Genomic DNA, 72,089 nt, shown 5'->3' with positions numbered 1-72,089 from the left:
CACAGTGAACCTATAGGACAGGGTAGAATGTCCCCTGTCGATAGCAGAGACTGTGACTCTTTATGGGGTGGAAAGCCTCATCTTTCCCCCACCAGGTAGATGGTGGATTCCAGTTATTGATGTTCACCTTGACTCATAACCCACGATGCCTCAGGCGTCCTGTGTGAAGTGCACTGATGCCAAAATGACAAATAAACCCAAACCAAGCTAGACCCATGGTCATGGACTGGATTCTGATTCATAGTGACCCTATATAGGGTCCAGGAGAGCAAATCTTTATAGGAGCCTCATTGGTTTGAGCCACTAATCTTACTGTTAGTAGTCTGTTTTTGATCAATCAAAGCACTTATCCTTTTAAAAAAATGATTCACTATCCTTATTGGACAAGATTTACTTTTGTTTGTTTGTTTGTTTTGTTTTGTTTTGTTTTCTAATCATTTTTTAGGGGCTCATACAACTCTTGTCACAATCCATACATACATCAATTGTGTAAAGCGCATTTGTACATTCATTGCCCTCATCATTCTCAAAACATTTCCTCTCCACTTAAGCCCCCGGCATTAGGTTCTCCTTTTCCCCCTCCCTCCCCACTCCCCGCTCCCTCATGAGCCCTTGACGATTTATAAATTATTATTTGCCCTATCTTGCCCTGTCTGATGTCTCCCTTCACCTACGTTTCTGTTGTCTGTCCCCCAGGGAGGAGGTCACATACAGTTCCTTGTAATCGGTTCGCTGTTTCCTACCAACTCTTCCTCTACCTCCCAGTATCACCACTCACACCACTGGTCCTGTTGGGCTCATCCGCCCTGGATTCCCTGTATTTCCAGTTCCCATCTGTACCAGTGTACATCCTCTGGTCTAGCCAGACTTGCAAGGTCGAATTCGAATCATGATAGTGGGAGCTAGGAGGAAACATTTAGGAACTAGAGGAAAGTTGTATTTTTCATCGTTGCTACATCACACCCTGACTGGCTTGTCTCCTCCCCAAAACCCCTCTGCAAGGGGGTCTCCAGTGGCCTACTCATGGGCTTTGGGTCTCCACTCCGCACACCCCCCATCATTCACTATGGTAAGATTTTTTGTTCTGATGATGCCTTATACCTGATCCCTTTGACACCTCGTGATTGCATTGGCTGGTGTGCTTCTTCCATGTGGGCTTTGTTGCTTCTGAGCTTGATGGCTGCTTGATTACCTTCAAGCCTTTAAGACCCCAGATGCTATACTTTTTGATAGCCGGGCACCATCAGCTTTCTTCGCCACATTTGCTTATGCACCCATTTGTCTTCAGTGATCCCTTTGACACCTCGTGTTCACAAAGCCTGATATGTTCTTCCATGTGGCCTTTGTTGCTTCTGAGACAGATGGCCGCTTTTTTACCTTCAAGCTTTTAAGACCCCAGACGCTATATCTTTTGATAACCAGGCACCATCAGCTTTCTTCTCCACATTTGCCTATTTACCCACTTTGTCTTCAGCGGTTATGTCGGGAAGGTGAGCATCATAGAATGCCAATTTAATAGAAGAAGTATTCTTGTGTTGAGGGAGTACTTGAGTGGAGGCCCAAAGTCCTTCTGCTACCTTAATACTAAACCTATAACCAAGATTTACTTTTTTGACAGAATGCAATCCTACCACTGTATTAGTATGTAACACACAGCCCATATGATGGCATTATTGAGTTTATTCAAGAAATCTGACTTTTAAAAATGTGGACTTCTCTCTTAGGGAAATCTGCAGGAAATCCAGCATCTGCCACAGCGACAGGATAAATCCCCTGATTCCCAAACTACCTCTGTCTTCATTTCCTGTCCTCATTTCTGTTAGCTTATTTAACCTGCAATTTCATAATTAAAGTACAATGTTTTCAGCTCATTTAAAATAACCTCATCCAACCTCTCTCCCTTAACATGGGTCCGAGAGCCGTCATGGATTTGCAGCATTTTAGCATGGCTCTTTTTATTCTGAGTTTCTGCATTCTGCATTCTACACTGTTTTATAAATTGAATGTTTCACCTTACAGCATAAAAGGCAATGTAGTGAAATTTCTGATGTGGTATTGGACCACGGCTTGGGTTTAGTTCTTAATATCAAAAAAAAGAAGAAGAAGAATATCCTGAAGATGTTCAGAACGCCATTCCAAATATTCCTCTCCAGGTGCTCTAAATCATTCCCAGTCTTGACAGCCCACGTGTTGGAAACCAGAACTACACGTCATAGGGCTTTTGATGAAGGGCTGCTTTGGGAAGTAGAAAGCCAGACCCTTCTTCTGAGGGATCTCTAGTGGGATTGAAATCACTTCTTTTCTGTTAGTCAATGCTTAATCATTTTCACTACTTAGTCTCTCCACAAAGTTCGAACCCTCATTTTGTTTTCAAATAAATCTAAATCTTCTTCGAAGATTGTTCTTTTACTATCACTTTACATTATCAAGGCTGATTAACAGGAAGCCATATACTTCTTTTTGAAACAGGAATTATATATATCAAATTAAAATATACATGTCAGCTTTAGTCGGACTTGGCATAGGTTAATTCTTATAAATTAGGTATTGGTCTCTTGGTTTAACTCACTCAGAGCAACCTTAATTGCCTAGCTTCAAGAGTATCATGGGGAAGAAGCACAGTGGTTTCCATCCATTAATGTCTATCTGTTCATTTGGTCCCCCTCCCTCCTAGTGTTCAGAAAATATCTACCTACCTACTAGACATACAAGTATTAGCCAGGATCCCAGTGACATCAAATTCCAACTAGCTCGAAGGAAAAAAAGAAAGAAATATTAAAAATCTGATGGTGTTTAATCTTCTTTCTTCAACTCTGGGGATCCTTATGTAAACATGTAACACTCTTTCTGTCTCTTCCTCTCCCCATGTACCGAGCGGACAAAGTCCTCAGGGGCCTTTCACTCTTTCTTCGTTCTGCTTTGTCCTGTGCTGTCTTTCCTCATTGCAGTGCGGGCACCGAGGCTCACCTCAGCTTCAGTGAGCACGATGAGATAGTACTTCGTACTTTCTCCATGTTTCTGATTACCATCCTAGGCCTCACTAGTATAGCAGCGTGTGAGTTCTGTACCTCCCCGTTGTATGAATCATTGTGCTTTGAAAGGTTTTGGGGTTGTTTTCCATGTTAGAGCTAGAAGGGAATGTTACACTTAAACTGAAACAGAGAAAGGTATATTCAAAATAAAATTAAATATTTACTTAATAGGAGGAACAACAAAAGTTGTGTTTGAAAAACCACAAATATAAAACATGTTCAAACACATGCTACAAAACACATACTCATATTTTGTTTCATATTTATAATTAGCAATGCTAATAAATTCTACAATATGACTCTTTCTCCTATACCTAAAAATATGTTTTCTCCCTCCATAGGAGATAACCAAAGACCCATCTAGCCAAATACTGGATTGCACTCCAAATTAATGATTATTGAAGGAAGTATTTTACCATAGGGTTCTGACATAGCATCTTGTATTCTGGAACCAAGAGGCTTAAAGATGAATAAATTCAATCAATACTTAATTTCTTAAAATTCTCAATAAATTGTGAAAGGTAGCAAAAGTTAAAGAATGTGTTTTTGAATGTGTCTATTTGAAAATAGGAAAGGGTGAAATAATACACAAAGTGTACACAAGGTTCATCCTTTAACCAATCAAGATTTGAGCTGGAGACGTGCCTCTGGTCAAATGATTAAGTCTCTGGTTTCTGCCTTGGACGAGACGTTAGTTATCATCCAGTTGCTTCTGACTCTCCATAATAACCCCATATGTGCAGAATAGAGCAAGGAACAGATCATTGGTTTTCTGAAATGTCTCTGATTGTGTCTGAATCAACATTTTTCCTTCTAGTAGTTAAGTGTCTAATTATTTCTGTCACCCAAGGATCCCTATGGCAGGAGAGAGTCTGCAAATAACAAGGTTTCATTCATTTACCTCCTTTAAATCAACTCACATTTTGAGAGGCATTGAAGAGCTAGAAAGTAATTTAAAAGATCATGTATGTTCACGTATCAGAAGACTAGCAAAATGCATAGTCTTATGAGACTGATTGCCTGGAGAAGAAAATAAATGCAGAGAGGTAACTCCAACCGTCTTTACTGGCAGGATTGGTGGCTACATTGGCTGCTACTGAACCAACTGGGAAGACCGTGAGGATGGAAGTCAAGTCCAGTTTGCAGTGCAGGGAACAATCTTTAATGGGGCTTAACTTTCTGGGAAATGAGGATGAAGGGTGGATAATTAAAATTGTCTGCAGTACCTTACAGGTGGCACAAACCCATTGATACCATGTTGCCATGTTTGCATTGAATTTGTTTTTATTAGTTCATTTGTTTGCTTATTTTAATTTTTAAAATCAATTGGGGTGGGGTTTGTGAGTCACGAGTTACTTGTCATGGTTCAGGCCTTGTCAGAAACTCAATTCTGTTGGTATGAGTCAGAGTCCACTTGACGGTAGTGAAGTGTTAGAGTTTTTAAAACATGAATCTATATTTTATTTTGGTGTGCATGTGCTCCATCAATATTTACTGGTAGTACAACAGAGAAGCCAAGAGCACAGATACCAAGCAGACTGCCAGGACGGTCTTTCCTCTGCTACGTACTAGTTATAGAAGATTGGGCAAGTTAATCTGCCTGTTTGGTTTTAAGATTTCACATCTATAAAAGAGGATAAAACTGTAGGCTTTTGGTGTTGTTTGAGAACTAAATAATTAAATATACAAATTAAATTAAGAATAGTACCTACTAAGTAGCGCCACCTGTGTGGTTTGTCATGATCTTCATCAAAATCATTATCTTTTAAAATCTAGAATCTCTTACCAAGCCAGAGTGCACTTTTATTTTTTGAAGCTAATCACTTTATCTCATGCAATAATACAATCCCTCCTAAGAAGCTTGTTTGGTGGATTGTTATCCACCTCTTTATATTTGTGGTCCTCAAAAGCATTTTTGTCCACTATTGATCGGCAATGAATGATTCTATTATTTTTCCATTTACATAACATTTTAAGTTTGGTATAGCTGTATTCCATTGTATTCAAGGTGGCAAAACTGCTCCTGAGCTGTTCTGGGGCACTAATCATACTGATTCTGACCAAAATGATTGGCAGAGTCTAAGATAAAGGCAGAATTTTTCGGTATTATGAAGTAGTTAGACAGTCATGCCTGCTGATATAGTGCTAATATTTTGATGTTACCTGATTTTTGAGATTTTGAGATGTTATTTTTCTCACTAATTCTGAGTGTCAAAAAAGTCAAAACCGTTTCTATATTTGTGATGATTCAGTGAATATTTTCCCATGTTGAATCACAAAAATCTCTTTGCAAGTCAAAATGATCACTGACCGTGCACTTTCATGCCAGAGTGTCAGTGACCTGAACTCCAGATACATTCTCCGCCTCTCACACCTGAGCATATTTAATCCTGACTGCGTCAAGATCCTAGACATCTATCTGTGAAGAGCTAGTTTAAAACCAGTGGATTGGACAAGTATTATATTGTCCTTTCAGTTCATAAATTTCAGGTGTCACCATCTTAATCAATCTACAAGAGCTTTGTCATTTCTTTAAGTTATTAATAGCTACTGAGGTAAGTGTGTGATCTTTTTGAACAAATTAGATTGATAAAGGATAGAATATTTGATTATGTTTTTTCAAAATTCCTGCAACAGACTGTTTGGGATAAAATATTTGGGTATACAATTGATTGGCAAGTCACATTTCTTAATGCAAATCTCTGAAAAAAGTTAAGACAATGCACAAAGCCCAACATACTGTATTATAACCATATACAGTTTCATATCACAATTATTTATAACATATCCATTGTATAAAGTAAATTGTATTATAGCTTATCAGGCACTTGGCTATTTTGCTCATCTGGAAGTGTGTTCATTTCAAGCACAAATCATGAAATTCACTTCTCTATTCAATTACCTAACATAGAGTCGTACTAATTTAGAAAGTAGTTGGTAAATGTAGAAAAAACAAATTAATCAACATGTGTAAAGCACATGCTCTCCGTTGGTCACACTTTAACAGATGAAGATTCTAGTAATGAAATGAGCACCACCGATTTCACCACACAAGTAAATCCACATCATGATCTCTTTATAGTTGTATTATCTTTCATCAAAACAGTCAAATCACAATTAAGTTCCTCAAGTGGCTATCACTCACCAGTATCAGCAATCAAAAAGTTTAAGCCTGTGATGCTTCTCAAACTGTTTTATGATTCCTCTCCACTTTATAGGTAACCATCCTTTTTGTGCGTGTGTGTGTGTGTGTGTGCGTGTGTGTGTGTGTTAATATATCAGAGGGAAAAATATTTCTATTTACTTGTATTTTCTTATTTTGGGATTTCATTTTCTGAACATTATTATCCTATTTCAATTATTTTAATTATAAATATTTCTATATTTAGAAGCCCTAGTTTATTTGAATAATTTTAATAAATCCCATGAAGATGCAGTCAGAAATCCACAGGGGTGGTCATACTCTGCCCTGTAGGATTGTTACGATAGTGATCACTGTACATGTGTCGCCTTTTGTCCATTTGAAAGACATCATGTATTCCATCTGTGGGCCTGTTCCAGGAGACTTTCCAGTCACCAAGGCCATGATACTGCTTGAACCCTTACTCTAATTTTAATAAAGAAGTTTATCAACAATTATGTCTACCTCCTCTATCAACTTCTAGAAAAGAAAATAAAAAACAAAAACTTAATTCACTTACCTAGTCTAAGATGGGGTTAAAAAAAAACCCTGAGAAAGAGCGCAGCTAGCATCCTCCTGGTACTGCTGTCTGTTCCTGTGCAGTGTCCACGTGAGCATGAAGAACCGGAAGCGATGTAAGACTGGTGTCACCTGACAGTAAGTATGTCCTTCGCAGTGCTTCAGAAACACTCCTGGAAAGTGCTGAGATTTGTGGTCAGACATGTGGAACTCTCGTTCAGAAGGTTTATTCAATGGGAACCAAGACTCCAGTCGATCTGAGATTCCAAGTGAAAATCTGGGAGAAGCAGAGTGCTCATAAGAGGCTCTCTGAGCACGTAGACACTGTCCCACAAGCTGTGCCCAAGTGGACCTACTGTCCCTCCAGGTGCAAAGAGCAGCAGAGCATGTGCGATGCCCTGGACAATGCCAAACAAATAGGACTAACTCCAGATCTCACCTGTCAGTGGAAATGTAGTGGTCCTGATAGCAACAGTTTTGTTATTGTTGTTGTTTATTTTCCTTTGGCCTTCATGTGCTTTGCAGTTGCCTGCCATGGACTCAGTTTCCAGAACATGACAGTTGGTCGATGCTTGGGAGGACATGGTGCATCTTCCTGTATTCATGTCTTCAGATTCCAGAATCCCTTACAAATTGGCTTTTACAAATTCTGCCAACTGTCCTAATCACTCAGCTCACTTATTTACAATATTTGAACTACAAACCACTATACACTTAATAAACTTTCATTTTACTCCTAGAAATTTATATTTCCTAGTTCTCTCCGTGCAGTTGTTGTTAGTTGCCATGTAGTAGGCTCTAAACCGTCGTGACCTGATGCACAACAGAATGAACCTGGTCCTGCCCAATCTTCACAATTGTTCTGATGCCTGGGCCCGTTGTTGCCACCATGCTGTCAATCCATCTCCTTGAGGACCTTCCGCCCCTTTGCTGCCCCTCTGCTTTACCAAACATGATGTCCTTATCCAGGGACTGGTCTCCCCTGACAACATGTCCAGAGAATGTAAAACAAGTCTTACATTCACTGTAATTTCAGGACATTTAAGGATTTCGGTTGATCAGATTACTGTATGGTTTCTTCTCCCCTTTCCATTCTCGTTGGTGTCAATTTCTGTAGTATCATGTGCATGCATATTTCTATAGTTTCTTATGAAGCTCTAGTTCTGTGCGGTTTTGGGCTTTCTCAGTTTTAGAACAACTTCAAGGGTTATTCTCGGCATTTGACATGCTGGATTAGCTCAAGGCTTAAATTAGTTTAAAATAGATTTTTTGTTTTTTAGTTTCTTTTAGCCTGTGGTGGCTGAAGTTAGCACTTGGTTTTCAGTGCTTTATGGTAGGAACTGGCAAATCACTTTGGTCCATTTAAAGAACTGAAACTCCTTGCATTTAGATAGTTATATTAAAAGTTGTTAAAATTAATATTTACTGTTCATTTGTTATTTGCTGATACAGCTAAAGTTTGTTTTATGTGCACATTTGTAAATATACCCATTTTCAAGTGCCTTAATTATTTCAAATCTCCAGGAAAGGTAGTTAGATTACCTTACACTTCTGTGTTTCCATTAGTCATTGTATTCGAGGTACCTTATTTTTTTTAATGTCATTTACTTGGATAGGAGTATTTTACCATACGTTCATGCCAGTACACAATAAGCGAATTTTATGACATTGTAGCTTGATGTTCATGTCAATACATAGAAGAAAATTTTATGATGCTGTAGCTTGATTGAGATTAGATTTTGCAGATCTAAGAAAGAGCTCTTGCAAAAGAAGTCACATCCTTTGCTGATCCATTTATCCCTTTTTTCCAGCAATTTCATAATATCAGCAGCCATTAGTAATATTTTTGTTCTATTTTTAATCCAAAGGGTACATAGAAGCCTTTGGAGATGTTTCATTTGCTCTGTTTGTGCAGCTAGAGTTGCATCAAACCATTGATTTTACCTTATGGGTGTTTGTTGCACAGGCAGACATGGCTGTATTTAGAAAGTTTTATTTTAATTCACTCACAAACTGTAAAACCAATCTGTATCATGCACCAAAATGATTTAAAGTAAATCTACAAGTTTATTGTGGAAAAAAAGGACAAAGGCCCCCATCCTTATCTCCCCAGCAATACTTCTTGCAAGACAGATAAGTTTGTCCTATTAACGTTTCATGGTACTTTCAAAATTGTTCTCCAGCACCACAATTCAAGAAGATCCATTCCTCTTCAGTCTTCTTTACTCAGTGTCCAGGTTTCACGTGTATATGAGGCAATGGAAAAACCATGGCTTTGCTCAGGGCCACCTTAGTTCTCAAAGTAACAGCCCTGCTCTTCAATACTCGACAGAGGCTGTGTGCAGCATATTTGCCTAATGCAATGTCCACTTGGAACTTGTAAGTCTATCAAGAGGCAGTTGTTTACTGAACTGGGAAATACTGCATGGTTTAAAATCAGGAAAGGTGTGAGACAGGGTTGAATCCTCTCACGATACTTATTCAATCTGCATGTTGAGCAAATCATCAGAGAACCTGGCTTATGTAAAGAAGAATATTCTTTCCTTATCCCTTTATAGTTTATTTCATTTACTCAATCTAATTTCTTACCTCTAAATTTGACTGGGACAATGGGCTTGTCTTCTAATTGCTTTCCTTTTAATTTTTTAACCTTTTGTTTGATCATTACCCTTCCCTATAGTTTCAAACTATTATCTTAACCCTTTTGGATTTTTATATCCATTTATCTAAAATTGTTCATTATCTGACTCCTCAAAATTGCTCTTTCTTACCTATCCCTTGGATTTATTATGACATCTATTATTATAACATCTTTATTATAACACCTAGGCTCAGCCTTAGTTGTGTCAGGAAACATTCTGTATGTTTGAGGAGCTTTTTGCTTTGGGATCTCATTCGGATTGATGGTCACTGGTACCACTTCCCCCATCCCTCGGTCAGTTCTACTGTGCTTGGATCTTGCCTGGATGCTGGGAACTACGCTAGCATTATATCAAATACCAGCAAATTCACCCAAAGTTAAAGATTTCACACTGAGACAGAATAAACAGAAAAGTCTAGCAATTAACTTCTGAAAATTAGTCACAGAAAACTCTATGGACCACAATAGGATAATGTTTTATATAGTATGGGAACCTGACTTGTGCATAGTTTGGAAGGCAAGAGTGGACTCAAGGGATCATAATCATGGTGAGAGAGCAGGCAGTGGTTTGTTCTGTTGTACATGACCTGCCATGAGTCCAGTTCTCCCAGAGGCAACTAACAATAGTACTTCTTAGTTCTGTGCAGGGATTAGACATGCAGAAATCAGGCTGCGTGGGATTGTTCTACCTCCTGAATGAATTTTAAATATCTCACTAGACATTCAGATGGGTAAGAATCTTTAAAAAAAAATTTCCATCTGAAACCTAACTCTATTTTATCTTAAGGGCAGTGTTTAGCAAAGTTTTAAGATGCATTGAATTTTTAGAAATTCATACACTATGGAAATGAATAGTGTATTCTATTGTCCTTTTTCACTTAAAACATTGCCAAGAGTGCTTCACCATGAGAGAAAACTGCATCACTGCAGACAGCACAGCCCAGAGTGTGTGAGTCATCAATAACCAACCTTTCTAGCAGTTACCATCATAGCAAGGATTCATATGGATGCAGACATCCGAGCGTTCATTCAGCTAAAACGTAACACTGTCGTGATGTCTCATGGCAATTGTTGTGCGGAGTACTTACCTACTGATGTATATACTGCTATACATTTTCTTTAATCTTTTTATGGTATTTAAAGGACCAGACTGATTGTCTTTACTGAATGGATAGAGTTAGTTATGTATAGCTAGGGATTTCATTTCACGATAAGCAGGGTGGTATTAACAGTAATATTTATATAGGAAGAGCTTTGGGCCTTGATAGCAATAATCGTTTTTTAATCAGAATCCTTTGTAAATTCTCCTATCCTGTTTACTAACAAACATTTCCCCCAAATTCTAGCACATTTTCATAAAAGTTTTAGTAAGAATTTTCACATATTGCAATGGTATATGTCCCAATTTAAACCGGTGTGTTGTCCATTTAAAAACTTCCTAATTAATGTGCCCTTGAAAGGCGTGGCTTTGCAGCTTTTAGGAATATTGGCTCTAGAATCAGACTACCACGATTTACGTGTCAGCATGGCCATGTATTGTTTTGTCTCACTTTGTTTATATATGAAAGAAGAACCGAACTTTCTATCTCACGATTACAGAAGGAGCCGTGGGGATGCCATCATTTACTCAGTGGGTTGTGAACGGTCAAGTCAACAGTTGGACTCTTGCAGCCACTTCCTGGGAGAAAGCTAAGGCTTTCTGATCCCATTAGGACTGACAGCCTCTGCGACCCAAGGAAGCAGCCCTGTTCTAGCCTAGAAGATCACTATGAGTCAGAGTCTAGTCCATGAGAACAATATTTTCATTAAAATTTAATAAAGCAATATCTAACATGTCTTAAGTATAATAATAAATATTTACCCGAATATTACCCTCAGCTGTGCTACATATACATTACGATGATCATAATATCCTAGATTCTTTACAAGAATCTTGACTGAAATACTATATATGTTATCACACTATGTGATGCAATATTTGGCTTAAATATGTGGTGAACATAATTGCATTGTATTTTTTGGTGTGTTCACTAAAGGCCCAGGTGTATATGTACCCACAGAACAAGTAATTGAGAACTGCTTTAGTAACAGGCATTACATGGCCCTTCAGGATACATTTTCATTACTTCCCCAATAATCTTGCAGAGAAATTTGGTGCTGGATGTGAGCCAAACTTTCTTCCTCCATCAAAGCTGCAATTTCTACTGAATATCAGGAGCTTACTTATTTGTGGCTTTCATTTTTTATGAACTATATTTCTATTCAAATTCTGTTCACTTAAAATGGAAATCGGAAGTGCTTATCAGAGAGCAAGACTTTTCTTGTGTAGCTAGAAATGAAATATTTCTGAAAATTCATGTGGTGCCCTGAGTTAACAACAGTAATTTGCATGGCTGCATGCAAGCCTCATAAAGGAATAAGAAACATAGGTTATTTTTATTATTACAATCATTATTTCAGAAGCCTGTTTCAGAATATTGCTTATTTCCTTCAGTATGGGCTTCCATACATTAAAAATTCATCTGCAAAATACACTGTGAAAGGTTAATTTAAATCTGAAGCTTTGAAATACTTCTGGGATGTGTCCTTTAAACTTATATGGATATTCCCAAAAGGAGATCCATGTCAAAGTATTCCCAAAAGGATATCAGAGACAATTATAGGGAAAAAAGTAGTACCTCACACTCTAAGGTACTATATATTGTAGGAAAAAAAATGCCTGCTATAATTATAAAGGACTAGGTAGACGCACAGAGAACACATGGGAAAAGTCCAGAGCATTTTGAACCAGTGAAGCCCACATACCATGATTCCCACAATGTAATGCTTGTCGGTGGAAATGGAAACACAGTCCTACAGCTACAGAGGATACTGACAGTTCTGAAAAACAGGAAGAAAAAAAAGGCCAAGGGAAGGGGTTATGCACTTCCTAGGATCAGTAAACTCAAACTCATGATCGTTGACTCTAATCTGACTCACCTTGACCCTATAGGACAGAGTATACTGTCTCTGTGGGTTTGCAAGACTATACATCTTTACAGGAATAAAAAGCCTCATTTTTATTCTAGAGAGTCATTAGTGATTTTGAACTACTGACTTGTGGCTTCTGTCTCAGGCTTAACCCAGCAGGACTCTGTAACTGAGGAGGACTTGAAGCACTTGCTAATGAAGATGAAGGATTGCAGCCTTCAGTATGCAATGTAAAGAACTCGGTGTAAAAAAAAGCAGAATTATTACCTAACATCATAATAAATGCTTAAAATTTGAAGTTGTCAAGGATTTAGTCTTGTTTGGATCCACAATCTATGCTCATGGAAGCAGCAATCAAGAGATCAAAGGACACATTGCATTAGGTAATTCTGCAGGACAATACCTCTTAATTTTAAAAAGATCATTTTATTGGGGGCTCTTACAGATCTTATAACAATCCATACATCATTTGTATCAAGCATATTTGTACATGTTTCCATCATTATTTTCTAAGCATTTACTTTCTTTTTTTAAAATTGTTTTATTAGGGGCTCGTACGACTCATCACAATCCATACATACATCAATTGTGTAAAGCACATTTGTACATTCATTGCCCTCATCATTCTCAAAACATTTGCTCTCCACTTAAGCCCCCGGCATCAGGTCCTCATTTTTTCTCCTCCCTCCCCACTCCCCCCTCCCTCATGAACCCTTGATAATTTATGAATTATTATTTTGTCATATCTTTCCCTGTCCGACGTCTCCCTTCACCCACTTTTCTGTTGTTCGTCCCCCAGGGAGGAGGTCACATATAGATCCTTGGCATTTACTTCCTATTGAGCCCTTAGTTTCAACTCTTTTCCCCCTCACTCCCCCCCACCCTCGTAACTCCTTGGTAAATTAAAAATTATTATTATTTTTATATCTTACACCAGCCACTGTCTCTCTTCCCTGTGGTTTCTGTTGTTCATCCTCCAGGGGTATATGTGGAGGGAGTAGTTATGTGTCCATCAGTGTGATTGGTTCCCTCTTCCTCCCCTCCTCTTCCGACCTTCCCCCTGCCCTACTGGTATCGCTACTCCCATTCCTGTTTCTGGATTCCATGTGTCCTGAGCTCTTATCTCTCATCAGTACCTGTGTACATGCTCCAGTATGGCCTGCAGTGAAAGACATGACTGGGGTCGTGATAGTGGGGGTGAGAAGCCTCAAGGAAGCAGAGGAATATTGTGTGTTTCATCGTGCTGTACTGTGACCTGGTTGAGTCATCCCTTCCTTAGGACCCTTCTGTGAGAGGGTATCCCATTGTCTACAGATGGTTTGGGGTCTCTGCTCCAACTCCCCTCGTTCTTAAAAAATGCTTTTGTTTGTTTGTTTGTTTGTTGTCTTTTGCTGCCTGTTACCTGATCCAGTCAACACCTCATGATCATGCAGGCTGATGTGCTTCTTCCATGTGGATTTGTTGCTTCTCTGCTAGATGGCTGCTTTGTTAACTTCAAGCCTTTAAGACCTCAGACACTGTATCTTTTGATAGCTAGGCACCATCTACTTTCTTCACCACATTTGCTTATGTACCCATTTTGCCTTCGGCAATTGTGCCAGAAGGGTGAGCATCACAGAATGCCAGGTTGTTAGAAAAAAAAGTGCTCTTGCATTGAGAGAGGCCATCGTCTGTCCAGTACGTCAGTTTATTGTCTTATAAATATATGTTCATAGGTAGGTCAATACCTTCTTTTTATGAATTAGTGTATTTACATATGTACCCACCTATTTTTATACCTCTATCTATAGCTTTGCTTCTTAGATCTTTCCTCTGTTTCCGTTTACCTCCCTCTTGCTCCACCATCACAAATGCCCTTCTTCCGCCTCTTAGTAATTCCTCTCAAGTAGATTGCTGTTGCTCTAACACTCCAGGATCTCCATGTCCTCCTTGTTGTTGATTTTAATTCACTAGTTACACCCCTACCTATGGTGTTGGTTGCTCACCTCTCCCTTCTCTTGCTTCCTTCTACCCCAAAATATCTCCAGACCTCTTGGTCCTGTTGCCTTCTCCTCAAGCTTGCTTCCCATGCCTATCTTTATAAGTAGGCAAAAAAGCAATAATAGAGACACAACAAAAAGAAAACAAAATATTGAATAAAATGAGAACAAGGGGGTAAAAGATAATAATAACTAGCAAACAAACTAACCAACAAAAAAACATACATAATTCCAGGTCTGTCTGCTGACAAGAGCCAGGATGTTACTTTGAGCACTAAGTTGCCCCTGGCCCATAGTATATCCATTGCATCATATGCATGTGAAAGTTGGAACACTTAAATAGAATCAATTCATTTGAAATATGGTGCTGGCAAAGAACATTGAAAGTATCCTGGACTGCTGAAAGAACAAACAAATCTGTCTAGGAAAAAAACCAACTAGAATTGTGAAACTTTGTGTTACATGCTTTGGACAAGTTATCAGGAGAGACTAGTTTCTAGCAAGTGATATCATGCTGGGTAGAGCAGTGGGGTAGCATAGAAGAGGAAGATTTTCGACAAAATAGATTGACACAATTGCTACAATGACGAGCTCAAGCATAAAAATAATTGTTAGGTTAGTGTACAGCAGGGCAGTGTTTTGTTGAGTTAGAATCAACATGACGTCACCAAACCACAGCAATAACATGTTTAATAAGTAGAAAGGGTCAAGGGTCATACTCTGAAATAATGGTTATTCTGTAGAAGTAAAGGCAAAACCAAACCAGATTTTATTCCTGATAAATACTAAACCCAATCCTGATGAGTTCAAAAGAAACTGCCAGTAATTTAACTCTGCCAGAACAGATGCCAATTAAAGGAGAATATCATTCATGCACATATTATTAACCAAGGTATCCATAAAATAAATATAATTTATACACCTTAAACGATACTAATAAAAATGTTTATTTATCTTTGTCTAGTTTGTGTCTCTCTCACTATACTAGGTACTCCACACAAATATAGAATTCTATTTTTAGTTAAAACTTCCCTAAAATATAATTTTATATTCTAGTTTTATTGAGTGAGACAATGTCATTTGTCTCATAAACTTCAAGGGACTTCATTAATAACAAGCCAGAACACTAAAAGAAATGATAAAATATAAACATTCTCAGGCTGAAAGGAAATGGCTGTAAGTGGAAATTGGATTTATGAGTAAGAATAAAAAACACTACAAGGTATAAATATCAGGGTAAAGCTAATAGACTATAGTTTTTTTCCTTTCATTAAATAAACAATTGCTTAATTAAAAAAAAATGTTGTCTTTTGGGGTTCACAGTATTTGTAGAATTAATATACAGAGCAAAAATAGAGTGATGAATAAGTTATTAAAATCCATTATCATTGAATTGATTCTGATTCATAGGGAACATTTTGGAGGGAGTAAAATTACCCCAGAGGATTTCCAACATTGTAACTTTTACAGAAGCAGATTTCTAGCTCTTCCTTCCGTAGAACCAATAGGTTCAAATCAATAACCTCGTGGTTAGCACTTAAGATCTTAGTCTCTGTACCAACAAGTCTCCAAAACAAAAAATAGGGAGGCAAAAAAGTCATACTGCTGTAAACGTATATATTGAAATTTTAATATTTAATGTAAATTATATAATGTATAAGAATATTGAGATTTATCAAAGAACACTATTATCGTATAGAGTAGATTCATTAATTTTTAAAATTAGATTAATTAAAATAATATGCTCAAAATATTTAATTAGCTAAAAATAAAACTAAAAAGAGGAAATAATAACATTAAAGAAAAAGCTGGAACTTCAAAAATGTACAGCAAGCAATATGTTAAACATGAGCTAAACCATAGGTTTATTTATTTATTAACTCGTTTTATTGGGGGCTCATAAAACTCTTATCACAATCCATACATCCTTCCATTGTGTCAAGCACATTTGTACATTTGTTGTCATCATCATCCTCAAAACATTTGGTGGTCACACAGGCCGGTGTGTTTCTTCCACGTGGGCTTTTTTGCTTCTGAGCTAGATGGTCACTTGTTTATCTTCAAGCCTTTAAGACCCCAGACACTATATCTTTTGATAGCCGGGCACCATCAGCTTTCTTCGCCACATTTGCTTATGCACACATTTATCTTCAGCAATTGTGTTGGGAAGGTGTGCATCCTGGAATACCAATTTAATAGAACAAAGTGTTCTTGTATTGAGTAAGTATTTGAGTGGAGGCCCAATGTCCATCTGCTGCCTTAATACTAAACCTATAAATATATGCACGTAGATCTATTTCCCCATCATCCTATATAAATATATTTACATATGTACATGCCTGTATGTAGCCCTCTATAAATACCCTTTGCCTCCTAGTCCTTTCCTCTATTTACTTTTGCTTTCCTCTTGTCCCACTATCATGCTCAACCTTCATTTGGGTTTCAGTAATTTCCCTCAATTACATGGCCCTTGATGAATCAGTGCCAGGCCTCTCACGCTTTCCTTGCCACTAATTTTGGAACACTTGTTGCTTCCTTGTCCCTGGGTTGGTCAACACCACCTCCTTTCCCCCCATCTCCCCCTCTCCCATGTCCCCCCGGAACCATCGGTCCCTTTGTTTTCTCCTCCAGACTCTTCTTCCAGCCTATTTGTCTAGATAGATCTGTAGAGATACTAATATGCACAAAAAACAAGGCATATCAAGACAAAACAACAAAGGAGAACACAATGATGACAACAAAAAAGAAAACCAATGACCCAGAAAGGAATACAGTAATTTTAAAAAAGAAAAAAAAATTTTTAAAGAAGGAAAAACCTATAAATAGATCAAGGTCTGATTTTTGACCTCTAGGCGTGTCCTCCAATCAAGTCCTATGGGGTGCCACACTCTGACCCCAGTCTATCCTTTGCACTCCCTCAGGAGTGCTCTCTGCTCTGCTCTGCTCCCCCACATTGCTCTGCTGCACGCCTTTAGTGTTTTGCCTCAGTGTCCTGGGGTCAGACCGGGTCAATCCCAACACTGTTGTTCCCCATAGGGCCATGGGTCAGCGAGGGATGTCATGTCTCATAGTGGGATCAGCCGTATGGTCTACTTTGTGCATTGGCTGTTCAGAGCGGGAAATATTGTCCTCCAGGCCTGGTGGGCCAGGATGTGCTCCACTCTCTCTTCCTCCCCGTTAATTTGCTCCTGTGTGCTCTGATCAGACATGACCCTCTCCTCTAGCTGTAGCTTCAGTGCCTTCCTCTAAAGTAAATTCTTCTGGGGGGAGATCCAGTTGTCCACGTAGCTGGTATGGGGCATAGCCCTCAGGGCCCTCACTGGCTCCCCTCTCCATGCCCGCATGCTGCATTCGCATCCAGGAACACCAGGTTGAAGTCTGGTCCCTCTTTCCCTGTGGAGAAAGAGCAATACCCTCCCCTTGGGCGGGTCAGTGCCCAATTCCCCTGCCACACATCTCTCTCTCTCTTTTTTCCCCTTTCCTCCCTTCCCCACCTCCTTTTTAGTTGGCTACCATATGTACCCCTGGATTTGGTTTTGCCCCTGCCATACTACCTGGACCTCACCCCTGGAGTGTTTGTATACAGTAGTTTTTTCCCTGTGCCCCTTTTGCATTTTAAACCATAGGTTTATTATATTGAATTCAACTGAATTAAGTTCCAATGAAAAGGAATAGATTGTCTAGGGTTAGAGTTAAGGTGTGGGTTAGGGGGAAAAAGAAAATAGAAAAGCAATAGATTGTCAAACTGGATGAAAATTAAAAAGAAAAACACTATAGTGATCTACAAAGGTGTACCTTATAAAGTTAGAGACAGATAAATGGATAGAAAATACATACCATGTGTGGTGAAGTGAATTTTCTTAATGTGATTCTCCACCGAAGTCTCTAGAACTCCCACCAAATGATTGGGTGAGAGTACTCAGTCAGGGAGTGTGAATGATTGGGTGAGAGTACTCAGTCAGGAAGTGTGAATGATTGGGTGAGAGTACACAGTCGTCAGGGAGTGTGAATGATTGGGTGAGAGTACTCAGTCAGGGAGTGTGAATGATTGGGTGAGATTACTCAGTCAGGGAGTATGCATGATTGGGTGAGAGTACTCAGTCAGGGAGTGTGAATGATTGGGCGAGAGTACTCAGTCAGGGAGTGTGAATGATTGGGTGTGAGTACTCAGTCAGGGAGTGTGAATGATTGGGTGAGAGTACTCGGTCAGGGAGTATGAATGATTGGGTAAGAGTACTCAGTCAGGGAGTGTGTAACACTAAGAAAGAGAAGTGGTCCATTTTTGTTACTACCGCGGGCTATAAGTATGAGCCACCTTTGAAGCAGTAGCAGAGGGAGAAACCCCAGAATCTTGGAATAGCATGTCCAAGATCTCTATCTGAAGCAGCGGAGCCTTCCAAGACCAGGTGCATCCTTGACTGTGCACGGAGACTCTGAGGAGCAGCCCTCAAAGTATGGTGTACCCTCTTCTCCTCTGGCCTGAGACTTGGAGCTGTAAGGCAAAGCAACAGGTGGGCTCGCCCATGGAGGCTGAGGCCAAGGGACTATGTAGCTGAGAGAATTAACACTGGAGAGAAACCTGGCTGCCATGTGGATGAGAGGCTTAGAAATACAGGGAAACTTGGTTATTGAGAGAGGAGACAAATGAGTGTATCCTTACTGTTTGCTGATCCTGATTGCGGTTTTGAACTGCTAACCATAGTACCACTAGAACCCTGAGAAATTATGAAGGGTACTTCATAATGACTCCATTGATTAACTCACTGGTTACTTTCTCAACAAATCAGAAAATCTTTTTTTTGTTTCTGTCGGCTTAAACTTCATGCATTTAAAGACTGATATTAGTGGAAACAGGGTGCACAAATTAGCATAAATTAAGAAAAATAAATGCACCATCATAGTAAAACTTTTTAACAACATTCTTTTAGTATCTGTTAGAGCCACTAGGATAAAATCAACCAGTTAGATTCAATTGATATCATCCTGCACCCCCAAACTACTACAATTGATGTCATACTGCACCCCCAAACTACCAAATACTCATTCCCTCCAAATATACATGGAATGTTTATGAAGATAAATCACCTGGTGGGCCACAAAACATCTCTCGTTAAAACCAGTTTTTGCAAAGTATACTCTTTGACCATAAGAAAAGTAAATTTGTAATCAACCAATTAGGATATCAAGGATATACGAGGGGTACCCAGGAAAAAAATGGAAAACAGTTCTGCTGGATGGAGCTATGGATTTTGGCTTTCTTTATACTCTATATTGTAAGCTATAATCCTTCATCTTCATGAGCGATTGTTTAAGTCCTCCTCACTTACAGCAAGCAAATTTGTTTCATCTGCATATCGCAGGTTGCTCTGGGGCTTACTCCCATCCTAATACCACATTCTTCTTCAAATAATCCAGCTTCTCTGATTATTTCCTCAATATACAGATATTATGAGCATATTGAGAGGATGCAAACTTGAGAGGCTGTTCACTATGTAGGATTCCCTTGTTCTGTTCACACAATAGCTTCTTGGTCCGTGTACAGGTTCCACGGGAGCACAATGTAATGTTTCAGGATTTCCATTCTTCTCATCTTTCCATAGTTTGTTTCTGTCCACACAGTCTAATGCCCTGGTACAGTCAATAAGACACAGTAAACATTTGTTATCCCTTGTTCCAAAACGTTTTCATCATTGCTGATGCCAGATGAATATTGACTGGAAACAGAGGGTACCCCTTCGTAAAAACAGACAAGCAAACAAACAATTACTTAGAAATATTAAAATGCGCTTACTTATATAATCTGGCTTGGATGTCTGGGTGCTACCTTTCATTGTAATGCTGCAACTGCTTTTGAATCGTCTTCAGCAGAATTTTAGTTACGTGGTATATTAATGCTATTGTTTTTTTGCATTTCGTTGGCTCAAATTTTTTGGAATGAGCATAAATATGGATCTTTTCTAGTAGATTGGCCAAGCAGCTGTCTTTCAAATTTCATGACGACTAGTTAGTGATTGACCCAAGCATGGCATCAGTTTGTTGAAACAATTCAGTTGGTGTTTCACTATTTGCTGGAGCATTCCCTTTTGCCAATGCCTTCATGTATAACTTATTTCTTCAATATCATTGACTCTTGATGACATACATTGAACAAAATGTCAGTTAGTGCACCCAGTGGTGTTGCCTGCTTTAATGAAAAAATTCACTGGGACCAGAGAAAATCTTCCCAGGTGATGCCACTAGGTGCACTAACTCAGAGCGAGTCTCTCTATGCTTTTCTAGTGGGTTAAAAAAAAAAAGAAAAGCATACAACCATCCTGGGCCAGGGGAGAATAATTGGAATGGAATCAGCAGAGAAGGAAGTAGCAAGATAGTCCATTTTCCTAAATTGTAAAATGCCGTACCCTATTTACCCCAATTTTGCATTGTGGGGTAGGCTACAATTTAATTTAATTTGGAATTAAAATCAATGTCCATGAACACAGCAGCAAATAAATCAAATGGTCTATTGCAGTCAGAAGATCTCCTGCAAAGAGACTTGTTTAAAATGCAAAGATGTTGCCTTGCCTTGAATCAAACCACAGTATTTTCAATCACCTCGTAAGCATATGGACACTGGAAGTTGAATGAAGAAGACTATAGAAAAACAGATGTCTTTGAATTATGGTGTTGGCAAGGAATAGTGAATATAAATCACTGCCAGAAGAGAAAACAAATTGGCCTTTGAAGTAAAAGCAGAGTCTTCAGGGACCAATTCTTGGGAAGAATTTCATGCTTGGTAGAAGGTTGGTAGAAGATCCTCATGGCACGGATGGACGCAGTGGCTGCAACAATGGGCTTAAACATTGCACCAATTGTGAGTCCGCCACAGGACCTGTCCCTTTGGGTAGAAATGGACTCCATAGCATGTAAAAAGAATAATCCCATCCTTGTGCTGACTAACTCTGTACTTCTGAGTGTGATAAGGAAACCAACCTTTGTCTTATTTCAATCACATATGTTTATTTATTGATTGTTCCATAATGATATTGCTGTTTTCAAGGAACCCAAGTAGCGCCTTCAGGTAAGCCTTGGACTCCTAGTAGCGCCTTCAGGTAAGCCTTGGACTCCTAGTAGCGCCTTCAGGTAAGCCTTGGACTCCTAGCCACGAGGTCCAATGCTGAAAGAAAACTGAGATTGACAGCCTTGGGAGCAACAGATGGCAGTGAAGTATGGGTATTGATATCTGAATCTAAACTTGACTTAAAGAACTGTGTCTGGGGTCCTATAGGCTTGAAGGCAAACAAGCGGCCATCTAACTGAGAAACAACAAAGCCCACATGGAAGACGCACACCAGCCTGTGAGATCACAAGGCATTGAAGGGATCAGATATCAGGCATCAAAGACCAAAAATAATCATAGCATTGTGAATGAGGGGGAGTGCAGAGTGGGGACCCAAGGCCATTCTGTTGGCAATTGGACGTTCCCTTGCAGAAGGTCTGTGGGGAGGAGACAAGCCAGTCAGGGTGCAGTGTAGCAACGATGAAACATATAATTTTCCTCTAGTTCTTGAATGCCACCCCCCCACTATCATGATCCCAATTCTACCTTACAAATCCATCTGGACCGGAGGATGTACACTAGTACAGATAGGAACTGGAAACACAGGGAATCCAGGACAGATGAATCGCTCAGGACCAGTGGTGAGAGTGGCGATACCAGGAGGGTGGAGGGAAGGTGAGGGAGAAAGGGGGAACCGATTATAAGGATCTTCATATAACCTCCTCCCTGGGGGACGGACAATGGAAAAGTGTCAGACAGTGTAAGATATGACAAAATAATTATAATTAATAAATTATCAAGGGTTCATGGGGAAGGGGGAACGGGGAGGGAGGGGGAAAATGAGGAGCAATTATGAGAGGCTCAAATAGAAGGCAAATGGTTTGAGAATGATGAGAGAAATAAATGTGTAAAAGTGCTTGACACAATAGATGTATGTGTGGATTGTGATAAGAATTGTACAAGCCCCCAATAAAATGATTTAATTATTTTACAAAAAGAAATGTGTATCAGGAGTTTAAAATTTGAACATGAAAAACTAGACAGAATCAAGGATTAATACTAACTTTAATGTTTACTAGGTACAGGACTATGTTAGGTTGAGTTACCTAGAGAAGCAAAACCAATGATGCTATATTACTGTATGTATGCATGTGTGTGTAAAGAGATTGTGATCAAGAAATGGCTGACACGTTTTTAGAAATAGGTAAATTTTGACTGGTTATGTCCATTGGTCAGATGTGAACTGAAGGCTTCTGTGACTTGTGTAGCTATAGGAACTCACAAATAGAAAAAAGGATGACGAAGCAGAAGGACCACAGGCTGGTGGATGCAGCAGTCAATGAATCTGAGGTCAGCCGAATGAATTCAAGGTTAACTGTCTACTGACTGCTCCTGGAATCAGCAGGAGACGCAACAGAAGATCAATGAGCCAGAAGCAGAAACCAATTCCAGCAAAAGATGAAGGAGCAAAAGAGAACTAGGCTTTGCTTCGGATCTCTCTTTTATACAGGAGGCCACACCCTCAAGGGGGTGTCCTCAGGCTGCAGTCTGATTGGTAGGAAGGACTTCACCCCTACCTTCACCCCAAAATGTCTAGTTGTCTTAAACTCTAACAATCACATTGACTTTCAGCAATTTACCTGTATAACTGGCTCAATTAATTTATCTGTGAAGTTGGCAAACAGTAGCAAACGAAAACTACTGATAGTCTTGTGCAGAGGAACAAATATGGCCTTATATAGAAAATATGTAATACAGGAACTGGTATATGGAGGTGCTCAGTAAAGGTTAGAAGTTGTTGTTAATACACATTCTGAAACATTTTCTTATTTTTATTTTAACATGGATTTTGGAACAAAAGAGTATTGCTTAAATCAAGGTCCAGGTCTGATTAGAATTGATGAAAAGCATGAGCAGTCGTTGGAGTTGGTGAGGGGCTTAACCCAATGGCTATGACACATCACGGGTAGCATGGGTACTGGCCTCGAGCTCATGAGATACTACAGGAATCTGCAGGCTAACACCATCTTCCTAGCAGCAGCCAATACTTTTACACTGGTTAGTGTATTCTGGGTCAGAAAGCATAGAGAATGTGCTTAGCTCAGGGCCTGCCAAGTGACATCAGCGAATCTGAATTTTTACCTTTAGAGAGTATAAATGAATGTCCCAGAACCAAGCAAAGTATCTAGAAGGCGTGAGAAAAAGACAAATGGCATAGACTCTAATTAACAGAAATTTGGGGGAAGAGCATGATGAATGTTACATTGCATTCTATTCTATACACCATAAAGCACTTTCATGTCTTTTCATCGACTTTTACTTGTTATTACTAAACTTATTTAAAGTAGAATTTATGAAAGTATTCAATATGCTAATGTACATTACAAATTTCCAAAAAGTGATATAAAATTAATTTTCCTTGTACACTTCCATCCAAATATAATTAATTTCCTATAGGACCAGAATGCTGTGGAACATAGTTAAGCAAGTACTGCATTTAGATGTGATAACTTTATTGGTATGGCCTGTGTTCCAATTAAAGCGGTATCTAAATGGCTCTATAAATGCTTCTTGAACTGTTCTATTTGTATCTATTTGTTATAATCATTATTACTCGTAGTGCTGTTATTATTCTCACTCTATCATCTTACTTTATAGATGAAAAATCTAATGTTCAGAGAATATAATTGATTTTCTCAAGTTAAATAATCAAGGACAGAGAAAGGGTTTAATTTTTACTTGAGATATTCGGTTGTATGAACTCATGCTGTTAATGCACAGGGAAATTCATGGGAAACTGGGTGCTCTGGTCCCCGGCTACTCCCTACTATTGTGATTTGGGACAAATTATATAAGCTTTCGGGCCCTTGTAACTTTCCTTTACTATAAAATATCAGGGTAATTAGATTAATGACTTCAGAACTGCCCAATAACTCTACAATTTCCTAATTTCTTCTGATGGCTGAAGACAATGAATGAGATGGTTTCAGTATCAGAGGAGCAGCTTGAAACACCCAGAGCTGGTATCCATGAGCATATCTTTCTGAAATCTGAACAATCACAAGCATCTCTATTTCATACTTTTTTTTACTGCTTAATGATCACTACAATTAGAAGTAATACTATTAATATTTAATTAAGTTTTCGTATCATAAAAGGCCTTCATTATTTATTCTTCCACCTTATACTTTGGTCAGAGTAGGGTAGAGTGGGAGTAGACAATCAGCTCTTCTCAGTTCAAGCACTGGGCTGCGAACTGAATGGTCTCCCGGACAAACTCACCCAGTAACTCTGCAGAAGAAAAGACCTGGAAACCTGGGTCTGCGATGATTACAGGCGAGGAAATCCTAGCAAGCAGTTTCACTCAGTCCTATAGCACTCCTATGAGTCGGAATCAGCCCCACTCTGCCTGACAACAATGCAACAAATGGCGCACTAGGATAAGATCCCCTCAATACACAAAATGCAGTTTCCAATCTGCTGATTTCTAGATGCCGTGTGCTGGGTTCATTAGAGAAACACGACCTAGGAACCTTATAAATGTAGAGATAGATCTATATCAAGAAAATGGCTGACATGGTTATTGAAGCAGGCAAGGCAAGCTAGGTAGGTTCCAGTCTGTGGAGCAGATGTGAAGAGTAGGCTTCCCATTAAATTAGATGTAGTGGCTGAGGAATACAAGATGAACAGGAAGACCATAGACTAAGGGCTACAAAGGCAGACGGATGCAAGTTTGACAGGTCAGATTGTAGGGTTGCAACATCCAGGATTGTTAGACAATAAAATAGGGCTTGGGTCAAGTCCATAGAAAGAGACTTGTGTGTCAAAGACAGGTCTTGTTAAAGAGATTCTTGGTCAGATTCAGGAAAAAACAAGCAATTTTTTTCACAATGTCCACTTATATTAGAAGGAGGTCAAACACCTCAGGAAACTTTCTTTCAATTGAATAAGGCTATGACCTAAATTAGGTGTTACATTCCACCCTGATCTTTTTACAGCTAATTGACAGATCCCATTAGGAAGTTGATTACCTTGTGTTAGGTCATATCATGGCGAATTATTAGGTTTTAACTGCCTGGCCATTGAGAATATTGACCCAGCAAAGTTGATACAAAGCCTAAAGATCAGATCAGCTTTATGTTCCTTGTCAAGTTCCTCTTTCTCTCTCTCTCCCTAAAGCTCCAGAATAATTTTAGCATGGGGAGCTCCTCTGGACTTAGGTTTCTTCATTTTAATTATGCACAGGGATCATGATCTCCATGTCATTTGAGCCAGACTTTTATTTTTCATTCACGTCTGAAACACCTTTCTTTATCAATAGATGAATAAAATATATTTCTAGTTACAGAGTTGCCCCTTGTAACACCACCATAAATGGAAATTTCACATCTTGTCTATGAAAATACCTCAAATTTCAACTCACAGACAAAGGTAAAATAAAACCTTGATGCTATACAAGACATTTAATAACTTCCTTTAAAATGTAGTTTTCATCTAAATTATTTCATTTCTCCAAAGCAGAATAAAAGGAACCCTGACATTATTATGAGATAAGACTGGACTACTAATGAAAATTGGCTGTTCAAACTCAGTTGCCATTTCTCAGGAGAAAATGGAAGTGGTCTACTTCCACGAAGATTTACAGTCAACGTAAGTGCACTATGAGCTACAGTCACCTTGATGCCAATAGGTTTGGGTTTTGTTTCTTTTATAGCAGAGTTAACTCTAACAAAGTGTTTTAGCTTGCAGATATGTTTGTAAGACACCAAAGTGTGAATATGGTATCTCTATATGAATATAATTACTAAACTTCTAATAGATTAGTAACACAATACAAAACAAGACCCTTGAGTTGATTCAACTCATACAAATTCTATATGGTGTTTTTGAAGTACAATGCTATCTGTGATCTTATTGTATCTACCTGCCTTCAAGGACATCCACTCATTACAACTATTATTAAACTTTATGCACCAATCACAAGGGCTAGTGATGAAGAAATTGAAGAACTCGACCAACAACTTCAGTCAGAAATTGATCAAACATGCAATCAGGATGCATTGAGAGTTATTGGTGACTGGAATGCAAAAGTTAGGAATAAAGAGGAAGGAGGATTCATTGGATAATATAATATACACTGGTTGATAGAAATGAAGTTAGAGATGCCGTGATAGAATTTTTCAAAACTAATGACTTGTTCATAAAAAATACTCTTTTGAGCAATACAAAAGGCAAATATACATCTAGACTGCCCAGATGGAATACACAGAAATCAAATTGACTACATTTATGGTAAGATACCATGGATAAGTTCAATATCAGCAGCTAAAAGCAGACTAGGGGCCAGTTATGGGACATACCATAAATTACTCATATGTAAGTTTAGGATAAAGCCTGAAGAATATTAAAACATGACCACATGAGTCAAAATATGGCCTTGAATCTATCCCACCTGAATTTCGAGAACATCTCAAGAACAGATGTGATGTGTTGAACACTAATGACGGAACTGATGAGCTGTGGGAAGACATCAAGGCCATCGTTGATGAAGAAAGGAAAAGCTCAGGAAAGAAAGAAAGACAAAGTGGATGTCAGAAGAGACCCTGAAGCTTGCTATGAATCACAGAGTAGTTAAGGCAAAGAGGAGAAAGAATGACGTTAAGGAGCTGATTAGAAATTTTCAAAGGGCAGCTTAAGAAGACTAAGCCAAATATTATAACAAAATGTGAAAGGATGTAAAATTAGAAACCAAAAGGGAATAACATCCCAGCATATCTAAACTCAAGAAAAACCCAAGCCTCAAATTGAAATCTTGAAAGATTCCAGAGGCAAAATATTGAATGATGCAGGAAGCTCCAAGAGACGATCGAAGGGATACAGAGTTCCTGTACCCCAAAAGAATTAGTTGACAGTTCACCATTTCAGAAGGTAGCATATGCACAAGAACCAAGGGGCTGAAGGAAGAAGTCCAAGTTGCACTGACTGCCTTAGCCAGAAATTGAGAGAATGTCCATTGAAATGTTATGCTGAGGTAGCCCGGGAAGCACGGACCTGTCAATGCCAGGAAATCTGAAAGACAGCCACTTGACCAACTGAATGAAGGAGATCTATTTTGTGCCCATTCCAAAGAAAAGTGACTGAACAGATAGTTCAAATTACAGAATGATGTTATTGATATTTCACACCAGTAAAATTTTGATTGAGATCATGAAACAATGGTTGCAGCAGTACATTGACACAGAGCTGCCAGAAGTTCAGGTAGGATTCAGAAGAGGACATGGAACAATGGATACCATTACTCATGTCAGATGGACCTTGGCTCAAGGTAAAGAATACCAGAAAGAAGCTTATTTATGTTCCACTGACTGTGCAAAGGCATTTGACTGTATGAATCATAATAAACTGCGGTTAACCTTGAGAAAGATGGAAATTCCAGAGCCCTTCACCATGCTCATTCAGAACTTGTACATGGTTCCAGGGGCAGTTGTGCAAACAGAAGAAGTCACTACTGTATGGTTTGAAATCAGGAAAGGTGTGCATCAGAGTTTTATTCTTTTACCATCTGTGGTCAATCTACATGCCAAGCAAATCGTCAGAGAAGCTGGATTATATGAAGCCTGTGGCATCAGGATTGGAAGGTTTATTAAAAACTTGCGGTGTGTACATGACACAACTTTACTTGCTGAAAATGAGGACGAATTGAAGCACTTGCTGATGAAAATCAATGATTGTAGCCTTCAGTATGGATTGGAACTCAATATAAGGAAAACCAAAATCCTCTCAACTGGACCCATAGGTAACATCATTATCAAAGTAGAACAGTTTGAAGTTGCCAAGGATTTTGTCTTCCTTAGATCCACAATCAATGTTCATGGATTGCAGCAATCAAGAGCTCAAAAGACACATTGCATTGGGAAATTTTATTGCATAAGACCTCCTTAGAGTATTGAAGAGCAAGGATGTCACTTTGAAGTTAAGGTTTGCCTGGCCAAAGCCATAATATTCTCCACTGCATCATATGCATATGAAACACTGAACAAGTTAAACACTGAATAAGGAAGACTGTAAAAGAATAGGTGTATTTGAATCGGGGTGCTGGAGAATATTGAAAGTACCATGGATTTCGAAAGGACAAACAGATCTGTCTGACATATTGTAGACATATTGTCAGGAGAGATCAGTCCCTGGAAAAGGACACTGTGTCTGCTAAAGTGGAAGGGTTGCCAAAAGAGGAAGGACCTCACTGAGATGGACTGATGGGGTGGCTGCATCAATGGGCTCAGACAGAAGAACAGGACCGGCAATGTTTAGTTCTGTTGCGCATGGTTGGAGCTGACTTGATGGCATCTAACTGCACTAGAGAGTTTCTGAGACAATAAATCTATACAGAGCACAAGCCTCCAATTTCTCTTGAGAAACAGCTCGTCAGTTTGAATCACCAACATTTTCGTTAGTTCCTTTAGCACAATACAAATGCTTTTGAAATGCCCTCTTTATTGACTGCATCAAATCATAATTTTATGTGGTAACCTATCTTTATACTTTCAGCAAAATCAATTACCAATTTTTGCAGTCTGTGTTATGATCTAGTTTGTTTAGCAATAAGCAAGACAAACAATTAGGATCAAATAATACCTTTGATCTCAAAGATTTCATACTGTAGTAAAGAAGAGAGAGAATTTATACCGTTAAGAGTCAAAGCGAACGTAGCTCTATTACAGATAGGCAGTAGACTAATATTCATGCAACTGTAATCTCACTTGACAATAAGGTTTTCTTTGTTATGTTAATGAGGGCATATCTGAGTTGGAAATGTTTTGATCACTATTGAAATGTAAGAGCATAGATGAAGCACAGAAAAGTTAAGCACAGATGGGGGAAGATGGATGCCATACGACATGAAGATCACCGAGTTACTGAAGACCAGAAGCTTCAAAGGGACAAACATTTTACAGCTGAAATGACAGAGATAATTTGTGTTGTTATTGTTTATGTCATCTCCTCGTCATATTTCTGTTAGAACATATGCACTTGACAACTGAGATAGAAACAAAAAGAAGAAAGTATCTAAGGTATTAGAACTGATTCTGGGTGGAAACAGTGCTTGAATTGCATTCTAAAGTTTAGATCAGAATTATCCAAGTTAAGAAATGGGTGAGATATCATCATTCCATTATCATATCAAATCATGGAAGTACATATACTATTTATGGACAGGTCACTGGCTAAATGAAAAAAAAAAACACTTGTCTGTTTGATAATTTAAGATATTTTGATTTAATTGGAAATATATTTTTAAAATTTCTTTCATGATCTAAGAAGAAAGGTGACATCTTGAATGAAAGCAAATACAATCCTTGCAGAGGTCTAGATGGTACACTGGGGTAGTAACAAACAGTGCCAGTCAGTCTGGAGAAGAGTTAGAATATAGGGACAACAGGACTTGCTGGTGGACTAAAAAGCATAAAGGATTTTCTCAAAGCTTTGTTCATATACAGTATGACATTTACTGTAATAGAAAAATATGGGAGAAAGCAAAGTTCTCTTTGAGTGGATCTAATATTAAACATTCAAATAGAAATACTTTTTAAAATAAATATATGAATCTGGTATTTAAGGGAGTGATATAGTTTGAAGTTGTATATTTTAATATCCTCATTATATAAATGACATCAAACTATGGGACTCCTAGGATCACTCATGACCAAAAAATGGAGACAGAGGTATCTTCCAGAACTTTTCCTGGGAGTTGGTAAATGAGAAATATTTATTTGGAGAAAACAATTTTGTTTACAGAAGATAAGAGCTACCTCTTTCTTCTCTTCCTTAAATTTACTTAAGAATGAACATTGTGCCAGAAGGAGCGTCTCCCTCTCCAGAATGAAGGCATGTTCCAGCTTCAAGTTGAAGCCTCATCTTCTGGAATGGAGACTGCAAAAGAGATTAAATGCTAGTTAGTTGCTATGAGAACTATTGCTTTTCACTTCTCCCTGCAAAACTTCCAGTGTTAGAGGCATATTTGCTCCCTTGGGGCAAAGACCAGCCTCTTGTATTTCTTTCAATTGTGCTGAATGCTCTTACTTTTCCCCATGAGACCGTGAAGGCAAGCACTACTTCTCGAACTTGGAAAACAGCCTTCACTATATTGTCAATGAATTGGATTTTGTTGATTTGAAGGAATTCATTTAGAAAGCCATAACTGACATGGAAATGAAACTCCATAATGCTACAAATGGAAGAGTTCAATCATTAACGGTGTCCTTGGGTTTCGTGGTTGATGTCAGCGAAGTCACACATGTTCTCTTGTCATGTTTTCCTAGCTACTGTACAGAGGATACAGAAGATAGACGGCAATCTCCAAAGACATAAACCTGGGATAAGATAAAAATATATCATGTGAAGCCATATTTCGATTGCCTGTCCACTCATATCCCATGTAGAAGAGAGCCAGTGCATGAAGTCTGAGGCTGCTCTCGGAGAAAAGCCAACTTGCAAAGTTGGCCTTTAAGTGCCACCTGGGAATTTAACTAGTCCTCATGTCTGACATTGATGCAAAAGTTTCCCTAAGTGATGAGTGACTAACCTGCTTATGTAAATAACATGTTTTATGTTTAACACCTGTTTTTCCACTTGGAGTCTGGAATTTTGTCACATGTTGGCAGAGGGTGCTGACATACAAGCCTTCAATTAATGTTGAACATGAAGTCTCTAATGAGCTTCCCTGGTAGATAGCACTTCTCGCACGTGACAACTTGTTTCTGGAAGACTTAAGTGCATCCACTGGGAGAGGGCTCTTGGAAGCTTACATCTGATCTCGTTCACTCTTAGCTCCATGAACGTCAACCTTTCTCCTTGTTGATTTTGCTTCTTTCTTTCACTGCAATAAATCTTAGTGATGAGTAACTCCGCACGGAGTTTTATGAGCCCTTGAAGTGAATGATCTAAAATCATGATTTTCTTGAGGAACTCCAACACATAGCCTAGGCTTTGGATCCATATCTCCATTACACTTAATACATTTGTCAAATCTGCAATTCCATTCTTGGAAACATTTTTCAAATTCATCTGTTTGGATGGTTGACACCACCACCCTCATGTTTTTTCATCACCTCTTCTGCATCGTCAAATTGCTGTCCTTTCATGTCTCACTTCATTCACAGAAACAACAAGAAGTCACATGGAGAAGAGAGGGCATGCTGTTTTTTGCCCAAAACTGGAGCACTGAGATGGCTGTGTGAGCAGGTGATTGTTGTAACTATAGTGACAATACAGTATAAGCACTCAGCAGAATCCTATGATGCTCCTACGATTTTCTCAATGGGTCCATGCTCTGTGAAATCTCTTTCCTATGAGTGTAGTAAGGTATATACATCTGAAGGAATCGTCACTCCTATAATTATGTTACACATTGCATAAGATTCAGTCCTAGCAAAGTAGCAAGCGACACTCGTGTACTTGAAAAAGCAAAATTCTATGCAAGTAAGAATTCAAGGAGCTGAAAATTTTAGGCAGCAATCAGGAACAAAATTAGACTATCAGTTCTATAGTCAGAGGAGTTGAATTTTTCCAACAAACTGTATGTTTCAACGAATAGACAGTGGCATCCAATTTCATGTATATCTCTGGAGTGTTGTAGAATAATCTCTGTTTAATTTTCTTTTGAAAATATTACCGTGAAGTACAGCATGGCTTTCAACCACAGCACCAACAATGTTCATGATAGCAGCAGCAATAAGCATTAGAGCTGTTCATTAGAAAGTGAAAGAAAAGGTTACTAACCAATCTGAAGTTATATAATCAGTTAATTCTATTGCTTGTGATTTAAGCATGTCACACTAAATGATCATCATTGTCCTCAAAAACAAAGAAAAAATTCTCCAAGCTACTAAAAGTCTATCTCACTGACAGCTGAAAGGACAATGAAAATACACGAGGGATCATATCAGATATGGAGAGACTGCGAAGGGTGTGGGTTGAAGACCAAAAGATAATCCCTCTTAGCACTCTGGTGATTGCTGCTAAGGCATACAACTTCTTCTAGGTGCTTACATATAAAGCAGGCTACAATATGATGCTTGCATAATGTAAAAATTTCATAATGGCCTATTTCACAAAAAGTATCATGGATGTTAAGCAAAGAGTCACTATATATATAGAATTCACTAAAGCAGCAATAAGCATATTTATGGGACCCAATAGCAAAATTAAAACTCAAACTTAGATATTTACAAAGTTTAGGGGAGTTTCAACATGGTAACTAACAGAAACAACACCATGGAAGACCTCTGAGTAAAACTCCACGAATAAACAGTGACTTTTGACATATTCTGTAAAACCTTGAGGACCTCCACTTTTTGAGAACTCCTCCTGGAATTTGTTTCTTTTCCTTTCCCAGTCTGCTGCAATTACCAAATAAAATTTGCAAAGATGCAGATGTCTTTAAGCCCAGCTACTCCAAGTGAAGGTCTTCATTTTTCCCCCTTCTTAGTAAAAATAAACACTGTTAATGTAGCATTGTATTAAACACTCTGGAACTAGAAGGAGCTAAAGATTGAAAATTAACTTTAACCTGCAAGCAGAACCCCCCCCCCCGAAAAAAAAACACAGGTTAAATAATAGGTAATTACAAAAACACAGTAAAAATGAAATGAGTATGAGGGTATGTGGAAACACAGTAAAAATGGAATTAGTATTGATTTCATCTCTAATGTATGCATTTATATTGACTATCAATCTGATAATTTGGGTCATTTGATAGCTCGGATAAATAATTATGCACACTCTCTCATGCATTTTAATTCAATATAAAATCAGTTTAAACTATTTCTGATAACAATGTAGCAGGCAAGTCAAGGACTGAATAGGACTATTGCTGTAAGAAAAGGCATTAAGTTGTCTTGCCTAGGTAAAAGTATATTTTTACACAAGTCTCTCAACATCAAACATCAATTTTTGAAGGCTACTTTGGGATATTTCATTTTCAAATTGCCCTTCTACAAATAGGTTGCAGAAAATCTGAGAAATTTAAATTCACTCTGATTCTAAATACTAGCAAATAGAAAAAGAAGTTTTCTATTGCTCTGAGTAACGTTTTGCATTTATGTGAAGTACTGTCATTTTTAACTTACTTTGACCCCAACAATTGCATTTGAGCTTCATTTTGTAAATGAGAAACCTCAGTCACTGCCTAAAATGATCCAACCAGGTTGACGTGCAGCTTGAGTCCACACTAGACCCTTGTGCTCTCTGCTCTAGGGCTCCTGGATTCTTCAAACTTTCCTTAGTTTCCTCCAGAGTAAACCTGTTCATTTTTAGAACTAATGTGTACAAATATATTTAGGTATTCAAAATCTAGAGATGATTTTTCTTACTGAAATAAGAGAATTTAGAAGTTGATCTGATTGCCTTTCCTCTCTTGCAGTCAGACAGAAAGATCTGGAATGGAAAGGAAGAGAAAAAGGAGTAAATAATGGAGAGAAAGAAGAAAGGAAAGACAGAAGATAAAGAGAAAATGATTGTGAGATTGTTCCATTTGTATTTTCATCAACATTAAATACAAATTACCCAACTTGAAGTTGCTATTTTCTTCACTAAAACAAGTCACCAGGAATCTCTTACATATGTAACCAGCAAAGTCATCAGCTAGCCCTTGAGCAAGCTCTCTTTAGCACTAACTTTCTCAAATCTTCTTGAAATTATTTTTAGACAAAATTTAAGAACTTTATTTCATTATAGAAAGGTTTTTAAAATACCATATATATGACATGCAAATAAATGTTCATTTCCAGTTCACTAATTTTACAACATAAGCCTTGTGATTCTATTAGCAAAACATTTCCAAGCTGGTAGATAGAGGTATTTGGGAATAGTACAGATGTCTGCTTATCGAATTAATCTTGCTTGTAAATTAAGAGGCTGTTGAAGTAAAGCAATTATTTAACATGCACAGCTACTTCAACACAAGCAGAATGATAGTGTCTAGGCTGTTAAGCTAAGTACAGTTTGAGCACAAGAAAGCATTATGTTAAGAAAAAGTTTGTTTTCTCTATGCAGCATACTATGACTATTATAAAACTAATTAATTTTCAGCATTAAAATTATAACACAGAGGTCTATGTCATTTTTATAATTTAAAATATTTCTCTTATGAAATTTTCATACTGCGGTACAGTGGTATAATGCTTGTGGTACTGATGCCTCAGTGGTTTAATTGTCAACTTTCATGCAAGTAACCTAGGCTCAATTCCTTGCCAAAGCACCTTGTGGAATTTATTAATATGGGTCTTCTATTCAAGTCTTTGCAACTCCCACTAAATGATTGAATGGGACTATGGAAACAGGGCATGTATAATAATAAAAATAGAGGTGATTGGTCAGTTTTTTAAACCACCCCCTGCCTATCCAGATGAGCCATCCTGGAGGAGCAAAGAGAGGATACAGAGGACCTTGGGAGCGCATGTTTAAGATTTCTGTCAGAAGTGGCAGAGGCCACTGAGACCAGCTTGAACAGATACTGTGGCGTGGAGACCCCGAGGAGAAGCACCAGGACTATGAGATGCTTTCCCCTTATGTGGCCTGAGACTATGGCACTGTAGGATAGAGTGACAGGCAGGCTGACTTTCTGGCCCATGGAGGCAAAAGTCAATGGACCACGCGGCTGAGACTAAAAACAGGAGAGAGACTCCTTGCTACAATGTGACTGAGAGTCTGAGAACTAGACAACCAGAGAGAGACTTGCCTAAGGAGACCAATGACTGTGTCCTTAGTATGTGCTGACCCTGACTTGTGGAAATCTATTAACTTTCCTAATAAGCCCCCTTAGTGGAGAGTGTTGCCTTTGAATTCTGCGTGGCTAATGCAGTGTCTTATTAGACCCCACATGGATGGAGAGTGGTGTGGGAGGAACATTTGGTGTCAGAACAAGGGAAGAAGTGACTTGTATGATGCCTGCCCTATGGCAAGAGAGAATCCAGTGATCAGGTACATACACATTCATGCTGGGTTTTTGGTGGGTTTTTTGCACACCTCATACAAAGACATCATGTGTCTATCAGTGGGAGTTTGGCTGTTGCTACAGTGCTGAACAGGTTTCAGCAAAGCTTCCACTGAAAAGTAGTTTAGGAAGGAAATCTTTCTACTTATGAAATCAGCCAATAAAAGTTCTTATGGGATTCTCAATGTTCTAATCCCCAACCAATTATGGGATTATGAAGACAGTGAATGTCTTTGGCTTTTCTTTTTCGGAGAAGCAAAATCAGTGTAGCTAAATATATATCAAAGAAATGGATCACATAGTCATGAAAGTGGACAAATTCTAAGTTCAGGCCAGTTGCAAGCCCATGAGTCAGATGTTAAACTGGAGGATTCTCCTGACTTGCATAGCTATGGGGGCTGGTGAATCCAAGATCAGCAGGAAGACAACAGACTCAAAGCTACAGAGGCAAAGAAACTCAAGGTCAACAGATCTGGTTTGTAGTGGATAAATCCAACGTCACTAACTCAGCTAGCAGACCCTTGATTACGCTAAGGATTGGCAGGCAATATGGCAGACTATTGACTCCAGTCCAAGGAAATGATGTCAATGAACAAGATGCAGGCTCCAGACCCAGCAAAAAGCAAATAAGCTTTTCTACTAAAAGCAAACTCACTGCCATCCAGCCAATTCTGACTCATGGTGATCATATACAAGAGGGTAAAACTGTCTTTGTGGGTTTCTGAGATTATTGTTCTTTAAGGGAGTATAAAACCTCAACTTTCTCCTGTGGAGTGGCTGATGGTTTCGAACTGCTGAGCTTGTGATGACAGTCCAATACATAACCCACCACACCACCAGGGCTCTGGTTTTCTATGGTGCCTACTTATATAGGGCGCAAACTGCCCATCCAAGGAAAATTCATTTCAATTAATTGACTACTTATAGCAGATTTTAATATGGAGGTAATTACAATGTGTTAAATCTCTTCATGAAGGATTACCATGTTTCTAGGACCAAACCACTGAGAATCCAAGCTTTGAGAAGTTGACACAAGACCTTAACTATCAGTGCAGAACAGTCCATGCATTGTTTATGGGGTAACCATTAGTGGGGGATTAACTCGAAGGCAACCCCAAAATACTCATGTGTTGATATTGCCCTGTTTTCTTAGACACAGTGTAGTATTAAAAAGGAAAAACAAATAAATAAAATTATTTTAAATGGTTAGTTCATGATAAATTTTTTGTTTAGCTTGTTGCCTAAGATATCCCACATGTGAAAAGTATAACTTCTAATAATTTAGCAAGCATTTATGGCTCAGGGTACAGGAGACAGAACCAGAGATGGGCGGAAGATCACATAGTATGTAACAGAAGCAAATGTGTAGGTAGGTAATGGATTTTCAAGGAACCATTTCTTTATTACTTCAGCTAATAATAAACTCTTAATCTGCCAAAAACATTGAACGTGGCATCTCTGATGCTTGGCAATGATAGACTCCTCATGGAAATGATGTATTCTGGGAGAAGTTTTGACTTCAAATTCTGAAAGTTCATTGGTTATTTTTTTCTGTTCATTTCATTTAGATGCATAAGGAGCCACCATGGCAAAATATTTAAAAGCTTGCCTTGTAATGAAAAGGTTGACAGTTCAACCCCATCCATTCACTGGAGAAAGACATGAAGATCTGCTTCCATAAATATTTCTGTCAAGAAAACTCTATAAGCATTTTATTGTGCCATATTTTGAGTTGCAATCTACTGGACAACAACAAATAATTAATATGAATACATTAATTAATCTGCTTGAGACTGTTTCCTATTTGCTAAATTGATGTAATAACCTCTCTCAATAGCAAATATTATGAAACCATAAGAATTAATTGAGATATAGTCCATAACAGACTGAAGAATATACGAAACATAATCCAAGGTATTTGGATTCATTTTGCTAAATAAGATATAAAGGTGGATATTTACATGTTGGTAAAAGCCCTTTTATATGGCTTTTCTTCTACCAGCTCTCCAACCAGACTCCATGCCATAGCATCAATTCCAATTTATAGCAGCCATATAGGTAGGACTGCTGGTGTGTGCTTTGAAGACTTTAACTCTCTTATGTGAGTAGAAAGCCTCATCTTTCTTCCAAGAAATAGCTGGTGGTTTGGACTGTTGACCTTGTGATTAGAAAGCCAGTGCATAGAAACTACACCAACATGATCAAATATACAACTCTGAAAGCCAATCTGAATTACTGAGGAAAAAAAAAAAAAGAAAATTTTTGGTATCCAGTTCAATCACAGAAGGCTTGAGACTTATGTGAGTGGTAATCATAAATATGCCTTATGTAAAGCTTCCATTATTTGTCAGTTTGTCTTACTGTGGTGGCTTGTGTCTTGCTGGGTTGCTGGAACTTACGCCACTAGTATTTCAAATGCCAGCAGGTTTATCCAACCTGAACAGGTCTCGGCAGACATTCCAGACTAAGACCAGATTACAGAGATGAAATTGGCTGTCGACTTTAGAGGAATTAGCCACAGAAAACTGTATGGATAGCATGAAAACATTGTCAGATACTGAAGGCCAAATAACTAGAAACAGAGCATACTCAGAGGTAGTGCCAAAGATGAGCTCATCTCAGCAGACACTCAAAATATGACCGAGAAAGAGCTGCCTTTCCAAAATAATCAACCATATTAAGGTGAATAGTCTATGAAGGGAAAGTCTTCCTTCATTTAATGAAGGACCTTCCTTCATTTGATGATAGGACACAACTCAAAATGAGAAGAAAATGCTGCAATCAATCTACTAATATTTGGAACTTGGATTGGACACAGTATGAATCTAGGAAAATTGGAATATGTCAAAAATTAAAAGGGACAAAGGAATATCAATATACTAGCCATTGGTGAAGTGAAGACTGGTACTACTCATTTTGAATTAGAAAGTCATATGGTTTCCTATGTGGGGAATGGCACAATCTAGGGGTATGGTGTTGGCATTGCTCCTTAAAAATGGCTTTTCAAGGTCTATCTAGACATACAATGCTGTCTGTGATAGGATTGTATCTATCCATTGTGTTTGGCAGGGTTCTCTAGAGAAACAAAACCAGGACATACACACACACGCACATACACTATAGACACATGATAGATAGATTAGATAGATAGATGATGATAGATAGATAGATAGATAGATAGATAGATAGATAGATAGATAGATGATAGAGCCCAAAGGAATATAACAGCTAATTAACAGCAGTACAGAGGGCTCAGTTCAACTCACTTCTGTAGAACATTTAATATACTGGAAGTCTTTCAACTCACGAGGGCTGCTGGGTCCAAGATCAAGGAAGCGGACAACTGAGCCTCCCTTAGGACAATGCAAGTAGTCCAGCCACAGGCAGCAAACACCATGGTGGGTCACCAACAGTCAGCAGCTCAGGAGCTTTTTGAAGCAGGCCCGGATGGGATATCAAATTCAAGCAATGCAAGAGGACAGGATCCACCAGCCTCAAGTTCAAGCAATGTATACACCAGCAGCATGGTGAAGCAGGTCTTGAAGGAACTTCAAGCTCTCATTCCACAATCCTTGTGTTGGCTGTCCCACAGGTAGGTCTAGCTCACAAGGTGAGACAGAGAACTAGCTAATGCAGCCTCACACTGGTCCAATCACCAGAGAACAAGAAAGAGAGGGGCGAGCCTTGCAGAGCCGTTTATCTCTTTGTCCTCCAATCAAACCACATCCTTATTAATCCCACATGTTCCTATTGGCCAGGTTGGCACAATAAACCTACCTATCATATACACCTTCAAGGAAATTCAATCAATAAAATTATTGTTCAAATTTATGCACTGTCAATTAAAGTTAGTGATGCAGAAATTGAATCATACTACAAACTCCTTCAGAAAAAAATTGACCAAACATGCAATCAGATGCATTGATAATGACTGGTGATTAGGAGGCAAAAGTTGGAAACAAAGAAGGAAATGTAGTTGGAAAGTATGGTCCTCAGCATAGAAACAAAGCTGGAGATCACATGATAGAATTTTTCAAGACCAACAACTTGTTAATAGAATATGTCTATTTTCAACCACCTGAACAGAGCCAATACACAGGTATTCACCAGATAAAATACAGAAATCAAATTGACCTCATATGTGGAAAAAGTCAATGGAGAAACTCATTATCAACAGCATAAAAATGACCAGGGTCTGACTGTGAAACAAACCACCACTTGTTCATATGTAAATTCAGGTTGAAGCTGAAGAAAATGAAAAGAGGTTCACAACAGCCAACATATGGCCTTGAGTTTATTCCAACTGAATTTCAAGAACGGCTCATGAACAGATTTGCTGCATTGAACACTAATGACAGCAGACCTCGTGGTCTGTAGAGTGTCATCCAGAACATCACGCATGAAGAAAATGCAGAGTAAGTAAAACGACAAGAAAGAAAGAGAAAATCAAAATGGATGTCAGAAGAGACTCTGATACTAGCCCTGAATCGTGGAGTGTTTTTGTTGTTGTTGCTGTTGTTAGGTGCAATTAACTCTGTTGCTACCCATAGCAACCGTGTGCACATCAAGAAACGCTTCCTTGTCCTGTACCATCTTGATGGTTGTTTATCCTGAGATCACTGTTACAGCCACTGTGTCACTGCATCTCCTAGGAGACCTTCTGCTTTCTATGCAGGCTTTCCTCTTTACCGAGCTTGATGTCCTTCTACAGGACTGTTCTCGCCACGGAGCAGGCTAAGGCAAACGGAAGAGAAGAGAACGTTAAAGAACTGAACAGAAAATGATAAATGGCAGCTAAAGGAGACAAAGTAAAAGATTACACTTAAAACCTAGAGTTAGAAATTAAAAAGGAAGAACACTTTCAGAATATCTTAAACTAAAACAACTCAGGGAAAAAAAATTCAAGCATCAAGTTGCAATATTGAATGATTCTATGGACAAAATATTGAATGATGCAGAAAGCTGGACAATGAATAGGGAGACTGAGAAAGAACCTATGCCTTTGAATCATGGTACTAAAGAAGAATATTGAAAATAATCATGGACCACCAAAATAATGAACAAATCTCTCTAGAAGTACAACCAGAATGTTCCTTAAATACAAGGAAGGGGTGATTTTGCTTCAGTTCCAAGACCTGAGCCAGTTTACAGACCCACAACCCCTTGAATAAGTAGAAGGCCAGGTCCTGTTGAAGGAGCACCCTGCGACATCACCGAAGGTTTATACGGTTAGTCTTTCTTCTAGCCTACCCCAAAGGGACCTGCAGCCTTTCACAAGAGTGACTGTTCACTAGGAAAAAGGAAATAACCAAACTTATCAGGGATTACTGACACTAATTCTAGGAAGCCCAAAGTGTTTTGAAGGCCCGCCTGCCAGTCAGAGTGGGGCTTATGGAGGTCAAGTTATCAATGGAGTTTTAGCTCAGGTTCACCTCACCATGGGTCTAGTGGGCCCCTGAACCTATCCTGTGGTTATTTCCCCAGTTCCAGAATGCATCACTGGAACAGACATACTTAATAAATGGCAGAACCCCCATATTCATCCCTGAAATGTGGAATAAGGGCTATTATTGTAGGAAAGGCCAAATGGACACCATTAGAACTGCCATTGTCTATTTGGCCTATAAAGAAAACAGATGGATCCTGGAGAATGACAGTGGATTATCATAAACGTAACCAGGTGGTGACTCCAATTGCAGCTCCCGTTCCAGATGTGATTTCATTGCTTGAGCAAATTAATACTTCTCCTGGTACTTGGTATGCAGCTATTGAACTGACCAATGCCTTCTTCTCAATACCAGTCTCGAAGGGCCACCAGAGCAGCTTGCCTTCAGCTGGCAGGGGCAAAGATACACTTTCACAACTCTCCCCCAGGGGTATATCAACTCTTTTGCTCTGTGCCATAATTTAGTATGAAGGGACCTTGATTGCCTGTCTCTTCTGGAAAATGTCACACTAGTACATTATATTGATGACATTATGCTGATTGGACCTACTATGGAGGATGTTTCAAAGATTCTAGATTCATTACAACATCTGTGGACAATAGGTTGTAACCTATTAACCCAACCAATATTAAGGTACCCTGCACCTCAATAAAATGTGTAGCGGTCTAGTGATGTGGGGCATGTCAAGACACTCCTACTAAAGTGAATAAGAAGCTATTGCATCTGGTCCCCCAACAATTAAACAGGAGGCACAACACCTAGTTGCCTCTTAGAATTTTGGAGGAAACATATCCCTCACTTGGGTGTTCTATTTTGACCTATTTATCAAGTGACATAAAAGGCCTCCAATGTTGAGTGGGGCCCAGAACAAGAAAGGCCCTGCAACAGGTTCAGGCTGCCGTGCAAGCTGCTTTGCCACTGGGACCATATGATCCAGCTGACCCGATGGTGCTAGAGGTGTCAGTTGTAGATATAGATGCAGTGTGGAATCTTTGTCAGACCCCTGCTTTTTAAATTTTCTTCTGCCCATGCATAGAATTTTCCATAGCATAGACATCTAGGAGTGAAATTACACTTGTTCAACCTTCCTCCACATTGACATACTCTTTCAAAATATTCACACCAGTTTTTACATAGTGAGCACTGATTGTTCCCAATACTCAATATTCTTTCCAATATTTAGGGCTGTAAAGCTGTGTGCTACTGAGATTTCATCGTGTACTTCTGAGATTTCATCGTGTACTTCTGAGATTTCTAGTAGTTTAAGCATATTTCCATTTCTTCAAATATCATTCATGTACTTCTATAAAATACCTTTTGATGTTATCTAAATTTAATTGGTTGACTCCTTTTTAGATGTTTTTCTTATTGATTGACTGACAAAATAATAACCCTTTACTGGTTAACATATACTTCAGAATTTTTCTTAATTCTTGCTTTGCACATTGTAGACTTGTTTTTTTGTGATTACAAGTTCTTAATTTTAATCTAATCACATTTTAGCAATATTTCCTTTATGCTTTGTATTTTCTGATACTTATTTAGTAAACTCTTTCCTACTTAAGATAATAAAATTTCCTATATAACTGTAGATATTTCTGTGCCCACTTAAATCTTTATTATATCTATAATTGATTCTCTGAAAAATATGAAGTAGAAAGCTAACATTATATTTTATTTTTTCCTGATGGTTAAACAAGGACCCCACTACCATTTATTGAACTATACTTTTCTTTCTATTGATCTCCACTGCCAACTATGCTATGAAATGAATTAACTTTTTATATATGCAGGCAATAATTTATGACTTTTTTCTGTTCTATTTGTCTAGAATTCTACCCTTGATCCAATATGATAATGTTAAATCTGCTATAATAATGCTTTTTTATATTAAACCAAATATTCTTCTTATGAAAGTTCCCCTTTACATGTTCAAATAACTACAAAAGAGGCAGGGAGGATAGATTGCAAAGTTTCACAAAGACCCTTTGGGGAAATATTGATTAGAATGAATCTTGGTCCAGGAGGAAGTAGCATGTTTATTAATCAACACTTCCATTCCAAATAAATATATGAGCAAATATTGTAACTATATAATAGTTTTCTGTAAAGGTCTTAGACTGTCTTTATAAGTGCATGCTTTGATATCATAGTTTTCCTTTCTACGTGTTAAAAATTGTTCCTTTTATCATTATATTTTCTAATTAATTTCCTTTTTAATGAATTGATTTATGTGTTAATTATTCTTGCTAAAGCCTTTTATTCATTCGAATATTTTATCAGTAGTCCATGAGTGGTACGAACAGGTGAACACTTGATTAGTTTTAAGAAGTTTGGCAATTTGAACCTACACAGACTCCCCTCAGAAGACATGCGTGGCAACCTCCTTCCAAGAAGTTGTAGCCCTGAAGACCAGCCTATACAGCAGTTCTGCTCTGCCCAGACAGGTCATCGTGAAGTAAAACAGACAAGATGACAACCCCCCCACGCCCCCCCACGCCCCCCAAGACAGACAAAACAAAACAGGAACTTTTATGTGTTAGGTGAGGGTTTTTAGTAGCAATCAGATGATCAATAATATTTATATTTTTCTTTTTGACCTCCATACACTTATTTTATTTAGCTATCTTATTATCATGATTGTCTATTTAATTATCTTATTGTTTATTATACCTTATTATTTATTTAGCTCTTATTTATTTAGCTATCTTATTATCGTGTCTGCAGTATAATTGACTTAAAGTAGTGAAAACGTGCATGCGGATTTGCCTTGATATTAAAGGGAATGGTTTTTGAAAAGTGGCCTAGTGGGTTAGGCAAAGAAAGGCTAAAACAAGGTCAGCTGTTCTGAACCACACGCGCTCTGTTGGGAAACGGCGGGACGTTCTCTGCCTAGAAAGTTTGACAGTCATGGAAACTCAAAGGTACACATCCACTCTGTCTAGCAGGGTCGCTGTGATTCTAATTCAATTCAATGGCAGTGAGTTTCGTGGGTGGCAATTTGTTAGTCAGTGAGCTGTAAGGAATATGTCATTTTGTTGTCAAATGTATTGTTTTTGCCCAGTTATTTTTTTGTAATTTGTAATTTACTTACATTGGGGGTCAAGGATGTTATACACACTTCACCAATAGTTTTCGAAATTAAGTGGATGGCTCATCATTGATATATTTTGTTATTTTTCTATGAAGAAATGAAGACTATGTTCTCCAATTGTATAAGAGTATTCCTTATTTTTCTATTACAGCAGTGATAGCTGATCTACTATATGATTTCTGGTTATTTTATTGATTTTACTTATTAGATGGTAGGAAGCAGGGTTGAAATTTTTCTGCAAAAGTGCAAAAATCATTCCTTCTGTAAGCTGATAAACATGTTTTGTTACTTGTTGCTGCTATAACAAAAATGCCTGAGTTCCTTGTCACCTAGAATCTGCTTTACCCGATGTCTGTATTAGACTTAGAACCCATGCGACTTGAGTATGGTTGAATTAGCATTAGAAAGCAACAATAATTACACCTGTTTCCAAACAGGATTGCATCCAGAGATACAAGGATTAGAAATCCAAAATATATTTTAGAAGCACACAATTCAATCACTAAAATAAGTTTATATATATATATATATATATATATATATATATATATATAGAGAGAGAGAGAGAGAGAGAGATAATGGTACCAAATACATAAAAAGCTAAAAAAAATTAACTCCTTAATAAACTGACTTTTAAATTATTATACAATGTCATATTTTCTTGTTGCCTTTGTCTTAAAATATCTTTTGTCTGATATTATTAGAAAAACATAAGCTTTCTTTTGACTAGTATTTCTCTGAATTACCTTTTAAAGTCTTTTCTTTCAATATTTCTGTGTCTTTACTCTGGGTCTCTTTTAATTAGTATTAACCTTATATGTTTTACTATACAGCAAAACATTTCATTTAAGTACATGCTTTGACTATGCTGGATTTCAGTATTGGGTTCCTTGAATAATTCTGAAAACTATAAACCTTTATTTATTAAAAAATGTTTTCTCTCTTCTTCTGTACCTAGAACTCCATTAGGCATATATCAAATCTGTTCACTCTACTCTTGTTTTATAATACCCCATATTTTCTCTCTTTCAGTATTCTAATTAATATCTTATCTTCCAGTTATATTTGTCTTAGTTGTGTGCAATCTGATGCTTTAGCCTTCATTAAGTATTTAATTTCAATAAAAATTACCCACATATTTTTCCTCAATGGTGTATTTTTCTTTTTCAATTTAATTTGGCTGTTTAATATGGTGACTTACTCCTTGTTTATAATTACATTCAGGTTTTTGATTCCGTTAAAATTTTTAAATTTAGTGTTTTCAATATTTTATCTCTGGAAATCACAAAACCCATCTTCTTTTGTTCATTTTGCATCTGTTCCCCCTGTTTATCAATTAACAGACCTCATTTCCTGATTTTGTAAGTTTTAGCATCTTACTTTCCTCAGAATTTTTAATGTGGAAATTATTAGAGTCTTGTTTTGATAGTCCATAAAGGATGTTCTTTGGCTAATTATATATTAATTTTATATTTCTTCAATTAGTCATTTTTTAAAGACTGGCTCTTATGAGGCATGCATGACACTACATGCTGAATAAACAATGCTGAACAAACCAGACAAGTTGTCTGCTCTTGTGAAGCCAATAGTCAGTTGGAGATAACATTGCAGTAGAGATTAAATGAATTGATATGTCATAAAAAATGAATATCCATATTATTTTGACTCTAAGGCAAAGCAGATAGTCATTTGATTTGGGATTTGCTAGTGACAAACATCACATTCAGTGATTGCCCGTTTAATCTTTAGCCTCAACCAACCCTGAAAACATTTTGAAGCTTTGGTTTCTAAGATCATTTTGTATCTTGGATTCTCCCTCAATAATTTATAGTGTTAAGCATCTCATTACATTAAGTGTTTATAGAAGGATTAACATGATAAATGAAAATAATCAGTTTGATATGAGAAATTATCTCCTTGTGTATGCCACTCTGCATTTGCAAATGGGTCAACTGGAAATTTGTGTTAGAGAAAAATCGACTTGATTCCATCTCCTAAGCTAAGTATTTATTACCATCTTAGGTGAGCTGAGGATCCTTTGTTAAAGGGGTATAATACTGAAAGACACTTTCAGTAAAACCCAGACATTTGGGATTATTTATCTGTGGATTTTTCAGCAATTTCTTCCACTTATGTTTTCGCCAACCAGGCACTAGGGCTGAATCCTTTGTTTTGGTTTGTTTGTTTTGTTTTTGACATTCCATCTAGGATATAATGATGCTCTAATTTATGGGAAAGTACAGTTTCTTTGCTAGGTTAAAAAAAAGTAATGTTATATAGAGTAACAAAATGTTATTTTTTCAATATGAAACAGATTGATCGCAACCATGTTTCTATGGCTACTGGAGTCTTTTTTTTTAAATCATTTTATTGGGGGCTTGTACAACTCTTATCACAATCCATCCATGCATGCATTTGTTTCCCTCATCATTTCTACTTGAGCCCTTGATATCAGCTCCTCATTTTTCCCCTTCCTCCCCGCTCCCCCCTCCCCCATGAACCCTTGATAATTTTTAAAAATCATTTTATTGGGGCTCATACAACTCTTATCACAATCCATACATACATGAATTATGTAAAGCACACTTATACATTCATTGCCCTCGTCATTCTCAAAATTTGCTTTCCCCTTGAGTTCCTGGAATCAGCTCCTTATTTTCCTTTTCCCCTCCCCATCCCTCCACATTCCCCCCTCCCTCATGAACCCTTAATAATTTATAAATTATTATTTTATCTTATCTTACACTGCCCGGCATTTCCCATCACCCACTTTTCTGTTGCCCATCCACCAGGGAGGAGTCTTTAAGAAAGGAAAACTCAATAAGCAGTTACTGAATGTTATGGTCTCATGAATTTTATTTTCTTCTGGGTTTATTACATTAATATACATGATCTGTTTTTTAAAATGGAAAGTAGGTGAGTGAAATTTCACTTATTTGGGAGATTGCTGCATTATGGTAGGTATAAGCATCCACGGTGTTTTTTTCTTAGTGGGTTACTGCTGGCCATGTCACAGCAAAGACTTGCATGGATGGTGAATAGACAATGGGGAAGCCAAAAGCCAGTACTGCAGATGACTCATCAAATCGACTCCAGGAGGCAAGACTAGACAAATAAAGCCATGATTCTACTCAGGTTAGGACTAGCATGGTGCAAAAAGTGCCAATATCCCACAGTTGAAGGTGGCACTCATTCTCATGCTTATAGAAATATGACATTGGCTTTGGCAAGTGAGTGTCTTCTTATTTGTTTTGCCCTATCTCACTTACCTCCTGATGAGTTCCAACTCCCCCTAGTGCAGTGGTTCTCAACCTTTTTAATGCCGTGACCCTTTCACACAGTTCCTCATGTTGGGTAACCCCTAACCATAAAATTATTTTCATTGCTACTTCATACCTGTAATTTTGTTAATGTTATGAATCAGGTGACCCCTGTGAAAGGTTGTACAACTCCCAAAGGGGTTGAGACCCACAGGTTGAGAACCGCTGGCCTAGAGGCATGGTTGGCAAGACTTTGACTTACAGGAGAGACCAGTCCTTGGAGAAAGACATCAAGCTTGGTAAAGCAGAAAAAGAGGAAGGTGCTCTAGGAACTAGATTGATACAGTGCTGGCAAAACTCGGCCCAAGCAGAGAAACCCTTATGAGGCCGGCTCCGGACTCAGCGGGGTTCTACTCTTGTACACACGGCAATCTGGGCTGGAAACGACTCTATGGCTCCTAACAGTCTCAGCTCGACTTCTCGGACAGTGACAGGTTAAATTCTACGCGTATGTCCTAACTTCCCCTACGCAGGCACATGCAAGCAGAAGTGAAGGGCGTTTCTGTTGTGAGAATTAGCCTATTATGACCTTTTATAACAAGAATGAGGAAGAGGCTGGTTGTTCTTCATTAGCTTGCTGAAGGAGTCCTTCCAGGGTTACATGTATGGAGAGGGAGAATTCAGGCAGCATGAAGGGAATTCATTTTGCTAGAATGAAACTCAACTAAGAAGTGTATTTCTAGAGTTATTAATTGAGATGATATCTTCTTTATTCCAGGCATTCAGGTATGTGGCAGTGTGGTTTTAACACTTAAAATGCCATGGCAATATTGGAGACACACAGCTCCCCATAGCCGGGCGGGTCCCCAGCTAGTAACTGCAGCAAGAGCCTCCTCTACCTCAGGGTTCCTTTCAAGAAAAGGTGTCCATTTTTTTACTGGGGACTTCTCTGAACATATTCTAGAAACAATCTTGAGTCCTCTGCTTAGAACATGTTCTTCTAATCCTTTCAACATTTTTCTTAGCATAAGATTTTCTTTCTACACTTTTGGGACAAAACGTTGACTATTGCAAAGAATAGCTATTCTAATGAAGAAAAGAAAGACTGGAAGAGGGCATATTTCCAACACTGATTAAAAACAAATGCTTTCCAGGAAATATTTATTTATTTTCATTTATTCACCATGTTAACTGACGATATATATTGGTTTGAATTCACATTGAGTGGCATTCAAGAACATATGAGGGAACTTCAAAAAGTTTGTGAGAAAATTCCATTACCTTTTGATTCCATTGTTCCACAAACGTTTTCGAAGCCCCCGTGTATCATGTTAACCAATAATACTGCATTTATACATGTGTTTCGATGGGTCACTATGACTCAGATTTGATTTGATGGCAGTTGGATTTTGTTTTTGTTTGGTTTGGCTTGGTATTATGTGATTAGAAATCTGCTCCTGAGTCTGAGATATAAAAATTGCATGACAAAATGCCTTAATAAATCTATAATTGCTGTCAATTTTCAGGAATAAAATTCTTAAAACTGAGGAAAATTATAGTCTTCCAAGAAATCGAGAACAATATGTAAGAGCCAATATATATGAATTGTGCACTAATCATATATCTAATATATAATAATTCAAGACATATTTTAAGTTATAAGAATATATTGGAAAAAAAGAATATATTGATGAATATAATGAAAGAAATTTGAAGAGATGAGAGATTTATTTATCAAACCAAAGTAATAAAGAAGATCAACAGATAAGAGATTGGTCATCTCAAGCAAAGCACTAGTTAGAGGAGCATTAGTCATGAACCTTAGAGTAGTTCCAATTTTCATCACCTTAGAAAGACAATTCCATTATCATATGGACATATCAAATTGAAAGAATTTGAATGTCAATATATATTAAAATAATCTCCTGTCATTATACATCTAGATTTCTAATGCCCTTTATTCTATTTATATTTCCACTGATCTGTAGTGAATTATGCTCACCAGACATATTTTGAAATCCTGTTTCAAGTCAAGTCTTCTCTGACCCATAGTGACCCTACACAAAACAGAACGAACCACTGCATGGTCCTTCACCATATTCACAATTGTTCCTATGCCTGAGCCCATTGCTACAGCCACTGTGTCAATCCATCTCATTGAGGGTCTTCCTCCTTTTCACTGCATCCCACTTGACCAAACAGGATGTCCTTTTCCAAGGACTGGTATCCCTTGGTACTTTCAGTATTCTTTTCTAACACCACAATTCAAATACACCAATACTTCTAAAGTCTTCCTTATGCAATGTTCAACATTCATACGCATGGGGTGCATTGGAGAGTACCATGACTTGGGTCAGGTGCACCTTAGTCCTCAAAGTAACATCCTTGCTCTTCAATATTGTAATATTGAAGATTTACATACTGCAATACATCTTTTGATTCCATGAGCACTGATTGTTGATCAAAACAAGACAAAGTCCTTGACAGCATCAACATTTTCTTCATTTGTCATGATGTGACCTATTGGTACAATTGTGAGGATTTTGGTCTTCCTTACATAGAATAGTAATCCATACTGAGAGCTACCATCTTGACCTTCATCAGCAGTGTTTCAAGTCATCCTCGCTTTCGGCAGACAAGGTTGTGTCATCCACATACTGCAGGTTGTTAATCAGCCTTTCTTGAAGCCTGATGCAATGTTCTTCTTCACATGATCCAGTTTCTCTGGTGATTTACTCAGTATACAGATTGTGCAGGAGTGGTGAGCGTACACAACCCTGATGCACACCTGACGTCCCAGCGTGTCATTTATTTGTAAGTTTACCATACTGTATTAGCTTGTGTGTTCCTACAAAGTTATCAACTATTTCACTTTACCTGGAACCACAATCATCAACAATGGAAGCAGCAGTCAAGAAATCAAATGATGTATTGTATCATGTAAATCTAGTGCAGAAGAATTTTTAAGTATTGTAAAAGCAAAGATGTACTTTGGGGACTTAGGTGCACCTCTGCTGAATTATAGTATCTGTGGTAGTTACATAATCGTTTGTCAATTTGAGAGGGTTAAGAGTGAAAGGATGGAGTCTTAGCCTGTCAATCAGGTCAGAGCCAATGAGGCCTCTGTGTGGGTATGGCCTTCTCCTGAGGATCCTAGGAACTCCGGTATTCCTCCCTGGAGGCAGGAGACGCTCTTTCTGCTCATTTCCTGGAAGACATTGCAGCTGACAAGACACATGGAACTATGCTAGTGCCCCAAGCTGGAGAAGTCACATGAAGACCCCTGTCAGCGCTGAGATGTCCACAATATCATTGGATCCTCAAGACTTCCCACCCACTAACCTGTGATCTTCCTGCATTCAATGTCATTGCATGTGTTATGTGAGTCTGAAGAGAACTTTAATAGAGGGGTATCGGACATATGGGTTAATATCTGATTTATGGACTCTATCTTGACTGGGCTAGGATGTTTTCTTAATGTTTAATTGCTCTTATATATAAAGCCCTTTCTTATATACAGATGAATGTCCATGAATTAATTTCTCTAGTCTACCCGGGCTAACAGCGTATCTTCAATGGCCTCGTGTAGATGTTGAAGCTGTATAAAGAAGCTGTATAAGTCTTGAAGAAAAAGTGTCTTGTTTGAATTATGTAGTTTCTGGAGAATATCGAATATCCAATGGTCTTCCAAAAACAGAAAAAGAAATGTTTTAGAAAATGTATAGCCTAAGGAATGCTTCCTATGCTTGAGGATGGAAAGATCTTGTTTTACATACTTCGTACATGCTATCAGGAGGTATCAATTTCTGGAGAAGGACATCATTCTTGGTAAAGTTAGAGGTCAATGAAAAAAAAGGAGACGTTCACGGAGAGATTGAAACAATGCCTACAAAGTGGAGCGGGCACAGCAACGGTTGTGAGGATGGCGCCAAGAGTGGGCATGTTTCGTTTTTCTATGCTAAGGGACATTATGAGTGGAACCACCTTGGAGACACCTAACAACGATTTATCTTGTTGGACAGTTCTCTTCTTAAGGTAAACTGTGACATTGCAATACCTCCTTCATTTAAGTTTATGGGAATACAGTCTGTTCCTACAACTACAATTTTCTTCCTATCCTTATAAAAATCAAAGTTTGAGATTGTTAAGGAAAGCTAGAGAGTAGGAAGCAAAAAAGAAAAATTGCCAGTGTCATTTTTTTAATGACTTCTCAGATAACTGATCCACTTTTCTGTAGAAACCAGGCACAAATCTGACACAATTGTATAGCAAACAATATTAAAAGTGTTTGTATATCATTCACTGTTTTTTACAAAAGAGTTTATTTCTCTGGGCACATGAGAGAACTTCTTCTAGATGTTCTAGTCTAGTTAGTCACACATTGTCTGACTTTTCTAAAGTTTCTCAATCTGTGCTCAAATTCCTTCCCTTTCCATACCATTTGCCGTCAACTCAATTTCAATTCATAGCCACACTGTAGGAGATAGTAGAACTGCTCATTGGCGTTTCGGAGTTCCCATCTTGGTGGAAGACAGGGACTTCTTTCCCTGGCAGAGTGGATGGGACTGCTGACCTTGTGGGTAACAGTCTAACATGTCAGATCATCAGGTAGCCTTCTTTTTCCATACAGGTATTATGAAATTGAGTTCACATTATCCACATTCATATTCAGTTCTACGGTATACATGGAAAATGGCAGAAAAGATTAACTATAGAATTCATGTATCTCTAAGGTAGTTTTCACCCCTATAATAAACATTGAGACTATCTTGAGTGCTCATCACTCTTCAAGCACGTAATATTGCTTTAGCATTAGATCATGAAGGCTTTAAAATGAAATTGAATTTAAACTTAAAGTGTGTCTTAAATGATTTGTAACAATGCCAAGCATTATGAATATTGAGTGGTTTGAAAATGTTTCTTGCTAACGATAAAATAAGATTAATTTAATAAGAAAAGTTTAATATATGAATGAAAGGATTTCATAATGTTATCATGCAGCTCAATGTGAGGAAAATGTATAACATTGTTTTCACCACTTAATTACTTTCTTTTAAAAATTGGTCAAGGGAATTTTGATGCAATTTTAAACCAAGAACAATAATTATGATTTGGGCTTTGTACACCAAAAGTTCACCAACCTTTCAAAATATACCAAACCTAAACCCTTTATAAAAACAAAATATCATTCAGTTCTCCATATTTCTGAACAAATGCTATCTAAACATAGTTCAATAACTGACAGCATATATGTATATGGTTCCAAAAGTTCATTTTGCTCTGTTTTGTTTTTAAAGGAAAGTATCTCTCCTTTTGTTTATTTTCCCTTAATTGTTGTAAAGACCTCAAGCCTAGTCTCTTGTAGCACTGGACCATGGCCTGGCTACAGGCGGGAGATGAGAAGAAAATGGCTCTGAAGCAAGTGGTTGGACTTTGTGTGTGTGTGTGGGGGGGGGGGGGTCAGCCAATTAGCGGAGGGCTGTGCGCCCAGGTCACCGCTGCTACTCGGCAGGGAGTGAGAGTGCATAGGGCTAGGCATGCTCCCTCCTTATTCATTCCTCTCATCTGCTCCTGCTCCTGCTGCAACTTGCTTTGTTTTTAAAATCTACTTAGTAATTAGAAGTAAGACAACTAAGCATGAATTATAATTTAAAACTATAAAAATTGCCATAAATAATAGCAACAAATAAAGACACAACCTAAGGAGACAGGGAATGATGATCTAAATAACCTTAAATCAGAGATCAAGGTTCAATATTTCAAAATCTCCAATTGCCATAATCGTCCAATACTTTTGAATCTTTCAGAGCTACTTTCTTTTTATTTTTTTTAAATCATTTTATTAGGGGCTCATACAACTCTTATCACAATCCATACATACATCAGTTGTGTAAAGCGCATTTGTGCATTCATTGCCCTCATCATTCTCAAAACATTTCCTCTCCACTGAAGCCCCCAGCATTAGATCCTCATTTTTTCCCTCCCTCCCCACTCACCCCTCCCTCATGAGCCCTTGATAATTTATAAATTATTATTTTGTCATATCTTGCCCTGTCTGACGTCTCCCTTCACCCACTTTTCTGTTGTCCGTCCCCCGGGAGGAGATCACATATAGTTCCTTGTAATCGGTTCCCTCTTTCCTACCCATTCTCCCTCTACCCTCCCAGTATCACCACTCACACCACTGGTCCTGAAGGGATCATCCGCCCTGGATTCCCTGTGTTTCCAGTTCTGATCTCAGTTCTCTTGTTTTGTGATGGTTGTATCGGGTGCAGCTGCCTTAGCAGTTTCCTGCTTCAGCTTGCAAGATTGACTTCCTCCAAGCCATCCCCAAGGAGAAGCCGCATGGATCTATCCCGATGCAGCCCTGGATGCTGGAGAAGCCGTGTGGAGACCCTTGCCAGTGCTGAGATGCTTACACGTTCACTGACTCAGCTTTCCTCCTGCAGTTGGCATCATTGCCTCTGTTTTGTGAGGTGGAGGACTTTGTGGACTGGTGTGTTGGGTATGGGTTAATGTTGGACTTGTGGGCTTGGGCAGCATTGGGTTGGGATGTTTTCGTGATGCACATTTTCTTTGCATAAAACTCTCTTTTATACGTGAGTTGCTGTGGATTTGTTTCTCCAAAGTACATCCTCTGGTCCAGCCAGATTTGCAAGGTAGAGGTACTTTCTTAATTAAATAATGTTCATGTGTCCATAGAGTCTCATGGCAGCCTTAAGAAGGTAAGACAAAATCGCAGCAGTAAGTATATTTAGAGCAGGGTAGATAAGTTTGAAAGTCGTGCCACTGGTTTTTGATCCAACATAGACAAATGCATGTTTACTCTTTCCTGCCTCATACAAAGCAGGAGTTAGGGCAAGATGCCGTAACATCTTTAGAAGGAAACAAGATTACATAACAAAGATTAGTTTGGGTCTATATTTTCTTTATATTGCATTGACCCTAAAATAAAAAAAAAAATCTCACTGCCATCAAATAGATTCTGACTCTTAACCCTATAAGGATAGGATATAACTGCTTCTGTGAGTTTCTAAGACTAATTCTGCATGAGAGTAGAAAGTTTCATCTTTCTCCCATGGAGTGGCTGGTGATTTGGAACTGCTGACCTTGACATCATATAAATAATAATATGGAAAATGCATTTCTTATTTTAACTAGAAGACTTATTGAATACACACAGAGCACCAGGCGCGTGGGTCTACAAAAATAAACATAACACCATCTTCCCTTGACGACATAACAATCCCATGGGAAACAAGGAAAAAAGTAAAATTAAGCACAATATGGTAAAGGTATGTAAGAAGTCATAAAGTTTAGCACAGTTTACCTTAACAGTTATCAAAAGAAACACTGAAAAAGCTTATTAGAGAAGTTGAATAATATGACTTAGTCCGAGGAGTGTTGAACACTGTACACATTTCTGGATGAATATAGAAAGTTTTGCTGGCCATCCCTACCCCAACCTAGTATTTATTGAGGAAATATCTACTTAGATATGCTGATGGGAACTGTAATTCACAAAATATAATTGAATCAAATTATGAACAGGTTTATGTCTTATTCGTTGTCATTAAAAGTATTCATTATGCATACCCTTCATGATAGTTAGGTTTTATGTTAACTTGACTGAGCTGGGATTCTCAGTGCCATTGAGACCTAATAATGCTCCATGGTGTGACTTAACACTATAGGAAGGGACATGCCCCAAAAAGGGATTTTTTTTTCAAAGCTATGTATTTAAATTTTTTTATAAAATCACCTTTTCAAATTTCACAATTGTCAAATCTGTGATTCCATTCTTGGAAACATTTTTTCAAACTCAACTGCTTGAACATCACCTCCCTTGTTTTTGTTTTTTTTAATCATTTTATTGGGGGCTCATACAACTCATCACAATCCATCCATCCATCCATTGTTTATATGATCATTTTCAATACATTTTCTTTCTACTTGAACCCTTGGTATCACCTCCCCCCAATTTTTCCCTTCTTCCCTCCCTCATGAACCCTTGATAATTTATAAATTATTATTATTTTTTCATGTCTTACACTGATCGATGTCTACCTTCACCCACTTTTCTGTTGTCCATCCCCCCGGGAGAGAGTTATATGTAGATCATTGTGATTGGTTTCCCCTTTCGCTCCCCAACTTCCCCTTACCCTCCTGGTATCTATACTCTCAATACCAGATCCTGGGGGTTTATCTGTCCTGGGTTTCCTGGGTTTCCAGCTCGTATCTGTACCCATGTACATGCTCTGGTCTAACTTGATTTATAAGGTAGAATTCGGACCATGGTAGTTGGGGAGAGGAAGCATTAAAGAAATAGAGAAAAGTTGTATGTTTCAGCTGTGCTATACTGCACCCTGGCTGATTTGTCTCTTCCTTGTGACCCTCTGTAAGGGGATGTCCAATTGTCTACAGATGAGCTTTGGGTCTCCACTCCACACTCCCCCTCATTTACAATGATAGGATTTTTTGTTCTTTTTCTTTGATGCATAATACCTGATCCCATCAACACTTCATGATCACACAGGCTGATGTGCTTCTTCCATGTGGGCTTTGTTGCTTCTCAGCTAGATGGCTGCTTGTTTATCTTCAAGTCTTTATGACTCCAGGCACTATGTCTTTTGATAACTGGACACCATCAGCTTTCTTCACCCACTTATGCATTTATTTATGCACCCGCTTTGTCTTCAGCGATTGTGTCAGAAAGGTGAGCATCATGGAATGCCAGGTTAATAGAACAAAGTGTTCTTGCATTAAAGGAGTACTTGAGTAGAGGTCCATTGTCCATCTGTTACCTTAATACTAAACCTATAAATATATGTACATAGATCTATTTCCCTATCATTATATATAAATATATTTACATATGTACATGTCTGTATTCGTATCTCTATAACTGCCCTTTGCCTCTGAGTTCTTTCCTCTATTTCCTATACTTTCCTCTTGTCCCACTATCATGCTCAGCCTTCATTCAGGTTTTGGTAATTCTTCTTGGTTGCGTAACCCTTGATCAAACCCTATCTACATTGCAAATCACTGTCCTCTCATGTCCCTCTTCATTCGCAGAAACAAAAAGAGAGAGGTCAGATGAGTAAGGTGTGTGTGACAAGAGAGGCATGCTGTCTTTTGCCAAAAATTAGTGCACTGAGATGTCTGTGTGAGCAGGTGCATTGTCATAGTGGTGAAACCAGTCCCCCATCTGCCACAAATCAAGCCTATTTTGTCACACACATTTATACAATCTTTCAGAAGCTCTAAGTAGAAAGCTTGATTAACAGACTAACCTGGTGGAATGAACTACAAGTTGCCATTTACTTCTGTGATGGAAGTTGAGGATGTCCAGATGAGGTTTGTCATCAATCAAAATTTCACATTTTCGAAATGACGAAACCACTATACATTTGGGTTTTCGCCTTCGAGCTGTCCTTATGAGCTGTGTTCATTATCACAACAGTTTCTGAGGCATTTTTCCCAAGCAGGAAACAAACTTCATAGCCACATGCTGTTCCCTTAACTCGGACATCACAAAAAAAATGAAGTTTGAGTGAAACTGCTTTTAAGAAAAAAATTCACTGTGACCAGCAGTGAGAACCTTCCCAGGCAACGCCACTGGGTGCACTAACTCATAGTGAGTTGGTTGATGCTCGCCTAGTGCGCAAAAATGTGTACTATGAAAGCTCTTCTTTTCCCACTTTTTTGGACGTATCCCATCATATAATCAATTTTATAGTGGGAGCTTCTGTGAGGTGTCAGGCAGTTTTAAGAAGATTGTGTTGTTAGCTGCCCTGGAGTCCATTCTTACTAATAGCCACCCTATGTATACAGAACAAAACACTGTCCATTCTCACACCTGTTTTCATGATTGAGCCCAATATTGCAGCCACTGGGTCGCCTGTTTCTCTGAGGACCTTCCTCTTTTTTTGCTGCAACTCTACTTTGCCAGGCTTGATGTCCTTCTTTACAGACTGGCCTCTGGACAATATGTCCAAAGTATGTGAAGCAAAAATCTCACCGCCCTCGCCTTTAATGATCATTCTGGCTGTACTTCCATGAGAGATTTATTTGGGGGGTAGTCCATACTAATTCCTTTGCCAGCACAATAATTCAAAGGCACCAATTATTTTTCAGTCTTTCTTATCCAATGTCCACATTTAACACATATATGTTGTTGTTTGTTGTTATTGTTGTTAGCTGCCCTAAAGTTGGTTCAGACCTTATGCACAACAGAATGAACTACTGCCTGGTCCTGTGTCATCCTCACCATGTTTCATAACTGAGCCCACTGTTGCAACCACAATGTCAGTACATCTCCCTGATGCCTTCTTCCATGCTGGAAGCTATGTCCCTGTTATTTCAAAAGGGTCCCCCAAAGTGAACAGGTTTCTGTGGCACTCTCAGACTAACAGCAGACAACAAAGGACACGGCTTCTCACATTGAAGGAAGATGCCACTGAAAATCTCATGCATAACTTCAAAGCATGCATATGAGGCAATTGAAAAAGTACCATGACTTTGGTCAGCTTGACTTTAGTCCTCAAAGTAACATACCTGCTTTTCAACACTTTAAAAAGGTTTTGGGCAGTAAATGTACCAAATGCAATGCTTTCTTTAATATCTTGACTGCTGCTTGCATGAACATTCATTGTGTATTCAAGCAAGATGAAATCTTTAACAACTTCAATCTTTTTTCAACCTTTTATCATGATGTTAGCTATTGGTCCAGTTGGAAGAATTTTGATTTTCTTTAAAGTGAGTTGTAATCCATACTGAAGGGTGCAATCCTTGATTTTCATCAGCAACTGCTTCAAATTCTTCTTACTTTCAGCAAGCAAGATTATGTCATCTGCTTATCACAAACCAGCTTCAGCATACAGACTGAACAAATATGGCAAGATGATACAACCCTGATGCACACTCCTTTCCTGATTTGAAACCATAATATGTTCCCTTGTTTTATTTACACAACTCTCTTGATTCGTGTATTTGTATGAGCACAATCAGATGTTCTTGAATTCCCATTCTTCTCAAGGTTATCCATACTTTGTTATGATCCACACAGTTCAATGTGCAATCAATAAAACACAAGTAAATAGCTCTCTGGTATTCTCTGCTTTCAAAGAAGGTCCACCTGACAGCAGTAGTGATACCCCTATTCCATGTTCTCTTTTTAATATTCTCTCAACCTCTGACAAGTCCTAATGAATGTATTGCTGCAACTATTTTTGGAGGATCCTCAGTGAAATTTTACTTGCATGTGATATTAATAATATTGTTCTACAATTCAAGTATTCTTTTGTTTCGCCTTTCTTTGGAATGGGTGCTAATAGGATCTCTTCCAGTCAGTGGGTCAAATAGTAGTCTTACAAATGTCCTCGCATAGACAAGTAAGTGTTTCCAGGGCTTCATCAGTTTGTTGAAACACTTCAATTGGTTTTTCTTCAACTCCTGGAATCTTGTTTTTGGCTAATGCTGTCAGTACAGCTTGAATTTCTTCCTTAAGGACCAATAATTCTTGCTCATATGCTTGAGGCCATTGTTGCAGCTATGGTATCAATCCGTCTCCGCGAAGGCCTCCCTCTTTTTCAGTGCCCGTTCACTTCACCAAGCACGAAAGCCTTCTCCGCGGACTGGGCTCTCCTGCCAATATGTCTACAGCATATAAGACAAAATCGTGCCATCTGTGTCTCATAGAAGCACTATGGCCATACTTCCAAGACATAGAGGTTTGTCCTTTTAGCAATCTATTGTATATTCAATATTCTTCTCCAGCACCACAATTCAAATGCATCCATTTTTCTTCTGTCTTCGTTACTCAATGTCCAACTTACATATTTTGAATATATAGAAATCAGTAAATCCTTCAATTTCTTCAACATGAGGTTTGAGTACAAGCCCCTTACTCAGGTGTCAGTCTGATACACTGGAAAGGAAGTTTTCTTCGGTGTGTAACCTACTTCCTATGTACAGATGTTGTGGGAAAGCTTGCTTCCATTTTTGTTGGGCCTCTGTATTGTATGTGGCTTGTTTAAATCCAGGTTTTGAGTTACTGGCCTGCTATCTTTCTTGTTGGTGTCAGGATCCATCAGTAGCCTTCCATCTAACCTGCCATCTGGTCTCCCCACCTAGGATTGATGTGCCTCACTAGCCACAGCCTGGCCTGCTAACTTTGGTTTCATCTGCCTATCTGCAGGCACCAGCCTATGATGTGCCCGCCAATTCTGTTTACCAGCCCCAAGAGCTCTGTGAGTCCGAAGCCTTCAGCTTCACATCACACCCACAGACCTGCAACTAGACAGGACTTATCTAGTTTGACAATCATGTGATAGTTAGGTTTTATGTCAACTGGGATGGGGCAGGATTCCCCTATGTTCTAACACAATGTGGTCAACTCTGTGATGGTTCAGTTAGGGGGTGAATAGACCTCTTTAATCTGGTCACAGTTTTGATATGATTTTGAGAGGCTTCAATTAATGTGTAGTCTACACTTAGTATAAATTAACAATGTGTGGGAGCTAGTGGCTTTCTGCTGGATTTAAATTCTGCGTCTGGTTTATGGACCTCTGATTATTTTGCCTCCTGATCCAAGGAACCATCACTGGGTTGATGACCTTGGATTCATTTGGCCAATCTCAGAGTCACTCAGCTAGGCATCTACCAGCCTGTGCTCTTCCTGCTTCCTGCTCATCAGCCCCTACAGGTACAGGACTAAGAAAGTCGTCTTCAGCTTACATCTGAGTGAAATGTTTGAACCAGACTGGACTTAATTCTGGAATTGTGTGAGCCATTTCTTGATATATATCTCTTTCTACACACATACACATACAAGTGTCACTAGTTTTGCTTTTCTAGAAAACCCAGTCTAACATAAATGTTGTGAGCCATTTTCTTTTACTTTTTCATCTTTATTTATTTCAGATCATTCTATTAGGACCCAATCCAGACTCCAGTTCAATAATATCAAGCAGTGTTGTACCATAGCTACTACAATCAGTTTAAAACCATTTTCTTCCTCCTTGATATCAGCTCCCTTTTACCCTCCATCTCCCCTGGCATACCCAACAGGGAGTATTATTCTAATTACTTTCTTTATAAATCATTTTCTTCATATAAATTTCTCTCTCCAAAAGAAGTGACTTCTACACTTAACTATAGAGTTTGGTAAAGAATTAAGCAGGGAATAAATCAACCTCAGGGGAAAAGAAAGAGAAAGGTTACAGAAAACAACTTGTACCAATTCCTAACACGAAGAAAAATAATATCAAAATCAGGGCTCTGCATTTATTTTGTCCAGAGTTTGGGATGTGGAAAGTTTTATATATACACATACATATATACATATATATATATGAGCTTCTAAGTGTATTAGGATTATTTTATTGAAAGGTACAGAAACACAATGTTTTTCAAAGTAAATTATAAGAAAAATTGTATGTGGACATACCCTTATTGGAAGAGGAAGGCTCATGGGCATGCTGGCACTGGCGAATGTGCTCGTGGAGGAAAGAACATCCTAGTATAAGAAGGATCTGAAAGATGGGTACCCGAAGTTGCTGAGTTTCACTGGAAAGCAGGAAAAATAAGTCTTGAGCATGAAATGTCTTTTAAAAAATATACATCCACTTTGAAACAAAACACTGTGGTTGAAAGGAAATTGAGTTCAGCTCACAAGAACAGAAAAATCACAAACGATTTGATAAAGAATATGCTTTGTTTGTGCTTTATATCATTTTAATGCCTATTATGTTTGGTGGCGTGTCAGCCAAAAAGAGGCCCTCAAGGAGGCGGATTGATACCGTGGCTGCAACAATAGCTCAAACAGAACAATTGTGATCATGTGATCGTGTTTTGTTACACGTGGAGTCAGTACGAGTCAACATCTAACAAAAAGCTCCAGGCGATATTCCAAGTCCTCTTTTACTTGTGCAGGTTACTTTCCTCAAATTATCAAACAAACATTTTATTATATGTAAAATAAAAGTATATTCTAGTTAAGTAATCCATACATGACTTTGATGGAATGGGATGGGATTCTTACCTGCACTAGATCAATACTGAAGAAATTGGAGATAAGATCGTGACTGAAAATGACAAAACTCTCTATACTACATTTTTCACAAATAATTCAAGTACAATATATTTTCCTTTGCAAATCATGTAATCCCTTCTTACATTAGTTTCCTATGCACATTGCACATTATATGCATTTATGTGTGGATGCATTACATATGAAAAGTACAGTACTTTACAGAAGTTTAGAGTCTACTGGAGGACACAGAAAATTATAATAAAATACATTCTATTAAAGAAAAAATACTAGTAATTTAGAGCATTAAGAGGCCTAAAGTCTGATATGAAGAACTACGGCTGGTGGCCATGCAGCTTCCAAAAGAAGTGACTTTTAAATCAAGATATAAAATATGGTAAAGAATAAGCCAAGATTTCTCAGGAAAGAAGAAAGAGAAAGTGCAGAGAATGACCTGTGCCAACAACCAAGGGAAAAAAAAAATATATATATATATATATATATATATATATATACACACACACACACACATAGTCAGGGGTCTGGAAAACATTTGAATGGCTAGATTTTAGGACGTGAATTGAGAAAATTTAAAAATTGAAAATCTAAGATGTATTGAGTAGTCCTGGTAGTAACGTGTTGACATGTTGGGCTGCTAACCAAAAGGTCAGCAATTGAAACCACCAAGTGTCAATTACTCTGGGGCTTTCTACTCCAGTAAAGAGGTACAATCCTGGAACTCACAGAAGAATGCTGCTGTGTTCTCCAGAGTTGCTGTGAGTTGGTATTAATGTGATGGCAATGAATTTGGTTTGTTTTGTTTTTGCTTTGTGTTTGAAGTTGTTGCCGTTGTTCAGTGCCACCCAGTCGATTTCGTCTCATAACAACCCTATCTATGTACAACAGCCTGAAACACTGTCTGGTCCTGCGTGCTCACAATGGTCCTAATGTTTGAGTCCATTATTGCAGACATTGTTAATCTATCCCATTGAAGGTCTTCCTCTTTTTATCAAGCCTCCACTTTACCAAGCACGATGTCTTTCTTCAAGGACTGGTCTCTCCTGACAACATGTCCCAAGATCAAGTCTGGCCACCCTTGCCTTGCAGGAGCAGCCTGTCCATATTTATTCCAAGACAGAGTTGTTGGCCCTTGGCGGTTCATGGTGCTTTCAATATTCTTCCCTAACATCATAATTCAGATGCGCTGATCCTTCTTTGATATGCCTTATTCAATGTCCAACTTTCACATGTATAGGATGTGGTTGAAAAAACTGCAGCTTGAGCCACAGATAACCTTCAAAGAGCACCCTTGCATTTCAAAACTTTAAAGAGATCCTGTGGAGCAGATTTACCCAATACGATGTGTCATTTGATTTTAGCTACTGCTTCCATGAGCATTGATTGTGAATCCAAGACAAATCCTTGATGACTTCTTTCTACTTGCCGTATATCATGATGCTACCTATTGGTCATGTGGTGAGGATTTTAGTCTTCTTTACATTAGTGGCATCGTGATTAAGCTTTGAGCTGCTAACTGCAAGTTCAGCTCTTCAAAAGCATCATCCGGTCCCTAAAGAAAGACCGGCTTTAAAACTCACAGGGGCCATGCTCCCCTATCCACAGGGGTTCCATAAGCTGGCATTGACTAGATGGCGGTGTGTTTGCTTGTTTTATACATTGAGCTGTCATCCGTACTAAAGGCCCCACTGATTGATGTTCATCAGCAAGTGCTTCAATCTTCCTTACTTGCAGCAAGCAAAGTTGTGTCAACTGCGTATTACAGGTTGTTGCCTTCCTCCAATCCTGATGCCCCGTTCTTCTTCCTATAAAAAGTTGTATTAGTTGGGATTATGTTTGAACATGATAGAGAAACATAATGTTCTTACAAGTAAATTATGAGGACAGATGATGTCCCAGATATTAAAAACCCAAGATCCCTTTGGCCTCAAGAAAGAGTGAAACCAATACTTTCCTGTTACCAGGAGTCTCTCATTGTCAGTCATCTCTGCTGCATTCTTGGGACTGGATTCCTCTCCATGCAGATGGCGGGCAGTATCACTCCATCTGAGAGAATAATCCTGTCTCCTTCTTTGCATTTCAGAGGGGGGTCTATGGGTAGTTGTCTGCTTATCCCCTTGTCATATCCTGTAAGGCTCCTTTGGTCGTCACCATGGTGATGATGGTGGGCCCCGGAAGCTGTGTTGTGCCTAATTGATAGATACTGAAATAGGAAGCTGACCCAAGGTATAAAAATATAGAAACAATTCTCCCTGGTCTTTCCCTTGAACAGGCACAATTTAAATAAATACATCTGTCTCCTATGACTGCTACAAAACACCAGAATATAGATGGTTTCAAGGATGGGAATGTAGTGTTTCAACTGCTGAGGTTGGCAATTTGCAATCATGGCATCAAATCTAAAGGTGGGTCCCTCCTTTTTGGTAGCCTTAGTTATTTCTTTTGGTCCCTTGGCTTCTAGATGGATACTTATATTGTATCTTTATCTTATGTGTGTGCCTTTTCTGCTTTTTTTGTAAGACACCATCATTCAAAAGACATTGTATTTAGGACCCACCCTATTCTAATATGACCACATAAATATAAAAAGAAAAAGAACATATTTCCAAAGAGGCTCTCAGTAAAACTTCAATATCTCTTCTTTTCTGAGGACATAATTCAATATCTAACAGTTAATAGAGGACAGCCATATCACCATGAAGACTGTACAAAATACTTTTTTTTTTCAGGATAGGTAAAATGTTAAGCCAACAGCTTCAAAAACTTGTCTGGTTTTTTAATTAGAAAACAATACAATGTCTACCTGAACACTCACTGAAGCTCTATGAGCCACCTGTGCTGGCCGGGCACCATGACTAGAACCGCTAGCTGCAGTGTCGATTTGTACCTTCTCCACGTGGCTTGCTTTCATCACAGGATGGACGCCTTAGGGATTAACTGTGTGGAGGCTGAGAGATCGCTGTGTTTCCCTCCTCTCCCCCCACCTCCATACACACACAAAAGCTACATTATCTTATAGGATCCATCACCAAAAGTCATACAAGACTACCTCTCTCACATTCTGTACGTCAAAGCCTGCCTGTGTTCTAGATTCCCCTTTACATAGACCCTCTACTCAGTGCGCATCAGACCTTTGGTTCCATTGTTTTGAACTGCCAGAGTTGGGCAAGGCATGCTTTAAAAGTGTAAACATAAATTGTAAAACTTATAATGGAGTCCTTAATTTTCATATATGCATCATGAATAAAAAATTAAAATGTAAAGAATCAGAAAAAGCTTTTAGAAAACTGCTTTTAGAGAACTCATTAGTATTTCTTTTATTCTAGTGCTGCAGGTTCACTAATGTGGGAAAAAATAGGAATGGGATGAAGCCACTGTGCTGTCACTTTAGAAGAAATGATCATTTAAGAGTTGAAAAATCCCAGTCCTGGAAGTTGAAGAATGTAGGGTTTGGTGTTTGACTAACACCGAACAAGTCTAAAGACGAGCACTTTTCGATAGCAATAGGATTCAAAAAAAAGTCTTCACTTAGAGGAAGTCACACTTCCAGAGTCTGGCTGGGCACTGATGCCTGTGTGATTTCCATGACTTAGAAAGGAGACAGCAGTGTGATTTTAAAAATGATGCCACCTCATATCCTTCTTCAAAGACTTAGGACAATTCGGTATAAAATTATGGATCCAAGAAAAATGAAGTCCTTGTGGCTCCCTTCTCTTGTCCCTTTATCGTGCCGGTGCTTCTTTGCCCCATTGTGAGAGTTTTGTTTCCTTGTTGAGATGCCGTCTATCCTGAAGGCTCCTGGGAGTTTGTTTGCTTGTTTGTTCAATTTGTCTTCTTTATTTGATCTGTAAGTACTTTGGGTCTTCTTCATGTTCAACAAGGAAGGTTGTGTCTGTCGCATTTCTCCACTCCTGACAACATGCTGTTCTTCATATAGGCCACCTTCCTGCTATTTTCAAACTGTGCAGTGTCTCTTTGTTCTGTTTTACTGATTACCTCTGCGTATGTAGGTTCTGCATGGGGACAGGGAATGTTCTGATGTCCCCAATTTTTTCACAATGTTATTATCTATAATTTGTTATGATCCATATAATAAAATGATTTGACCTAATCAATGGCATTCACTGCTTTCAGTCATGAGCCATGCTACATCAGTAATGACAACCTTCATTACCTATCCTCTTGTGAATCTGGCTTAATTTCTAGAAGGCCCTGTCAATGTACTACGATAACTGTTTTTAAATTATTCTTCCAAAAACTTAACTTACATGTGCTATAAGTGCTCTTGTTTGATAATTTCTGCATTTCTTGAATCACCTTTCTTTAGAAGTGGTACATATGTGAATATCTTCCACTCACTTGGCCAGGATGCTGTCTTCCAAATTTCTTGGCATCAACAAGTTATCATTTCCAGAGTCGCATCTATTTGTTGAAACATTTCTATTTGTAGTCTGTCAGTTCCCGAAGAATTCTCTTTGGGGGCCAATGTTTTCAAGGTAAGTTTAATAATTTTTTTCTTTCAGTATCATTAGTGCTTAATAATGCTACTTATTAAAAAAAGAAGAAAGCGCTCAAAGATGGGTTAACACTGTGGCTAAAATAATGGGATCAGACGTAGGAACAAGGATAAGGATGATGCAAACCCGTGCAGTGTTTGCGTTCTGTTGTGCACAGGGTCACTACAGGTGAACACCGAGTCAGTGGCCCTGCCAGCAGCAACGACAACAACAAAAGCCTATTAAAATGAATGAATGTCTTGGACACAATGCTCAGTATTTATGCCATCATGTCATAATATTGCTTCACTATGCAATCTTTTGCTTAAGAATCTTTCAATGTTGAAACTCAAGACATATTTTACTATAATTCTTTCAACTTGAGAACAGCTGATGTTTTCTTGCCCTTGTTTGTGTAACTGCAAGTCTTCCCATATTTCATTATAATACTTTATTTTGTCCTCCTGTGCAACAGCCTTTTGTAATTTTCTGTTCAACTCTTTTCCTTCATCATTTCTTCTATTTGCCTTAGTAAATTATTTTCACCACACACTCAGGAGCAAGTTTCAGAGCCTCTTCTGATGTCCGACTTTTCTTTTCTTTTCTTTTTTTTTTAATGGCCTTTTGATTTGTTTTTCCCGGAGACTTGGTGGGACTGTGAGCGATGCACTGGGCTGCTACCTGCCAAGTCACTAGTTCAAACCTACCACTCAATGCTTCTGAGGAGAAAAAGGTGGCTGTCTACTGCCACAAAGATTTACAGTCTCAGAAACCCCAGGAGTCTGTTCTACTCAACCGATAGGGTCATTTGGAGTTGAAATTGGTTTCGTTGCAGTGGCTGCTTTGGGTGGGACTTTTTGTTTATTGGTTTGGGCCTTTTTCATGTCTCATATCTTGGAGGTCATCCTCTAACTTTTCTGGCCACTGGTGTTTGATGCATCAAAACTATTCTTGAAATGATCTCTAGATAAAGGTCTAATGTACTCACTTGGAATTGACTTTGGTTCTCACGGAATTGCTTTAATTTGCTCCAGCTTCTAATTCCACTTGTATTTGAACAGTGGAAATCAATTCCACAGCTTGCCTTGAGCTTCTCCACTGCCCTTTCCACAGATGTAGTTGATCTTATTCTTGTGTATTTAATCATGTGTGGTCTCAGGATACATGATTGCCGTGGTTCATATTTGTAAAATTTCTGGCTGGGTTTGTTGCTTGTGTTGTTGTTGTTAGATGCCCTCGAGTCCATTCTGGCTCATAGCCATCGTAGTACGTGCAACAGAACACAGCATTGGCCGGTCCTCTTCTATTCTCAGAATGATGCTGTTGAAACCCTACCGTCAAGCCACGGTTTGGCGGTCTTTTGGAGAGTCTTCCTCTATTTGGCTGACTCTTTACATTGAACACTTCAAAGAGCAATGAATACACTGCTTCATATCTTGATTGTGGTTTCCTAGGGTGTTGATTGTGGATCTAAGTAAAAGGGAAACCTGTTCTTTACTTGCAGTTGTAATCCATACTGAAGGCTGCAAGCTTCGAATTTTCAGCAAGTATTTTCAGTAAGCAAAATTGTGTCATCCGCCCAATGAAGATTGTAAAGGAGATTTCGTCCAGACTGGCTGCAACATTCTTCTTCATAGAGTTCACCTTCTCTACTTATTTGCTCAGTAGGCAGATTGAATAAGGATGGTGAACGGATAGAACCCTAGGGCAGACAAATCCCAATTTTAAACTGTGCAGTATCCACTTGTTCTGTTTGAATGGCTGCCTCTTTGTCTATGTGCAGAATGTGTATAAACACAATTCAGTGTTCTGGAATAGCTGCTCTTTTCAATGATATCTGTAGTTTGACAAATGATTTTGCATAGTGGTATTCTTAGTTTTCAGCTAAGATCCTTGTGATGTCAGTAGCAATACCCTTCATTCCACATCCTTTTCTGAACCTGGCTTGAATTCATTACTGCCCCATGTTGATATATTACTGAAATTGCTTTGGAATTATTTTCAGCAAAATTTTATTTGTATGTGATTTTAATAGTATTCTTTGATACTTTTCACATTCTGATGGATCACCTTTATTTTGAATAGACACAAATATGAATGTATTCCAGTGGATTGGCCAGGTAGCTCTCTTCCAAATTTCTTGGCATAGAAATATTCCAGTGTATTCATAAGGTTGTCAGTGGCTAATCCCTCAAACGTGTGCAGCCTATTCCTTCTTTCTAGTATGGGCTCAGCTTGGAAACTCCACCAAAAAATATTCATCATAAGTGAAGTGACCCTGCTGGATTTGAAAGAGCAGTTTCTTAAAATCCAGTCTCACAGCAGCATGAAAGCCATCATAGTCCAACAAGTGAAGTTGTAGCATGTGAAAAACTCAAAGTCCCTTCCAGAGAGTCAACTCAGAGTCATAGTGACCCTACAAGACAGATACCTGTAGGTACCTGAACTTCAAATCCTTCTGAGTAGAAAGCTTCATCTTTCTTCCAACACATAGCTGTTGGTTTCGAAGTACTGACCTTGTGGTTAGCAGTGCAATTCATAGCCCACTATGCCACCAGGGATCCTGTTGTTTATTAACTATAGTTATCAGTAGTGACTGTTGCTATTGCTTGAATTTTCTTGATGGAAGAAACAAAAACTAAAATATTCCAAATTCCATCCAGCTCACTAATCAGCCAGAAGAAAAGTCTTTATTAGGAACATATTTTCTGACCAGCATAACAGTTAAGATTTCACATAAGGGAATGCCTTTTTATACTTTTCATAATAAAACCTAATTCAGGAGTGGGTTTGAGATGCTTTGTCTTTGTGAAATTGAGGCTGTGTCATTCATCAGTGCTGTAAAAGTCCTCGGTACCTATTCTAACACGACCAGTCATTCTGCTCCTGGGCTTCTCCGTCAGGTTCTCTCCTTAGTTTGCCATGACATGAATTGGGTGCCCCCCAAATATTTGCCAAATTAGTTGGACCATAATTCTCTAGTTTTACAGTTAAGTAATGTGACAGTTATATAGTGATTCTCCAAGATGTGGCCTGATATTAGAAACCAATCTATTGCAAACTGATTGAATATGGGGTGTAACACCGTCAATCCCATCACACCGTGGTCTGCTGTAAGGGTAGTTTTCCTAGAGAGTGGCTGCAATATCTTTATCTTACAATAAATAAGAGAATAGAAAAGCCAGCTATGATCAGAGCAACCTACCACTATCAAGAAAGAAGAGTTGGGAATTGAGTAATTCCTTTGGATCTGGGTGGGGTCCAGCACTGGGAACTTTCTAGACCAAAAAGAAGATTAGTTCCAAGAAACACAGATTCAAGGTCTGCTAAACCTAAAGATGCAGAAAGGAGGCAAGAACATGTTTCCCAGATCAACACAGCGAGAAGGCTTTCCCTGAGACTTGGCCTTCTGAATTTGGATCTCTGGGCTCCTAAACCCTGAGATAATATATTTCTGTTTTTGTTTTTTTTTTTAAGTATTTTACTTGGGTTGCTTCTATTACAGCAGGACTAGATAACTAAAACACGTGTTAAACATGGCTTTTATGTACAGAACCATAGAGATAGCCATTAAGTGCATAAAGCCAAAAGTGGGGCACTTTGAAAATGACAAACTCAGGGTGCTGCAAGTTGTTAATAATACAGTCTTTATAATTGCTGTCACAAAACAAATGTTAGGGTGGTTGAGCTTTTCTAGATAAGAGGCTCTATATAGAAAAAAATCTCCTTTTTGATATAGAGAATATTTGTAGAAAATAAGGTGGGTAGACTGAAAAATTGTTCTTGGCCTCAGAACTCAACAGACAGTATCGTAATTCAAGTTATGACATCATCTCAAGGACTAACTGCTTGGCTCTCAGTTTATTAACTGAGAAATTGAAGATGATCATATTTACTCCAAAGGTGTCTGGGATATAATGCATGGGATGCTCATCTCACTGTAAATATTTAGATAATGGGTATGTCTAAATTACTACCTCACTGCCATCAGGTGGCTTTCCAGTCTTAGTGACCCTGAAGAACAAAGTAGCACTACCCCAGAGGGCTTGGGAGATGGTAGTTCTTTATGGCAGCAGAAAGCATGGTCTCTTCCCCACAGAACTGCTGGTGGATCCAAACTTCTGATTGTGAAGAGTGACCCGAGGCAAAACCGCTATACCACCACAGCTCCTACGTAATGTGTATAGGAACCATCACGCCTCTGGTGGTATAAATGGTCAATACCTTTTTGGTGGCTGCTAACCAAAAGGTCTACTGTTGGAGCTCATCCAGAAAATCCTCAGAAGAAATACCCAATGAGCTAATTTTAGGGGGAAAAATCCAGCAAAGACACTATGGAGTCCAGTTCTACTCTGATACATGTGGGCTTACCATGAGTCAGAATCAGCTTGATAGTCATTTTTTGTTCTGGATTTAATAAAACTTGTAATTATGTAGAAAATGTGTTAGAAGTCAGTTTCTGTTATCTGTGTCCATCTAGAAAACATTTGATTTAGTAGATCTACGTGAGGCCTAACATTCTAAATGTTTGACGTGTATTCTACATGACTATAATGTAAGCTATCTATGCATAAGAATTTGAGAATTTTTTAATTGTGCATTTTAGACATTTGAGTGAGATAGTATTACTAGTGGCCACAAATGGGAGCCCTGGTAGCTTACCTATGAATTAAAAACTAGGCTGCTAACCACAAAGTCAGCAGTTCAAAACCACTAACGATTTTGACAGAGAAACACGAGTCTTTATGCTCCTGTGACGATGTACAACTTTAGACATATAAAGAGATGGTTCTCCTCTGTCCTATAAGGTTGCCATGAACCAGAATTAACTTGATGGCAGTGAGTTCTACTGAGTTTGAGTGGCCATAAAAAGCAAATAGGTTAATATTTTATTCTGCTCTTTGAATATATATTATATATATTGAATATACATAAGGTAAATAAGTTGATTTACCATTTCTCTTTTTTCCCACAGATTTCTGCGTAATTATTTGACTTTAGAGTGAGGCAAGAGAAGAAAATGTTGATAAATAAGACAAAAACCTACTGTAATATTAGGAGTCTAAACAAACTTAACTATGCTGGTAATGTCATCTTACTCAAAAAGAAAGATTTCAAGACTTATCCTACAGTACAGGGGTTCTCAACCTGTGGGTCGCAACCCCTTTGGGGGTTAAATGACCCTTTCACAGGGATCACCTAATTCATAACACTAGCAAAATTACAGTTATGTAGTAGCAACTAAGATAATTTTATGGTTGGGGGTCACCACAACATGAGCAACTATATTAAAGGGTCGCAGCATTACGAAGGTTGAGAAGCACTGCTTGAGTACAATACATGGGAGCCCTGGTAGCTTACCTATGAGTTAAAAACTAGGCTGCTAACCACAAAGTCAGCAGTTCAAAACCACTAACCATTTTGACAGAGAAACATGAGATGATGATCAACTAATATGACTATTATTCGAATCAACGCAAAAAAATACTAAAGTTAAAAATGAAAAAATTGAATAATTCTACTAACTTCTGCAATCTGAAATGGATTAAACATGTAATCAAGATGTGTTGATGATAATGATAAAGTTGGAAAAAGAGAAAGTTGGAGGTAGGACTAGTAGTTGGAAAATATGGCCTTGGTGATAAAAAAGACTTCAGACGTTGTATGATATAATTTTGCAAGATTAATGACCTTTTATTTGTAAATAATTTTTCAACAATATAAATATGGTACAACAATTAATATGATACTTCTAACCATAGTTCCTCGTGTGATTATACTTCTGGAGGATGTTCTCTGCTTTACTAATGGACAGGATTAAGCTCTGATTCTGATAAAGGCTATGAACCAAGTCACACCTTTGTTTCCTTGGTGATATACTCTGGTCACAGACAGATGTCACACTTCCATTAGAGCCATTTCTGTGTCTATAGGAACCATCACAGGCACAGCGAGAAATCCCAGGACCATCAGAAGAGCACGTTCCAGATCTCTGTCTGAAGTGGCAGGGCCATGACCAGAGACACTAGAGACTGTAGTACCAAGACTGTGGAGCAGAGCAAAGGAGCTAGCCAAGAACAGAGGCCAAGACAAGAAAGCCACGAGACAGAACCCAGGAGCAGTGATGAGATTGTGAGAAAGGAGACAGAAGGAAGTCAAGGGACTCCATGGCTAAGAGGCTACGGACAAGCTACTAGCAGAGAGGAGACACTGATTTGGACTAGTACTTCTTACTGTTTATTTATCCTGAATTTTGGTAGCCTGTTAACTTCCCTAATAGAGTCTCTTAATTGTGAATATTTTTTAATTCTGCCGGGCCATTGCAATGAATTCTCGAACCTCGCATGGATGGAGAGTGGGGTGGAAGATACAGTTTGAGACACAATTG

This window comes from Echinops telfairi, unplaced genomic scaffold, assembly GCF_000313985.2.
Source record: "Echinops telfairi isolate 266 unplaced genomic scaffold, ASM31398v2 ScPeMD7_443;HRSCAF=831, whole genome shotgun sequence".
In the NCBI taxonomy this organism is placed as follows: Eukaryota; Metazoa; Chordata; class Mammalia; order Afrosoricida; family Tenrecidae; genus Echinops; species Echinops telfairi.
The sequence above is the reverse complement of the archived record's forward strand: the minus strand, read 5'-3'. Positions refer to the sequence as shown.